At 42.4% G+C, this 72,089-nt stretch overlaps 1 protein-coding gene across 5 annotated transcripts; it reads left to right on the top strand.

Moving 5' to 3' along the window:
* Window positions 1-28,317: 28,317 nt before the first annotated feature.
* Window positions 28,318-66,256, top strand: TCP11L2 (t-complex 11 like 2). Of its 5 annotated transcripts, XM_057316309.1 has the most exons (11): window positions 28,538-28,582; window positions 37,155-37,195; window positions 37,762-37,953; window positions 40,346-40,481; window positions 44,517-44,637; window positions 45,684-45,904; window positions 46,727-46,863; window positions 55,047-55,234; window positions 55,441-55,622; window positions 58,368-58,540; window positions 63,798-66,256. In XM_057316309.1, the coding sequence occupies exons 3-11, from the start codon at window positions 37,797-37,799 to the stop codon at window positions 64,037-64,039; spliced, it is 1,557 nt and encodes a 518-aa protein (XP_057172292.1). In that variant the 5' UTR covers window positions 28,538-28,582; window positions 37,155-37,195; window positions 37,762-37,796; the 3' UTR covers window positions 64,040-66,256. The 5 variants fall into 5 exon arrangements, with proteins under 5 accessions (XP_026355537.2, XP_026355536.2, XP_057172292.1 ...); XM_026499752.4 differs by lacking the exon at window positions 37,155-37,195 and having other exon boundaries at window positions 28,318-28,582; XM_026499751.4 differs by lacking the exon at window positions 37,155-37,195 and having other exon boundaries at window positions 28,494-28,691.
* The last annotated feature ends 5,833 nt before the right edge of the window (window positions 66,257-72,089 follow it).

Here is a 72,089-nt window from a genome sequence, read left to right as displayed (position 1 = left end):
ATAAGATAGAGATTTGTAGGCCTGCAGCCCTCTTGGTTTTCCGTATTTCCGTTGGAGTGCCTCAGCAGAAAGCCCCTATCACCTACTGTTGATTGCCTCTTCTCGGTTCCAGGTTGACAAGACCTCCAGAGGCCAAGACATGGGCCTGAATGCCCTGCAACCAGGGTGTGTGTTAGAGGTGGGGGCCTCCTTTGTACTTGGCTCTGGAGCGCTAGGACACGGCCTCAGCTCTTCCCACCCCCAGGAGCTCCCTAACTCCAAATGCTGTAGCTCCATGCATAGGGGGATTCTTTCTCGGAAGACAGAAGATAACAACTGCCCAACCCAAGCTACTGTCTGTCCGTCTTCCCTGGCTTCATTTTTCTCTCTAGTATTTGTTTTTCTCTGACAAACTGCTTATTTGCTTATTTAATTATTATTGTCTGTCTCTTCTCATTAGAGTGTGAAGTTCCATGCCTGAAAACTTTCTTGAGCTCACTCTTGTACTCCCTAGTACCTAGAACACAATGTCTGGCACATAGCAGGAGCTCAATAAATGTCGTGAATTTCATGTGAGTCAAATCCCTCTACGTAGGGCCTTCCCTTTCATAAGAAGACCACAAGGAGGGACAATGGAGGGAAGGATCCCAGTGAGGAACGACCTTCTAGAATCTCAGTATCATTACAATGGCATCGGGAATGATGGTGGGAGGGGTGACAATGGGTGATGATGATGGGGATGGCGAAGATCAAGAGGGTGATCGCTAACACGGTTAGGCTGCGGGGGACCTGTAGGGCCACAAAAGTTACCATTTACTGATCACTTACAGTGTGCCAGGCATTATGCCAGGAGCTTAACATGCATTACCTCCTTCCAGCCTCCATGAGCCTTCGATGGAGGCGCTGCAGGAGTGCTGATCCAGTTTACCCACGACAGGGGACAACCTGCACAAGGGGACACAACTTGAGAATGGTAGGAGTCAAGGCTAGAATGGAGGCAGTTGATCTGAGAGCACACTCCCAATTAGCCATGCGTGGAGAGACTGATAAGGAAACAAACCTAGTCTGATGGAGTCATTCATCCAAGGCCTTCTGATAAAATCCAGACGTTTAATGAGCATCAGGAATCTCGAACTGGGAAGGAGAGGACAGGGCCGTACCTCAACCTGACACTGGTAATTCACCTCTGCAACGGCTCCCTCTCACCAGGCTGCTGGCGGAGATGTTTTACGCATACGTGTGCTGTAGGGAAAAAATACAAAAATAAAATAAAAGTATGTATTTTAAAACTCTTGACAGTCTGACTCCTGCTTCTCTCCCTAGCCTCATTTCTCCCTCCAATCCCTTCCTACTCTGGGCAGCCAGACTCAGCTTGCCTTCAGTTGCCCTAATTTGCAGTAACCTCTAAGGACCTCAGTTTCCTTGACCCTTGTCACGCCCCACCCCAACCTGGATAAGACGTGCCTCCCTGGTGCCCCCCCAGCCCCCAGATGCTCACAGCACCTACCAGGATGTATTGTGATTGCCTGCTTACGTACTGTCCTCCACACTAGAGCTTTCGGAGCAGACACTGAATTCCTTTGCTTATCCCTAGTGCCCAGATTGTAGGAGGCACTCAAAACATGACGGATGGCTAATTGTATGGATATGACTGTACATAACATACGATTGCCTTCTGATTCTCAGCACCCCGCACTGTCAGAGTACCCACTCTCTAGGGGTGGGGTGTTGGGAAAGTCTCCAAGTTTTGAAAATTTAGTAGAAGTGGGTAATATGTGGAAATGCAATGTTGTAGGAAAGGTTCAGACAGCCTGTAAAAAATGTGTTGCTAATTTAACCAAATAGAAGAGATGCATGGCTATGATGGATTCCTTAGTGAATGAGATAAAGAAGTCTATAAAAATGCTGCCCCAACCTTGCTCAAGAGATCTCCCACATCTTATCACAGGCAGAGCACAATGACCAGGAGTGGGGCGGTGGGGGGGGGGGCAGGGATGAGGGCATGAGAACAACGCCTCCTCTCCCATCTAGGATTCCACTCTCCCTGCCCCACAGGCACCTGCAAGCCCTTGTTCTTTGTTCAAGCTCTTCTCCCCAGCTTTCCAATCTGGAAGTCCCAGCAGCCTCCTTCCAGGAAAATCTAGTCCCTGACCACCTGTCCCCTCCCCTCCCTCAGTCCCTCAGAATGAGGGAGAGTGGTAAGGATACGGATTGGGTTTGATCCTATCTGGAAGCCTTACGAAATTGTGTGGTTCTGGAAAGTTACCTAACTTCTCTGGTCCTTGGTTAGGGGAAGATGAATATTTTTCAGGATCCACGGGAGATAAATACAAAAGAGACCATGATCACTGCAAGCTCCAGATACATCATGATCATTAATATGTGCCAACTAAATAAAGCCAGCCCCTCTACAATTCAGAGCCTAGCTGGATATTTTCAGCCCTGGAAAAAACTAAAATAGCATCCGTAAACCGTGGCTTACAGTACCACCAATGGCCTAGAATTGTGGTAAGATTCCCGTGAAAGAATATCGGTAAAGCACCCAACATGCTCTGTTTCAGCAGAATGGAGATCATTATGTAATTAGGGTACTATCCTATCCCCACCAGGCCATGGATCTCTAGAGGGCAAAACCTTGTCGGCTTCATTTCACCGTACTACCCTTAATGCTTATAGTTGCATGGGTAACTGACCCAGAAAGTATGATTTTCATTTGATTCACAAATTGCACAAATTTGAGCACCTGACCTAGGCAAGGGGGCTACAGCCATGAATAAGCAGCTCAAAATCCCTCTCCTTGTGGAGCTTTCATGCCAGCAAGGGAGACCAGGTAATAGCGCATCAGTAAAACACAGGATGCTAGGTAGTGCTAAGGGGGAAAAGTAAAGCAGAGAAAGGGAAACAGGAAAGCTATGGGATTGGGATTGCTATTTTAGATTCCGTGGTCAAGGAGACCTCACTGAGAAGGTAACATTGGAGTAAAGACCTCAAGGAGGTATGGGAGCCAGCCATGCAAATATCCAGAAGAAGAGTCTTCCAGGTAGAGAAAAGAGTGAGTGCAAAGGCCCTGAGGTGCATCTGAGGATCAGAGAGGAGGCCAGTGTAGATGCAGCGAGTGAATAGTTCACCAACAAGTATTTATGGAGCCCCTACTTTTTAGGGAATAAACAAATGAGCACAGTTCCTGGCACACAGTCAGCCCTCAGCACATGCTGCTGTTTTCATCATCATCATTAGCAGTATTATCTCTGGATCTCTCCTACCACCACCACCACCACCCAGTATCCAGCCCCAGATCTGGTGCCTAGTAAGAGCTCAGAAACTGCCTGGTGACACAAAAACAGACACATAGACCAATGGAACAGAATAGAGAGCCCAGAAATGGACCCTCAGCTCTTTGGGCAACTAATATTTGATAAAGCAGGAAAAAACATCCGGTGGGAAAAAGACAGTCTCTTCAATAAATGGTGCTGGGAAAATTGGACAGCTACATGCAAAAGAATGAAACTTGACCACTATCTCACACCATACACAAAAATAAACTCCAAATGGATGAAAGACCTCGATGTGAGACAGGAATCCATCAAAATTCTAGAGGAGAACATAGGCAGCAACCTCTACGACATCGGCCAAAGCAACCTTTTTCATGACACATCCCCAAAGGCAAGAGAAACAAAAGATAAAATGAATTTATGGGACTTCATCAAGATTAAAAGTTTCTGCACATCCAAGGAAACAGTCAGAAAAACTAAGAGGCAGCCCACGGAATGGGAGAATATATTTGCAAATGACACTACAGATAAAGGACTGGTATCCAAGATCTACAAAGAACTTCTCAAACTCAATACACGAGAAACAAATAAACAAATCAAAAAATGGGCAGAAGATATGAACAGACACTTTTCCAATGAAGACATACAAATGGCTAACAGACACATGAAAAAATGTTCAAAATCATTAGCCATCAAGGAAATTCAAATCAAAACCACACTGAGATACCACCTTACGCCAGTTAGAATGGCAAAAATAGACAAGGCAAGAAACAACAATTGTTGGAGAGGATGTGGAGAAAGGGGATCCCTCCTACATTGTTGGTGGGAATGCAAGTTGGTACAGCCACTCTGGAAAACAGTGTGGAAGTCCCTTAAAAAGTTAAAAATTGAGCTACCCTATGATCCAGCCATTGCACTACTGGGTGTTTACCCCAAAGATACAGACGTAGTGAAGAGAAGGGCCATATGCACCCCAATGTTCATAGCAGCAATGTCCACAATAGCTAAATCGTGGAAGGAGCCGAGATGCCCTGCAACAGATGACTGGATTAAGAAGTTGTGGTCCATATAGACAATGGAATATTACTCAGCAATCAGAAAGAATGAGTTCTCAACATTTGCTACAACATGGACGGCACTGGAGGAGATAATGCTTAGTGAAATAAGTCAAGCAGAGAAAGACAACTATCATATGATTTCTCTCATCTATGGAATATAAGAACTAGAATGATCAGTAGGGGAAGAAAGGGATAAAGAAAGGGGGGGTAATCAGAAGGGGGAATGAAACATGAGAGACTATGGACTATGAGAAACAAACTGAGGGCTACAGAGGGGAGGGGGGTGGGGGAATGGGATAGGCCGGTGATGGGTAGTAAGGAGGGCACATATTGCATGGTGCACTGGGTGTTATACACAACTAATGAATCATCGAGCCTTACATCGAAAACCGGGGATGTACTGTATGGTGACTAACATAATATAATAAAAAATCATTATTAATAAAAAAAAATAAAATAAAAAATAAAATTTCAAAAAAAAAAAAAAAAAAAAAAAAGAAACTGCCTGGTGAACTGAATCTCACTATTCTGTGTAGGCTGGGTCCCTAACCATTAACACCCTGTGATCCCTTGAAGTTTCACTGCACGGAGACTTATTGTTTCCTTACATAGGCCTTTTGCTCTGAAAATCCTTAGGTCAACATGATACCAGAATTGTAGGTAAATGCAGTATTCTATTGCTTTGGTGGAATTCCTCAACCTTCAAGAAGGTAGAGAAGGGAGTCCAGCAGTTTGGATGCTGTGACCTCTCCTAAGTCCTGGGCCCCTTCACTTTATAGGGACCCCGTTGGGGTGGGGCAGGTGCAGGGTTCATCAGTTTTAGGCTCTCACCTGGGACCCAGCGGGCAGAACTAGGGGCCTGCTGTTTACAACCCAGATGAGCCTTGGAAAAGATTTCACCTAGAAGGGGGTGGATGAGAGTGAGGCCACTAGGTGTTCATCAGGAAGCCTTCAAACACAGTGATCATCACAGGAATTCAGGAGACCTGTCCAGGATGTGGAAGAGATTGAGTCAGTAAGGAACTAATGAACTCCTCTCTGCACCTCTATCAGCCACGAGATTTTCAAGTCTCTTAGAAAGGCAGATCCTTAATGACTTAAGGCCCTCTTGCTCCGATAAAGCCTGGGTCCTGTTATTTTTCAAGTGAAAGAAATACCACCCTTCTTTCGACCTATTTGTCAGAAGTGAAGGCAAAGCAGACAAGCACTCTACTCAGAGAAAGCTTTCAATTCAGTTGCAACGTGACTCTTGGTGCACACGTCTCCCACCACAGCTCAAGCCCCTCCATCATACAGAGACTTCCAAGACCACATCTTAAAGCCTGGGCTTTTGGGGTGTGACTAGCGTACCATGCAGAAGGGCCCGTCCTCCACTGTCCCAGTGTTACCTCTCGTTCCCAAACACAACCTCCCTGTGGGCAGGCTGGCCTCTTTCTCCCTCCTCTCTGATACCATGCAAGTTTCTGTCTTCTAAAAGGAATAAGGTCGTTCCTCCTTTCCACCGACCCAGTCTGCTCTTCCAGGAAGAGAGCACTGACTTCAGAGTAAGAAAGACATTCTCATTTGAGAGAAAAGTAAGACCTGAGCCCAGTGTGTTCTAGCCAGCAGCTTAAAGTCACATAGTCAGGAGTCCAGGTTTGAGACATGTGCTTCTGATTCCAAACTCCTCTCCCTTTCCACTCATCCTAACTATCTTTTGGCTGGGTGACCTCCAAAGAAGACAGATTAGCATTCTAATTAGCATTCTTCCAAGGAGTACTGATTAGCACCCAAAAATAAATATTTGGCATCAACTTGTATGCAGGGCAGCATGGAAAACCGGTTTTAAATGAGTACTGTGCAGAGGCAGTTCCAAAGTACTCGTCAAACAGAAGTGATATCAATAAATATTTGTCAAGTCGCTGAATGAATACCAATGATACGAAATTAAGGCAGGTGGGTCTTCTGAGAAGTAAAGGCATTTTCCATTCCGGAGAAAGGAGCTCCTTCACTCTGTAAACAGATTTGCGTGAGAATTTTCTTTCATTAAAGTGACCACGCCTGCATTATTTTCACAACAGCTGTGCTTGGTTTACTAGCTAAGCTGCCCAGGAGCTGGGATTATCTCCGCTACCGAGCCGAGGTGGCCTATAGTAAAGCCAGATTTTGCCTTTGCCAAGCTTATGAAGGCAAGGCCTTTGTGACGTTCAAAGCATTCTTCCATTTCTCTGAGGAAGGAGGATTCCTCTCCAAAAAGGTACAGCCTCTCTGAAGGCTTCTAAAACCTCTGGGACTAACGGACACTTGGACCTGTTTTCGTTTCTCATCCTGACATGTATTTGCATGTATCTTCTGGAAACGTCTTGCATCAGTTCATCCCAAAGGCTGTGAAGCAGGCCTGGCGTGGGCCAAAGGCTCATTCAAGAGGAAGAAGGGAGAATTAATTAAAATGTCAGGTGCTGAGCCAAGCATTTTACACTTGATTTCCCACTGAATCATCACAACCCTGTGAGGTAAATATGATTAAGTTTGTATAGGACAGAAAAATAAGACTCAGAGAAGACCAGCGGTCTGCCCCAGTAACAGCCTGCAGGTGGCAAAAATGATACTGAAACTTACACCTGCCTGAGTCCAAAATCCATGCTCCTACTCTCCTCTCAGGGGCTTCCTGGACCTACAGTTATATTCAGCTTGACATTGACACCTCTCTCGGTCTGCTCCAACTAGATTTATCCCCCACAATTTCCCACATCAGTGGTGCCCAGGGAGCTTTCTAAAAAGTAGATGAACCTTTGTCTCATATCAGCCTACCAATGGAAGGGCGCAGGCTTGGGTATTTCGTGAAAGCTGCCCAGTCCACAGGATGTCCAGCCTGGTTAAGAATCATTACAATATATGGACCCTTTATTCCAAAAGAACTCTACCCTCCCCCATTTATGCTCATTATTCCCCCTTCCTCACCGTTTCCCACACCAATTTCCTAAACTGAGCAAATCCAGTTTCCTTCCAACAACACGTACCTCGCCCCCCCAGCGATCGAAATTCACTTTGTTTCATGTTGGCAGAAAATGACCCATTTAGACTCTCAGCTCACCCACACACTATGATAAATTACAAATAAATTAAATCATTTAATACAAAAGTTTCCAGCCTAGGAAAACAGGAAAGAAATAAAGGAATATGATCTCAAAATTTTGGTGGGGAAATGGAATTCTGAACATAGAAGAAAAAGTTTTTAAATAAAATGGGGAAAGTACACCCCCAAAAAGGAGGGGGAAAGTAGATCTGATTTAACTACACGAAAATGTAAAACTACCCAGGAAAGAATAAGGAAAGCACACAGAAAGAATATGACAAGCAAAGATTAGTAATATTATTGTCTAAATTTATTGTTATTCGATATTAATATCTAAAAAGACCATACAAATAGGATAAGTGCTCTGAAGGTAGAAACCTTGTCTTTCTTGTTTGGTATTGTATTCCTGTGTCTGCAGATGCTTGGCCTATAGTAATATTTGTTGAATGAGGAGATTTTTTTTAACTGAAAACCCCAGGAGGTAAGTGAGAAAAAAATGACATGAAAATAAACTCACAAAAGAGGAAACACGATTACTCAACGCATGGGGGCATATTGCAAATCTCACTTGTGCTTTGAGAAATAGAAGTATTTAAAACACTGACGGGTTATTATTTGTGTCTAAGAAATTAGCTGAGATTTTTAAAAAACTATAAAATGTAACGCTAAAGTGGGTAGGGTGAAACAGCTCCTTCATGCTATCATTGAATCAGCCACTTTGAAGACTAGTAGAAATGGGAACCAGGTTCTGATGGTATCCAGATGGTTAGTGTAATGGGTATTATTGGTTTTGTCTGACCAGCAACTAAGCCTCCCCCTTCTAACAGACCCCACAACCCTCAGACAATGCGCCTACCCTGGTCAACCTTCACTGGGGTTCTTCAAACCAGCCCTGTCCGGAAAAGAGGCCTTCTTTTTTTCTCTGGTTGTGAATCACACGAGGACATGATTCTAGAAGCTGCCAGTAGTCATGTCTCTTGAAACATGGAGAGAGTGTATCTGTAGTAGAAAAAAATACTAAGTTGGTTTGCAGAGAATCCTGTTGGCATTGGACTCCCTGGTTCCCATCATTTCTGAGGTCATTTTCTGTGTCTGGGCTCTTCCCAAAGGTCGATGATCTGAGACTGTCATCTCTACCCCGCTGAGTGTACCAGAATAGGCTCCTTCTGGCTTGCAAGAGCCTATTGTTCACTTCTCAGGAACTTTGTGAACTGGTTGCTAACCAGTCCGAGCTTGAAATCAGCCTGGTAGAGGTATTTGCTCTAGCAGCCTCGGGGTGTTTCTAGCCCATGGAAATCTGAAAGCGCTGCAAATCAGGAGTTTCAACAGCATAAACCCCCCACCCCCACCCCCACCCAAGAGCCAGTTGTTAACCATTTACGAGAACGTCACTTTCCTTAAGGTACCTGGTGCGGATTTCCGTCACTAGCAATCCTGAGAACCAGTTGGGCAATGCAGCTGGAGTTGCTGAGACCCAAATCCCACCTGAGACTTTTATTTCCAGTTTATAAATGAAAAACCCTCTCCAGGTGGTCCCCAAGGGAGACAAAAACCACAGGAAGCTTTATTTTTAGCTGGGTGTTAGGCTAGGCATGAAGCTCTTCTGCGAGGTCACAACTAGACATTTAAGAGGCCGGCCTTCTCCGCTGACCTGGATATTGGGTAAGTCGTTTTGCAAGGAAAGATGACACAGAGAAAGAGAAAGTAATGTTTGTCTCTGAACCTAGCAAGGAGCCCTGGCAGGAGCCAGGGAGGGTCCCAAGCCTGCTGGCCATTAGGGAGAAAAGAGAGTTAAAAAAAAAATAAAATGCTCAGACCTCCTCTAGGAGTTCAGGCTCTGAGTCAGCTTTTCTCTCAGACTATATTCAACAGATCGGCCAAAAAAGGGTCACTATACCCACCTCCAGATGCCCGCAGAATTCTGCGTAAGTGGGAGGTTTACAACTGTTGATTCCTTCTACATCAGTGATTTTATGTCTAAGAATCATTTCTGAAGAAATAATACAAAATAAAGGAACGGGTTTATGTACAGACTTATTACTGAATTATTTAAAATAGGGAGGGGAAGAAAAGTCTGGAATCCACACAAATGACTAACAGTAGGGGAATGACTACGTGAATTATAATACACCATTTTAATGTATCACAGGCATTAAAAACAGTTTGAAGGGATTATAATAAGATGAGGAAAAATCGTATGTTAACTGAATACAAATTTGGATTTAAATTTTATATTCAGAATGACTGGGAATCGGAGAAAGAGAAAAGGTCAAAAACTAAAGTGTGCGCTGACTGAAAACTGCAAAGGTGTTGTCCCAAGTGTTAACTGTGGTTTTCCGCTTTGGGTAGTGAAACTATTGAAGGTTTTTAGTTCTGCTTTTCTCTGTATTTTCCAGGCTGCATTCAATAATCTTATATAAAAATGGATAGCCCTCAGTGAGTATTGCTTAGTAGTCATCTTGTATCAGGCCCTAGACGAAGCACTTTTCATAGATTATTTTATGTACATCTCCCTGCGACCCTCCGAGGTGGGTAATTTCATTACTTCCAGTTTACAAATGGAGAAACTGAGGCTCGGATAACCTAAGGTGTCTCGCCCAAAGTCACCCAGCTGATAACCAGGGTGAAGGGCCTGGTCTATTTGATTTCAGAGCCACAGCATCTTACCCACTCCACTCTCCTCAAGAAGAGAAGAAACTAGATAATAATTTGCACATAGCTATATAGAAATATAGATGTTAAACTTTCTTGTAAGCCGGAGAACCATCCTTCAAGGCTAGTTCAAGGCTTACGTCTTCTGCTTCCTGTCCCTAAACTCTTGCCCGGATAGCTGCTCCGTCCAGTACTCTTAGACTGTCCTACACTGTTGACGGTCTTTTCCTGGACAGCAGGTACACGTCAGGTAGATCGGAATGCCTGAGGGAAGGAAGGGCACCTTCTCCTCACTCTGGTTCTTTTCTCCTTTTCTACCTCTCCTTCGTCCGGCACTGTTCACTTTAGCTGTGATCTCTCTGCGCTGTAAGATGAAACAAGCCAGGACTCCCAAATACATGTCCTAAGGAAAGATGGAAAGCCTCACCCAAGACTTCCGTGTACTTTCTTAAGCTTACTTTGTTATGGCTGCCCTACCGCCAACTCCGGGCTCCACTGACCCAGTTCATTCAGGAAACGGTCTCGCCTTTCTATCCCACCCCAGATGGAAACTCAGCCCCTTCCTTGGCTTCTGCAGTGAACCACACAACAGGGCCATCCGAACACGTAGACTTCATGAAGGATATTGGAGGGCAAGGAGAGGTTTATGCTGTTGAAACTCAAACAACTTCAACATGAATATTAAACAACCTTGTGAAAACAAAACAAAACAAAACCCTTTGGCTACCAGGCCCTGGAGAAGTATTATTTATTGGCTGCTTTGCTCTATGAGTATCTCATGTAATCTCTCCCTCCCTCCCCATTGCTTTTCTACCCCACCCTCACCCCACACCCAACTCCAAATCCTCTCTCTGTAATGCACAGCTATCCTGTTCACTCAGGCCCCAGCCTCCAGACTCAGCTCCTGACCCTTACAGGTGCCCAGCTGATTGAAAGGACCTTTCACTGAAATCTAATCCACTCTTCTTGGATTGTCATGTTGGTGGACAGCAAACATTTTATCGTCCTCAATTACACTTAAATATAGAAATTGAATTGAGAACTTGCTTTGTGCCAGATGCTGAAGATACACAAAATTGGAAAAATACACAAGCGAGAATCCTAAAGAACTTAATCATTAATTTCCTTAAGAACTCATAGCTTACAGAGCAGGTCACCACCACAGCAGACCACTGGTGCTCTAACAGAGCAAGAGGCAAAGGGCCATGGGGCTCAAGGGGATGCAGCAGCCTGTAAATGCGGGCCTCGTAGAGATGCAAGGGCCAGACATCCAGGAGTCTCAAGTTGTGAGTTCCTTTCTCTAGCCATGGGTTCAGCTGGTGTTCCTCGCATGTCCCTTCCCAAAGCTTCTTTCCACCGCGTTACACAATATACAATCGTTTATGGCTGACACTAACCCAATAACCCTAACTTGACCGTAGCTCCAATTTGGAATGTGCAGCCCTTTGGCTCTTCACCACACTGCGGGGCACCACGAGCATCTATAAGACCATCTGGCGGGTGGAACAACAGAAGATATTGAAGCTTCTCCAAAGAAAGTCAACATGTGCTAAATGTTCATTCAAGTCCATTTTCAACCCAAGTTTCCTGTTTCCCCCCCTTTCATAATCAAATACAAACCAGAGCTCTTCTTTCAGATTCTTTACAAGTAAACGGGGGACTGGGGGGGGGGGGGAGGATGCTGGTGATCTCTGTTATCATAAAGGATGTTGTCTCTCTTGACATGGTTTCAACAGTTCCTTTACAAAATACTGTGACTGTGCTATATTTTAGCCATAGTTTGAATGCTGAGCCTGGAACAGCTGGTTGTCAAGACGCTCAAACTGCTTTTGCCAAATTGTAATTATTGTCATATTCGGGGTTGAGATATTTTACATTAGGGTTTTTTTTCATTATAAAAAGAGATGCTCATTGTAAAATTTAAAACTTTATGAAGTATGAAGTGAAATATAAACGTCAATAGCCCACAGAAATTGGAATAAACACTTCACCAAAGGAGATCTACAAATGGCAAATAAGTATATGAAAAATGTACATTGGGGTGCCTGGGTAGCGCAGTCGTTAAGCGTCTGCCTTTGGCTCAGGGCGTGATCCCGGCATTCCGGGATCAAGCCCCACATCAGGCTCCTCTGCTGGAAGCCTGCTTCTTCCTCTCCCGCTCCCCCTGCTTGTGTTCTCTCTCGATGGCTATCTGTCTCTGTCAAAATAAATAAGTAAAAATCTTAAAAAAAAAAAAAAAAAAAAGAAAAATGTACATTGCTGGGGTGCCTGGGCGGCCCAGTCTGTTAAGCGTCTGCCTTCAGCTTAGGTCAGCATCCCAGGGACCTGAGATCAAGCCGTGCATCAGGCTCTCTGTTCAGTGGGGAGTCTGCTTCTCCATCTCCCTCTGCTGCTCCCCCTGTTTGTGCTCTCCTGCTCTCTCTCTCTGTCAAATAAATAAATAACATCTTAAAAAAAGAGAGAGAGAAAAGAAAAATGCACATTGTTAATCATTAAAGAAATGAAAATGTAAGCCACTCGTTAGAAGAGCTAAAATTTAGAAGTCTGACCATGCCAGATACTGGCAAGGATATAGACAAATGGAAATGCTCATACAGTGCTGGCGGGATGTAAGATGGTACAACCACTTTGGAAACCAATTTTGCAGGTTCTTAAAAAGTTAAGCATCCACCTACCATGTGATCTGGACATTCCACTAAGTATCTACAAGGGAAATGAAAGCATATGCAAATGCAAAGACTGGTACACAAATGTCCCTAGCAGTTTTGTTTTGTTTTTCTGGGGACTGGCCCAAAACTATTCACAATCTAAATGTCCATCACCAGATGAAAGATAAGCAAATTGTGATACATCCATTGCAATGTAATGCCAGTCAGCAATTAAAAGGAATTAGTTATTGATATTCTTAGCAACATGGATGAATATTTTGCTCAATGAAAGAAGCAAGACCAAAAATAAGACATATTGCATGATTCCATTTATATACAATTTTGGAAAACGCAAACCTTTAGTAACAGAAGGCAGATCAGTGGTTGCCCAGGATGAGGGGAACAGGGAAAGGTGATAGGGAGGGATTACAAAAGGGTTGTGTGGAAACTTTTGAGGGCGATGAATATATTCACTATTGGGATTGTGGTGATGGCTTCATAGGTGTGTACGTATGCCAAAATGTACTAAATTGTACATTTTAAATATGTGCAGCTTTATTGTATGTCAATTATACCTCAGTAAAATGGTTAGATACATACACACACACACACACACTCTCACAATCAATAGCTCCCAAACCCTCCCTTGATATTACCGCTAATATCAATTTGTCATTCTCTTTCTAGACATTTGCACAGCAGGCATCATATTATACACTATTCTACAGTTTGCTTTTTTCACTTTTTTCACGCAGGTAAGCATGAAGCCACCCCATTCCTTTAAATGGCTTCTCAATAATCCAGTATGTGAATGTTTTGTGATATTTCACAGGTCCTCTGAATGTGGATGTTTAGGTGACTTCCAGTTTTTTCTAGAGAATTTTTTTTTTAAATCAATACAGTTATTTCCAGAGTTAGAAGCACCTGACTGAGAAGCTTCCTGATCCTTAAAAAAATAGTCCCTTGCTGGTGGTTTCTCCTGCTTCGCTTTTTCTCTCACTACCCCTTCCCCCGTCCCCACCCCCTCCCCCGCCCCCACCCCCATACCAGCAACCAAGCTGTTCTGGCCTACTTGCTCCACCTGGTGGGCAGTCTAGGAACTGGCCAAGCTTTATAACTTCTGCGTGAGTGGTTCTCTTTGACTCCAGTTCCAGCTAAATCTAATCCTCTCACTCTCCTCATGAAAACTTGTCAACTAGAATTAGCCCCGAGCCCCTTATCAGAGCATACAATGTGTCACTACTCTGGCCTCCATCCAGCTTTCCAGCCTCAATTTTGCTAAGTCCCCTCCCAGCACTTTGTACTCCAGAAATACATAACCAATCACAGTCCTCTAATATGCACGCAGCGCTGCTTCCTACATCCATATCTTTGTAGCTGCTATTTGCTCTCCCTGGAGTGTCACTGTGCCTTCTCCTCTTCCAGGGTTGCCTGGTAAACTCCTATTCACCTTCAAAACCCGACTTCAGCATCCCCTGCCTCTCTGTAGTCTTGTCTGTTCCCCCCACGTGGGGTTGATCACTTCTTCCAACTGTGCCTGGTATATACGTCCAATACCACACCTAGAACATTTGATTGTAATTACCCATTTATATGCTTGTCTCCTGCATTAAACTGGCTCCCTCATGAAACCTGAGGGCCAAGACTATCTCTCGGTCATTGTGTCCCTTACCTCCCCAGCATCTTTCACAGTGCACAGAACAAGGGAAGGGAGGCTTCATAAGCAGACATTGTAATAAAATGAAATGACCACATGTGCAGCCCAAAGGGAATGGTGCCGAGTGCTTCTTTTTCTCATGCACGTAGAGCTTGCCAAAGTTAGGGTGCTCCTGGTCAAGGCACAAAGCCCAGAGTCTGAGACCAGTTGGAGGAACCACACACTCTTTAATCTTTCCCTAATACATTGGTTAAGCCTGAAGATCACTGGAACAATCTTGAACCTAGCATTCCTCCATCAGTGCTTGGGAAACAAGCAATGGGGTATGATTTGCAGGTTACAGCCTTGTACCAAAGGCTGTCCCAATAAATGCAGTTACCTGACTCTTTTCTTACAGCCCCAGGAGAGAAATTATGGGGCCATCGTGACCCTCTTTTTGCCTCATTTGGAATCCAAAAGAAGATATTTCCTTCTTTTACTCATTCATTCAACAAATATTTATCAAGTGTCTTCACGGGTTCAGGCACCATTCTAAAGGCTTATAGGATACATAGTATAAAAAAAAAAAAGATCCCTGCCCTCTTGGAGCTTAATTCTAATGGAAGAAGAAAGACGATATTGATCAGTAAGTGCATTTCCTAGTGCACTAGACGTTAAGTGCTGGGGAAAAAGGAAGAGTGCAGCAGGTCATGGGGTGCTGTCTATGACGCTACTGAAATCACAATGTGCAAGCAAACAGAATACCTCCAGAGGTCCTGTTGTGAGAGGTGATTTTCTCACTGCGTAAGCTCGCTCAAGTGGGATTTCTCTTCCTCAACTCAGAAAGCATCCTAAGTAAAATGAGGCAGGCACTCTGGCATGCCTTCCTTAAGATGAATGGTCGTCCACAAGTCCTGCCTGAACCCTTGACAAGGAAAAGGAATTACAAGAAGATGTCAGAGTCTCAGGGTTCCATTGGGGGATTTTCCTGAGGGTCTTTGATGACCCCATGTTCTTAATCATTCAATTACATCCATCCAGGTAATCTCCTTCTTGCTGTCAGACATGGGAATCAGAGAGCTGCACCTCAAGGTATACCCCCAGGACTAGATTCAAGATTTACACCGAGGTTCTATTCAGAGACATGCTCTGCCCACAGGGACCAGGCCACCAGCACAGCCCAAGGACAGCTAGCACCATCTCTAGCCTGATAATGGCCACAGCCTCCCAGCTGGTCTCCCTCCTTCCTTCTCGCCCTACTATATTTGATTACCCTCAAAGCAGCCAGAGTGGTTCTTTTATATTTCCTTTTATTTTTTTTTTATTTTTTAAAGATTTTAGATATTTGGGAGAGAGAGAGAGCAGGGGGAGGGGCAGAGGGAGAGGGAGAGGGAGAAGCAGACTCCTCTTTGAGCAGGGAGCTGACTCGACTTGGGGCTTTGATCCCAGGATGCTGGGATTATGACCTGAACCCAAGGCAGACGCCTCACCAACTGAGCCCCCCAGGTGTCCCCAGAGTGGGTCTTGTAAAACATATGTCACATCCTTTACTTCTCTTCAATTGCTTCTCATCACTTAGAGGCCCTGTGCCATCTGGCCTGGGTTAGCTCCAACCTCATGTCCCATCCCTCCCCCTTCTCCGCCAGCCACACTTGCTCCCTGGCTGTTCCTTAAGTCTGCCAGTGTGCTTCCATCTAAGGCCCTTTGCACTCGCTGTTCTCCAGACACCTGCAGGCTTACAGCCTTACTTCCTTCAGATTTCTGCTCAAACATAACTCTAGCATTAAGGCCTCGCCTGACCAAGCTACCTAAAATAGCATGCCACACAGATGTGACATTCTCCTTACCCTGCTTCATTTTTCACCATAGCACTTGTCACACCTGAAATTATCATGTAGGTACATGTATTCGTTTTGTCTTAAGATTTATGTATGTATTATTTATTTGAGAGAGAGAGAGAGCATGCGCGTCAAGTAGGGAAGGGGCAGAGGGAGAGGGAGAGAGAGACTCTTAAGCAGGCTCCATGCTGAGTGGGGAGCCCGACACAGGGCTCAATCCCAGGACCCTGAGATCATGCCCTGAGATGAAACCAAGAGTCAGACACCTAACTGACTGAGCCACCCAGCCACCCCTCCATTTATTTATTTCTGTGCTCCCTGCCTCCCCCTACAAAAACATGAGCTCTGTGAGGACAAGGATTTTGCCTACTAAGTGCCCAGCACTTAGTAGGTGCTCAATAAAAATTTGCTGAATGAATTAATGGTAACTCTCCTGACCCTACCTCACTCTGTGGCTTAGTAGGACATTCACACAAAGACACACATTGCACTTCTTCCTCTCCACTCCTCTTCTGACTCTGATAGTATCTTTAGGGAAGCTAGCCTTCCATCTTCTCTTTTCATTCCCTTGAAGAAAAAAAATTATTATCCTTTGAAGAGTCCTGTCTGATTAGTAATCTGATTAGTACTACAGTTCTTGGGCTGCACACTAGCAAAACCATCTCCTGGAGACCAAGCTGTGCTGGGACTGATAAAGAAAGCCTCATGAGGCCCCAAGCATGAGCAAGCAAGAGTGTGTACAAGGTCAGGGAGCGGGGTTGGCTTTCACCTCATCATGGAGCCCAGCACAAGGCTTGGAAGCTTTGGAAGCATACAGAGGCTGTCTGTTTGGCATGGACCTTGGCTGTCTATGGCTTACAGGCAGAAGTGTCCACCCATCTCTGTGACCAATGGCTGTGACATTCAGGAATCTGAGTCGGAGGGGACAAGCAGAGCTAATGCCATGCAGTGTTTATAAGCTCAGAGACACATGTGGCTTCTCAGGAATAACTGGGGGATGATTGAAAGGAATTTCATTTCCAGCAACATAGTTGGTAGACACCCATGGTGTCATAATTTAAACCCAAGAAGGAAGTGTGACATCATTTTCTACTCCCAAGCTTGTGAGGGCTGGGATTCTAGGGTTGTACCTCAAAAAAAAAAAAAAAAAAAAAAGTGCAGAGTTGGAAATCAGAGTTAGGTATAAAAATGAACCAGGTAAATCAATCTTCAGAGTTACAGAAAGGGTCAAGAAGTCTTTAGTAAATGTAGCCCAAAATTCTGCTACTGCTTCCTCATTTTTCCCTCCTTAAATTAGTTTTTTCCTTCAAATGTCAGCATGCTGGAGAAGTTGTTTCAAGAATTATATTCACTTTTTTCAGTTGTATTTAATTGCTGGCGTTGTATCTTTTTTTTTTTTTCCAGTATAACAATTTGGCGTTTTGAAGACATTATTGCTTAAACGGTGTTTTGTGAGTCACCTGGGGAACTTTGAGTTCCCTGTGTGCAACTAGGTATTCTTGCGAAGTATCCACTGAAAAATTTTGGAACATAATTTGTTTGTAAATCAAAGCTGTTCAACAGTGAGTTGTTTGTTTGTTTGATCCCTGATGTTTACTATGAGCAGAATGATCTTGGTTAATCCATTTGCTGTGGCCCAGGAAGTTCTGTCTTTGGAGAAGAGAAAGTCAGGGAAGGCAAGAGTTTGAAAGGATGGGCAGAAGGGTGACCCTGTTGGTCGGTTTGGAACAACAGCATCGATCTTCTCCAGGAAAGTGGTTGTTAGTTGGACAGTAGCCACGATAAAGACCATTAATTCTGACCAATGGTATCTGGTGAATTAAGAGCGTTTCATGCTCTTTCAGCATTTGAAGATACCTCTTCCAACTGCTCCAACCTGCCTCAAACTATATATTACCTGGTTAATAGAAAAGTAGCATATTAGCAAAATATGCAGAGTGGTGTGTGTGTGTGTGTGTGTGTGTGTGTGTGTGTCTGCACATTGTGTACTGTGTGTTTGTGTGTTGTGTGTGTGTGTGTGTGTGTTGAGGAACGCAGGTTGTTCATTACACTAACCCTCCTTGAAAGCCTGCTTGGAGAGCTGGCAGTGGGAGGGTGCAGTGGGGGAGTGGTTATAAACCTAAGTCAAACCTGGTCCCTACTTTCAAAACAGTAAAAATGCAGAGGGGAAAAGAACATGAATAGAAACAAACTCAAAAGGGATGCTCTAAGTAACACGTGAGGTCACGTTCATGCCTGAGATTTTATTATTCTGCTCCATTTATCCATCAATAACCATGTATTTGGGTCACCTACGAGAAATTTAAACAGAGGCCCATGGGCAGAACAGAGGTGTAATGACTTCCAAATGTGGGGCTGTAACGGTTATAACGCAGATGACGTCTAAGCTGAATCTTAAATTGTATGTAGAAATTTGGGAAGTAAATTTGTGGTCTCAGGGGCACTGCAAGAAGAAGGTGGTGTGTAGAAGCATGGCCGCAAATTCAGGGATTGATTGGGGTTTAGTGTTCCCAAAGCATAAGAGGGGTTTGTGGTAGTTTTAAAATATGTCTACAAATTCTTTGAAACCCCCCCCACAAAGGGTGGGTCTATGCATGTCATATATTATATACTATGTGTGCTATATGTTATATGTTATTATATTTAATGTAAAAATGAAGGCATATAATGCAGCTATATTATATGTATTCTATATATTTTATTATATATTATATAATAAACTAATATATATTTATTTTATATACTATCTATAATAAATGAAGGTATATAATTACACTATATATAATATTCTATTTTAATGATAAATGATTAATAATATATGATAAATGATATATTTACAATTGACATAAATAACACATATATGTCATTTATAAATATATCATTTATTTTATATATTACATATAATAAATAAGATATATTTCAGATAACATATATATATAAATGAAGGTAAAGCCAACTGTCCCAAATCTAAATAACAGCTTACATCTCATTCTCATAAAGTCCAAGTGAGTATTTCTGACCAGAAGGCAGCCAGGGACACAGGTTCCTTCCCTCTTGTGATTCTCTGTTCCAAGGCTACCATGTTGCCTGCACACAGTCCATGGATGGGGAGAGTGGTGTTTAAGGGCCAATCTGGAAAGTGGCACTCATCACTCCCGTCTATTCTGTTGGCCAGAACTCAGTCACATGTAAATATCTAACCACAAGGGAGACAGTGCACCAGGGGGAAAAGAAAACAAAATTGATATGCATGGCTCATCAGTCTCTGACACGTATTTTTTTTTTTCAGTAGGCTCCACGTCCGGCATAGAGCCCAACGCAGGGTTTGATCCCACAACACTGAGATCAAGACCTGAGCTGAGATCAAGAGTTGGGTGCTTAACTGACTGAGTCACCCAGGTGCCCCTTGACACATATTCATATTACCTACATTTCATTTTTGTGGGATTTCTGAGGAGTTCGGCATTATTATTTCCATTTTATAGATAGGATAGTTCGGACTCTAAAAGACTATGCAGCCTGCCTAAAATCATATAACTGATGGGTGATAAGACTACAGTTCAGATCTAGACTCATTTTAATAACCCCACCCTCTTTTATGCTAATTACTTTTATGCCAATTTCTCCCACCCTTGCTCCTATCTCCTAAAGGAAATATTTAGATTGTTACGTGTCTTTATAAATAGTTATAATCGTTTGAAACACTGCTTGATCAAACATGGGTTTTCACAAAGTTCTGGGTAGTCCTAACCCATCCTTAATCTTTCTTGGTTTGCCTAGGATTTGTTTCAGCTTATCCTAGCTCCAGAAAACCTATCTAGATTTTCCTCAAGAACCTCTACATTCAGCTCTCATGTATCTTCTGTTCTTCTTTAACAGGACAATCAGATCTTTTTCCAATTTAAGCAGACATAATGGAATACACTTCCTTCTTCAATTTCACAATTAGCATTCTGATCGCTCTGATTAACTTGAATATTTCCTGGTTTTCAGGCAAAGCAGAAAGAAGAAAACAACAGTTACATTTAAAGTTTATCAGAGTTAATTTTCCTCCTAATCACTGATCTCTCGTCAACTAGCTTTCTGCCCTCCCAACCAATATTTAGCAGTTTTGCCTCTAAGGTCATGTTATTGATCGGTCTGCATGCCCTGAGTGCATGCTATGTGACAGGCACTGTGTAAAAGAATATAGTTTTTTTTTTTTTAAAGAGCAGTTTTATTTTATTTTTTAAAACTTTTTAAAAAAAGATTTTATTTATTTATTTGTCAGAGAGTGAGCGAGAGAGAGCACAAGCAGGGGAAGGGTCAAGCAGAGGGAGAAGCAGGCTCCCGGCAGAGCAAGGAACTCGATGCAGGACTCGATTCAAGGATCCTGGGATCATGACACGAGCTGAAGGCAGACACTAACCAACTGAGCCACCCAGGCGTCCCAAGAATATAGGCTGATGTACAGATAGATTATTGTCTGACAGAGGGTTTGGGGCAAACATCAGCCTCACTTACTGCGGGCTTCAGTGCACAGAAGTACCTCCTGTTCTCTTGGCATCTGCAGAAAGTTGTGCTTGGATGAGGGCACAGCCGAATGGGCTTCAGAGCTTTGCTGCAGAACACGAGCCCCCACCCCTGGTTTTTATGGCGCATGCATGGCAATGAGCATGCGCAGAAGAAACATGGTGGGCTCGGCCGTGGCCGCCAAGCAGTCTGCGAGTCGGCGGTGGCTGTTGAGAGGAACGCCAAAAAAACACTAGCCGTCCAGCTAGACCTCAGGCGCTCGTGAATTGGGGCACGACCTCTCCTGCTGGTGGAAAAGAATTCCTCAAATCTCAGTCAGTCCAGTCAGGCAACGTGGGATGAGCATCCTAGTTCCGCACCTGGACATTGACCGCTCGTCTCCGTCGTCGTGAAGATGGATTGGATACGGTCCTTAAACACAGGGAACGCCGGGTCTAAAATGAGGGACTTTCATGGAATCAAATCGTTACGGGGCATGTGTGACAGATACATGCTTTAAAAGCTTGCCTGAAGTCTGTTTTTCTATCCAGTGGTGCTTAGCGGAATCCTGGGGTGCAAATATTGCTCAAGGCCCTTGTTTTCTTCATGGAGGCAGCATGAATGCGCAAAGGGCCTGTGAATCATACAAATGAATAGAGTAGGCCACACATAAGAGACCCAGGGTCGGTGGCATGCAAATTCTGGCAAAGTTGATCTGTGGGCTGAAACCCACTCATGGCAATGCCCTCTACACCAAGCTTATTTTTTCAGTCTGGGCCCCTGAGGAAATCCCTCAGCACTGTCTGCCTAGATCTAGAAAATGCAGTGAACTTCTCAGCTCATATAGCAGGAATGATGAACCTCCCAGTTTGCAGGTGGCACCAAAGTGAGCCATTTCCTGCCATTTTTGAAAACTGCAAAAACACCACCGAATAGTTTAAACCCAACCAGATTTTTGGCTAAGCCGTGCCAAGTTCTTCCACATCAGTTAGGCTAACTTCTATCATAGTTTTCTACAACAAATTTAACCCAAATACTGTATCTATGAACTTGCATCTAATCGATTGAGTTAAATTTTTATCCCGGTCTCTCCTTTGATGCCACTGTCTCTGGGAAGCACTACCTGGTCCTTGGGTCTGCATTACACGCTCCTCCACGGAAGCTTGGATTGACCTCTGTTTGTGAAGGGATTATTGTCAAAAAGTGAAAAACATGCGTTTTTGAAATCGCACAAACCCAGGTTTTAAAAAATATTCATTTTATTAATTAAAGGGGTAGCCAGTAAAACGATAAAGCCAATTTCAGGAGCATTGGAGCAACAGAGGTTTATATAGCACATCATGAAGGCATTTAAAAAAAAAATCTTAGAATAAGATGACTGGGTTAGTTACAAAATTGGCTAATGTCTTACAGGGTGATAAACGGTAAACCTTTGGGGTTATCTTTTCTATGGAACAGAATTCATTTCATTCATATTGGTAATAGACAAGAATCAACTGTGTGGTTATCAGTTTTCAATAAATGAACATCTACTTTTCCAAAATTGTAAAATATCGGAACCGATAGTAAATAGGAAGTCCGATGAAGGTACCGTTAACCCTGGAATGGGTCTGCCGCTACAAGGCACTACACAGCACTACACTGAAAAGACATCCAGTAATCCCTTTCGCCTACTTCTAAGTTTTTGGACAACGTTTGGATGAATACCCAAGTTTTGGGGAAATTGTTCTTCATATAATAGAGTGTACATTATTATTATTAGCTCATAATAATAATAAAACAATTACTAAGCTTTACGGAGCACCAGCTTCGTCAGGCACATACATTTTGCCATGTGTGTAATACTAAGAAGCTGCCACTTCTCACCCATTTTATAGATGAAACTGAAGCTTAGCCAAATGAACTTTCCTCAAATCACTCAACTAGTGAACAAGCATTAGAACCCTGATCTGCCTGTTGGATTTTATATCTCTCCTCTTAGCCACTCATAGCATTTGTTATCTAGTAGTAAAACAGCCCATTTATTTGCCTCTCTTCTCACTGGACTGTGAGTTCCACAAGGGCAAAGATTATGGTTTCTTGTTCATTGATATTTTCCTTGTATCTGTTGATATCCAGCACATAATAAGCACTCAATAAGTATTTCTTAACATTAAATTGAACACAGGGCTCCTGGGTGGCTCAGCTAAGCGTCCGACTCTTGATTTCGGCTCAGGTCATGATCTCAGGGTTGTGAGATGGAGCCCTGAGTCAGGCTCTGTGCTCAGCACTGAGTCTGTTTAAGGCTCTCTCTCCCTCTCCCTCTGCCCCTCCCCCACTGCGTGCACACTCTCTCTCTCAAATAAATTTTGAAAAATTAAATTGAACATATAAAAGAGAATCAGATTTCAATTCTAATATATTTTTATTAGCTCTCTCACCCTTCTCTTATAACCACCGTAGCCTTCCTTTAAATAAACAATTCAGTTTGAACATTAATATTCATGTGTACACAATTATGTTGTACTCAGCTTTTTAGGATTTGCTGATTAGGTACATGCAGGTGAACTTGTAACATAAACGATGTCACGGCCCGGAATGCCTCTCAGGGAACTGGGCGGAAATGCCTTATAATTGGTCTTTATTCCAGATTTTCTTGGAGCAGAATTTACTTTTTTTTGGTTTCTCTGACTGCTTCATATATGTATACATGAAAGAAACATAAACAGCTTCATATTTTAGGAGGCTGGCAGCAATCCATTCTCCTTGCTTTCTGGAAGACTCGAGCACCCTTCTGTGGTAATGGAATGGAATGTGCTTACACTTTGAGCACTTCGTTGATATAGCGCTGATAGGCTTGTTGACAGGTTGTTATGGAAATTAGATAATTATGCCACCAATGGGTAAGACGTTGCATATGACACCGCGTGCTTGTGTGTGTGTGTGTGTGTGCACGTGCACATGTGTTTATAGAGTAGTCATGAAATGAATTCTGGTTTCTATTCTTGACCTGCCAATTCAGTGAGTCATTGAGTATCACTTTGGTCAGTCATAAACCCTCAGTGCCCTGATATCATACCTTCCACTAGAACACACAGGAACTCAGGTAAAAGCTACTGTACAGACATCTGAATGCTCAGGGCTCTCAATTTTTCATCCTCAAAAGGTAGCATAATTATTTAAGGCTCATATCACTTTGGGAAAGAATGCCTGTCCAGTTTATCATCAGAAGAAGAAAACCCGTAGAGATCACATGTTGGGGTACCACAAGTATTTTAAATGAAAGTAAACTCCATGCACCTGTATTGCCTAAGAAATGGACTCGAAGGGAACAACCTAAAAAGTGATCATTTTTACTTCTATGGCAGAAATAATTTTGGAATACCATAGCAAGGGATCTTTTGCAAATCTATTCCTTTCTATAGTTTATATGAAATGTTCCATTTGTTACCATGACTTTTAAAAATATGAATAAAAAGAAGATGAGAAAGCTATTTATTGTGTGGTGTTAATAGCCCACCACCACTAGGTATATTTAAGAGAGCATACAATGGTAAGAGTTGTACCATTCATTATACAGCAGTGTGAATAACATAGTAATATATGAATGAATATATTCTCACTGTAAAAGAAATAAGCCATTGGTATGTATAGAGAGTAAATCAGGAACATCTCCCAATCTGCCTCCGAAACAGTTTGGAGGGCTACTTTTTAGTCCGTTTCTATGCATTTTATAAATACAGAATACACATATGCTCTCTCTCATGCAAGTTCTCCCTTAAGCAGAAATGGTATCACCCCACAGTCATTGTTCTAGAACTCGTGTTTTTGTGTGAAACAGTTTATCTGAGGAGTCACATTTCTTAAAACTTTCCTTTATGTCTTCTGAGTTTTGCCTCTTATTTTAGAAATTCTTCCTGTATCCCACTGGGTATACCAATGGATTTTTAAAGTGAGGGCATAAATGTCCATCCATGGTTGGACGGACAGGGCAGGCATTTAGAAAATGACCACCTGCTGGTCCAGAGGTGGGGTAAACACAGTGACTGTGTTGGCCGGGGCTCTGTGCCAACACCTCTTTGGTTTCTCATAGGTGCTCCTTATTGCTTCACCTCTCCTTGGTCCCTCCCACTTCCTGCCCAGCCTCGTCTTCCCTCCAGGTCATCACTGTCTTTGCTTTCCAGGGGACAACAGTGCTTTCCAGGTAAGTAGAGGGGGCCCATGGAGGGTGAAGGGGGATGGGTAGGTTCTAAAAACATTTTTCCTTTTAGTACGTGAGGAGAGTGGGTCTGGGTCTGTATCCAGATGTGAGGGTACAGGCAACTGAAATGAGAAATAACCTCCAATTTTATGCTAGTTCCGTTCAGAGAAGTCAGGAGGAAAACTGTTTCTTGTGCTTTGGAAATTTGATCAAGCATTAGCATTTTGGTAAACGGTCAAAACCGGTCAACCATCTAAATCTCCTTCAAGACCAAAAGAAAAGGAATGACAAAAGCTGATGAAAAGGTGTGGTCAAATTTTGAACATTTAGTTATCAATTACCTAGTTTATATTAGCCAAATTTTTTTCTACCTTCTACTTTCTATTGCCTTTCCCTCCAACTTTTACTGCTTTTTAGTCCTTCCTAGCACCTTAAGATGGATGGGGGAGAGAAAAAGAGATGTATTCCATGTAATCAATTTTCCACTAGAGTAGAGTCATATTTTATGCGAGGGTTTAGTTTCCAAAGGGAGAACATAAGGCCAAAATCACATGCAGTCAAAATTATCTTTGAAAAGTCCTTTGATGGGCCATAAGACCTGGGATATAACCAGTTTTGTTTTGGTTTTGTTTGTTTTTGCCTATGGCATTGAAACAGGTATGTTTCTTCAACCGAGCGCTAGATAAAATTATTGATTTGAACAGGTGAAGGGAAAATAAGTACCTTTAAGCTCTAGACTGATGTTCTGTGTGGTGTGATCAGGACCAGCCACATAATTTGCAAGGTCTAGTGCAAAATGAAAATGTGGACTCTTCATTGAAAAATTATGAAGAATTTCAAGGGCAGAAGCAGACATCAAACTGAGTATAGGGCTCTTCCAAGTGTAGGGCCTTGTGCACCTGCTCAGTTTGCATACCCACGAAGCCAGAAAGTAATGGGTAAGAAGCTCGGAATGTAATAAGAGCTTGGAAACTGAGATCAACTCAGGAAGAGAAGCCTTACAACTCCCCTAGAGAGAACAGGGGGCAAAATCACTGCCCGTATTTAAATTATTCTGTTGTGCTCCCTGCACCCTGTCCCATCTGAGGACATATAGTTGAATTTACACTGTGCTTAATCAGCACAAGATGCAACTCCACCAAATAAGTTAAATGGTTGAGAGGTTGCAAATCCATATTCAAATTATATTTGGGGATCTTCTGGGTTTTTTTCCAAGGACTTATTATAATTTAAAACTCCGATTTATGATGTGTAAAAAGAAAATAAGTATTTCTATTTCTTCACCTCACAATAATTTTGATCGGCCCTTCGTCCTGTATGTGCCAAAGCAATAGAACAAATTTAGACTATTGTGTAATTTATAGGTGGTAAACAAACTGCATTACTATGAACTTTCTAAGTGGTTCAAAAGTAAAGTTAGAAAAAATTAGGTGTGAAAATAAAAAGCTTATTTACTAAAGAGATTGCCTTTTAGACATTTTTCCCAGAAGGTCATGAACATAATCTGAGCAAGGAAGATTTTATTCTATGACTGCCTGAGCCCCCCTAGCAAGAATGTGATACAAGGCTTGTTTTTTAAGGGAATTGCCTAATATTTCATAGTACTATATTTTTTCAAAGTGACTTTTTATATACAAACCTGACTGAGGGCGGTTGGTCAGGTAATTGACCAAAAGGTTTCCAGATAGCAAGTTATTTAATGTCAAAGTAACAGTAGATTGTGTTTCCAGGATATTTTCTCTCCCCAGCGTGGGTCTCTGATGTTACCCCACTTCCTCCACCTTAAGGTTCTCACCCCAGCACATGCTGAAACTTGACTCATCTGCTGTGACAAAAAAAAAAAAAAAAAAAAAAAAAAAAAAAAAAGCTTCCTTGTGGTTTGAGAGTTACATATTTGAGCTTTGAAATAAGTGCCATACCTAGGGTCAGGCCGCTGGTCACCCAGGTAGACTGGACAACTTTCCTGACTCATGCTCACCTGTTCCAAGTTATGTAATAACACAAAAACAATACTTAACAAGTGCCTATAAAGCTAACAAAAAGAAGCAAAGCCTCAATGTGTCATTGCCACAGTGTCCAAAAGTTGGGGGGATATTTTTGGTTAATCCTTCTATTGTGGAGTTTTTAGGGTGGTGATGGCAGTTGTTGAGTGATGGTTGTTATTTGGCAAGAATCAAAATTGGAGGCTTCTGTTACCCTGACTGCCGATTGCAACAAACAATAGAAACAAGGGCATGCTCACAGGAAAGAACCTATGGGTTGCAACAGCATTTTAGCCTTAATTTCCTGGTTTGTATCAAGTTGTATATTTTAGAAGAGAGGAGAGAGTGGCATAAGGAGATACAAATACAAATTTATAGAGATCAGCAGCCAAGTTTGTTCAGAGAGATTTGCCTAACAGTTTCAATAACACGGATCAGTGTTTACTGTGTACAGCTGTAAGCACTTCAGATGCTTTATCTCATTCCATCCTCACTATAACCCAATGAGATAGTTATCGTTGGTTTTCCATTGACCAAGATCTCACGGGTAGTTAATGTCAGAGCCAGGGTTGAACCCAAAACAAGTCCATGTTGTAACACTGAATTATTCCATCTGGAATAAGTGGCTTTCTATCCTCTTTTAAAATGTTGCCTGTCTGGTTTTTTTCTAGAACCAATTTTGCCTCCACAATTCAGACATGATTTCAGCACGAAATAGAAATACTTCAGGCTATACAAAATTCACTTACATTCCTGCATAAACTTTCTTCCAAATAATGCCAATTTACAGAAGATACAGTGGTTTTTATGTGTGCGGTTGGGGGAATGGCGTTTCTGTACGTCCTTGAAGCAAACCCACAAGAGCTGGGGGCTGCTTATTTACATTAACCAATGTCGAAACTTCTCCGGTAGAGAGGTGCTGCCCAGAACTCTAGAGGAAGTGAGATGTTTTATCTTTTGCGTGCACACGAAGTTTACAGTTTAGGTCTTCAGAGAGCCTGGGAAGGTGTGACTCCCAGGAGCTAATCTTTCAGTCCAGCCATATGCAAATCTGGGCCGGTGTTTATGTGGAGGTGCAGACACAGAGGTGACAAGGTTGGTTGCTGACGCGCGTGGGAACGCACCTGTCCTGTTGTTTGTTGGGCTGTGTCTGTGCGGACGGCGTGATGGTGGGCACCCAATCTGGATCGCCCCGCCTAGATGAGGGGTGTTCGAGTAGTAAAAGTTCCACCCGCTTGTACTATCATCCACGCTCGCGCTCCGCGGAAGCCCAAGCCAGCCGCGCTCTACAATCACAGCCAAGAGGGGACCCACGCGCAGCCTCGCCACGCCCCCAAAGCCCCCGCTCCGCCACGCCCCAGACCCCCGCCCCCGACTCGGTCCCGCCCCCAGCGCCCGACAGCCCCGCCTCCAACGCTGGGCGCTCCCAGTGGCGCGGCTGCCCCAGTTCCGTAAACACTTTTCTCCCCGCCCCTACCAGTCCCCGGACCGCACCACTCGAAGCCTGTGGGGGAGGCCTTTTCCTCTCGCATGCAGAACACCGTCAATGCAAGCTCTCCTCGGCCTCCTTCTCCGAACCTGAGGAAATCTATTCTGTAGTAGGTCAAATCTGTCAGAGCTTTGCGATCGGAGCCTGAAGTGACCTGGATTTCCGCCTCTCCCGCGGGCCGTCTTCCCCCGCTCGCCTGTTACACTGCTCCTCCGTGGCTGGCTCCTCAGAGTCCCTCCCGGCCCTTTAAATACCGCGTGGGGCGCGGGGGGGGGACCGGGAGGTTGGGGGTTGTTGGACTGGTGAGTTTTCGAGGTGTTTGTGCGGTGCTCGGTGAGGGGACACCCAGAGACCCCTGACCCAGGCTCCCTCAGTCGCCTTTCTCCTCCGCCTGTCTCTGCGCCGGACCCGGTGCGTATCCATCCGGGAGAGGGGGTCGCCGGCTCTGAGGTGACGGGCCCGGGTCAGTGGACCGGGACACCTCGCCCCAGGGCAGCCCGAGGGCCTCCCCCGACCCGCCTCGGAACTCTGTCCTGGGACTCCGGTCCCAGGGGTGTTAAAGCCCGGCTTCTTGCTCCCCCATCCCCTTGTTTGACCTCGAACCGCCGTCCCGCGTGGGAGCGGGGCGCGGGCACCGAGTGGCCGCGGCGGGTGTCAGCGTGGCCGTGGGCTTCTGGCCCCGGCGGCGGCGGCGGGGTCGCGGCCGCTTGGCCGCTGTTTACAGTCTGCTGGATCCGTGCCAGCGACCGCGCTGCGAACGGCTTCCCACTATCCGGGCCCCGGGAGGGGGGCCCCTTCTCGCCTGCGACCCCCGCCCAGCGTGGGTGGGAGAGCCGAGCCGCGGTGGGGGCCGGGTGCGGCCCGAAGCGTGTGTTTGGGGTTTGTTGCCGGGGTTTCCCTGGCGCTCTGCTCGGCCTCTGCCGTCCCCTCCCCCAAGGGTTTGTTTTGACAGGAAACGTGCTGCTGGAGGGGAGGGGCGGCGAGAGGGGTAGGTGTGCAGACTCCTGGTGCCTCCCCTCTAGCCGACTGTCCCGGGGAAGAGGGGGGAGATGCCGGTCAGGCCCGGGGCTCGAACCTCTGGCCTCTCGGGAATGACTTGTGCTTCCCCAAACCGCTTCTCTGGATGGCACTACTGGGGGTAACAGCGCTGATTTGAGGTGGCACGTGGACGAACAGCGTTCTGCGTTTTCGTTAGTTTTGGGGAAAAACTCCCATTACACAAGCGATTTCACAATGATGTAAAGTTTCCTTCTAAAATAAATGTATTTAAATGCAAAAATCTAGTCAAGATAGAACTGATTGATAAATTAGGGTATAGATGAGGTTGGAGATGTGGAAACAGGAGTGAACGATGGTACCCAAACCACTGAAGTTTGGGAAATAATTGTCTTAGGTGGTTGTCCTGTTCCTTTAACCTTGAGAAACCAGACAAGTTGTCCTTGTCCCCAGTGGGCCCCTCCGGCCCCAAGATCCCTGTGGTCCCATGGCCTCCAGCCCAGCCAGAGACCCTGCTCTTTGCCACCTGCCTATCAGAATGAGGTTATGGCCGTGGTTCCCACTCTAGGTGGCTCCCTGCCTGCCTTGTCCTCTTGCCTCCAGGGATTTCATACATCACTCTGGCAGCCAGTGGAGGTTGCCTCACTTGACGTGGCCCAGGGCTGAAGATACTCAGTCATGTGTGGAAGCAGCTTCAGTGCCATTCTGTGAGGGGTTGAGTCCCCCCGAGGAGGAAGCACAGGTATTAAACAGGCCAGCCAGGGGTGGGAGGAGACGTGTTTCCAAGTGTGAAAAGTGCCTAGAAATCCTTCTCCCTGATGCTGTAATGTTATGTGTTGCATGAACATCTGCTTTCTTAGACAATGACTGGCTTGTTGGCTTTTATCTAGCTCTTTGTTGGCTCTAATTTGATGAAGACCAGTATTCTCTAGCTGAATGGATCAGGAACCTATCTCTCTGCTCTGTGGTTTATGCCTTGCTGCATATGAATAACTTTTTTTGCACTGCTGTTTGGGACTGGTTCTAAAGCAGCATTTTGCAGAAGACGGAGGTTTTCCACACCATCTACAATTTTTCTTTTCTTCAGAGCCCAGGCTCATTCCTCTGACTCCTTGTCCTTTACTACACATATGTGAATGCTTGTCTTTGCATGTGACCTTGATCTGTTCTTCAAGGATGACACCCACTAGATAGCTCTTGAAATTTCTCATTTCCGTGACCCAACCTTAAGTGGTTGGGCTCCATTCCTCGTCCAGAGCACTGCTGGATTTTCTGAATAATTCCCCTCAAAATGTTTTTGATATTAGTTGTAAGCAGTTAAGACTTTTGGTAATATGTGGGTTTTAACTAGGGATTTTGCAGTGATTAAAGAATGGCTCCCTGATAGAGGATTTTCATTTACTCTAGTGGGGTGGTTGAGAATTATTTGGACAATAGACTCTTTCAGTGATGCCCTTCACGGTATAGCACTTTGAACAGCCACCCCGGGGTAAGGTCAGCTTGTTACCACATATGCAAGTATCCACGTGGTGTTGGGTAGATCGATTTGGCAGACTGAGAGTGGAAAGAATGAGCAGCACACCAAATTTTCTCCTGCCATCGAGTGGTAGAAAGCATGGGCTATAAGAGTCCATGGCCTGGATTTCAGTTGTACTTCTGCCACTGCTGCGATCCCCAGGGCAAGTAATTTACCCTCTCTGGGCCTCAGGTTCTTATCTATAAAATGGGGATAATAGCAATACCTCAGATAACAAGGTTACAATAAAAATTCAAGGAGATAAAACACTTAAAGCACTTATGGGAGCTTGGATATAATAAGCACACAGTAACTATTAGCTCTAATTGTTATTATTTACTATCAATGAGCATTGAGAAAGTGGAAAGACACAATGTAAACTTTCTTTAAGCTCTGGAACTCTGAGTCTTTGCTAGTTTGAATTATAGGTTCCTGGGAAATGTGTTGAGGTGGGCACTGGGAATTGGAAAGGGGAGACATAGCCCTTCCTGCAAGCAGCTTAAAATTTATTGGGGAGGCAGATATGTAAACAGCAACTATAGTACTTAAAGTGACTGCATAATGAGAATATGAGCAATGTGAGTGAGGCAGGAGAGAAGGAAACCTCAAATTGTAATATGAATAGGAGTGTGGCTTAATTTGTTCGTCAGCGAGACTCCTCGGGCTCCCCCTCTATCCCAGGAAGTGTTCTGAGCTCTAGATGGCTAATTTAGGTGGAGTGATGATATCAGAGAATGTCACTTTGAAGTTGTAATGTTTAATTTCAAACCTGAATGATAACAAGGACTGCAGCCCATGGAGATCAGGGACAAGAACATGCTAGGGGAGAGATAACAGGTGCAAGTGCTCCAGAGTAGGAAGTTTGGTATATATGAGGTACCTGAAGAAAGCCACTGTGTCTGTAGCAGGACGGGTTAGAGAGAGAGAATGATATGGGATGGTGCAGGCAGAGGCCCAAATGACAGAGGAATATAAACCATTGCCAGGAAACTTCTTAAGAAAAGGGAAACCACCTGGAGATGAACTCTTAAAAGGGATGATTTATAGTGCCTCTTCTGAAGGGCTCTGGCCTCTTTTCTGTTTTATTCTCTAGACACTGTTCAAGAAGGACATTGGGACAAGCCAGACTGTCTAGAAGAGCTTTTGTAAAAGAGCAGTATCTAAGCTATCCCAGCAGTGGGAACAATCAAAATCTAAAAATTGCAGGAGCCCGGACTGTTCTGAATTAGACTTGAACTTTTGGTTTAGTACTTCTCTTTTAATCTTTTGCTTGGAAATAATTTCAAACTTACAGAAAAAGTTGTAAGAACATTACAAAGAACTCCTTTTTGTCTACCTTTTACTCATATTCACCTGTTAACATTTTGCTCCATATGCTTTATTGTTTTCTCTTTTACTCATTAAATTAGTCGGAAAGTTGCATACATCATGGCCCTTTATTCCTAAATATGTAGTCAGAGTACATTTATCAACTTGAGTAAATTTAACACTGTAATACAGACAGTAAATTCAAGTTTGTATCAATGCTGTCAATTGATCCAGTAATAGTGTTTTTCCCCCTCTGATACAGGATTCAGTCAGGGATCATCTGTTGCACTCAGTTGTCAAGTCTCTTTTCATTTGGAACATGTCCTCAGCATTTCTTTGTTTTTGTGACATTGACATGTTTGGGAATCATAATTTCTTTTAGTAAGAATAAAATAATAGTTGACAATCTGTCAAGCACTTACTTAAGTACTTGACATAGACTATTTCAGTTAATCTTCACAACAATTCTGTGAGGTAGATACTATTATTAAACCCTTTTACAATGGCTAAGTTCCCTCTGTCCAGTCAGTAAATATCAAGAGTCAGGATCAAGAATCCAGTCCACCTGATTCCAGAGCCAGTGTTCTTACTGTTTCATGGACATGTACATTGTCACTGGTGGATCTTTGTAATCCTGAACCTGTGCTGGACCATTTGCAGATGAGTTTGCTATGGAAAGGAAATAGAAAAAGTTGGTAGTGTGGACACAGGCTAAGAAATCAACTAGCAAATTAAAAACCCATCTCCCTTCTATCTGTTGTGGGACACAGAACTATCCCCTATGGATCCCTTTACCCATTTCCTCCTCTCTAAAATGTCAGTGGTGGTCATATTGCCATTCATTCAACAATAAATGTTTAAGGGTCAGCTGCATCTCAGTCATTGGTCTTGGAAGGGATTATATAATACTGAACTTATTAAATGAGAAAGAATGTAATGAAAAATGTGATTATGTGCAACTGTAGTGTTGGAAGCTTTGCTTGTAGTTATCCACTGTTTTCACCTTTGACTTTACCTTTGGCCAGCAGTAAATCCTCCAGGTAGGATGAGATGTGGTGTTTCTGAAAAGTCGTATGGTTTGCTTGTGATTGGCAGTGGTGTAAGTTAAGTAGGTCTAAGTTTGTCAGTAGGAGAAGCATTACCTTTCTTAAAGAAATAGACTGGATTTATTATCACTATTCTAAGAGAGAATCCAAAATAGTTTTTAAAGCCATCTAATTACCCTCAATGGCTTTTGAGTCAAGTAGCTTTGTCCCCAGATGACTTATATGGAAATCTGAGACCAAGAAAAGTAAGAACAGATGTGAAGAAACTTGCAGAAGACCATTTGCACTGGGATGGGCTATTTGCTTTCAGCTTTAGTGTCTTAGACAAGTATAGGAGTTCTGTTGTAGGTTAACTAGCAGTCTTGTTTATCTGTAGGGGAATATGCTTTTATCATCTTGGAATAAAACAGTTCTCCCCTCTAGAGTTTTTAATGCCTGAAATGATAATAACAAGAAAAAGATTCAAATAATACTAATCATAGCAACAATCTATATCCTGTTTTCTCTGTCAGACACTGTTCCAAGCACTCTACATATATTAACTAAATGAAGTCCCACACCAACCCAATGCATTGGGTATTATTAGTATGCCTAGAGGAGGAAAGAGGCAATTTCCTTATAGAATAATAATGGGCATCTGGGCTTCAAAGGAAAGATTCTTCTTGGATGCATTAAAGCCCAGTTGTGCTATGGAGCCTTTTACCATCCAAACAAGAGTGTCTAAATATTTTGAAGCTTTCACATTTTCTGTTGCATTCCCTGTGCCAGAAACTCTACTTCCAGTGAATTGTTGGAAGGAAGCGTAGTTGCACATTATTAAGTATGTCTGCCATGAGCACATTTAATTTCAGAACTTCTAGCAAAGCCTCATGGAACTCTGGGTTTATAGAATTTTAGCAATTCCTAGCTGAAAGGGACCTTACAGCTGGCCCAGCTGCTCAGAAAAATGAGGTGAGGAGAGCCGATGTGATGTGCATAAAGTCACACAGCAAATTAATGACAGATTCAGGCCTCAGACTCTAGCCTTCTAACTCATAACCTACATCTTTTTATTTTTAAATCTTTGTACTTTGCTGCCTTGTTAAACACAATTAAGGAACCTACAAAGTGTGCTGTTCATCTGGAGTAGAAAAATGAAATGGACAGTTATATTAACCTAGATCATAAATTCCAATGGATAAAAGCTTTTATTCACCTTTACTTGCAAAAAACAGCCAAAGTGAAGAAAAATAAAGAGCAAAGCATACAGAGCACAGTTGTTATGGTGGAATGACTGAAAAAAATAATAATAAAATGAAAACAAAGTCTAAGATATTCAAATAGGAGTGTGACCAGGACCAGGGAATATTGAGTCTTAAACCTAATAAAGTAGGTTTAGGTGGTAGGTTCTCTGCTCCAGAGCTTTAACTTTGGCAGTACCAGCCCTGTAAGTGTGTAGTGCTATCAGTTTGCGAATGTTCTGGTTGAAGCTGTACCAAATGGGATTCAATGATTCCGATTCAGCTGACACTAAATGAATACTTGTCACGTACTTGACACTGGCAAAGGACAAGACACAGTCACTGCCTTATTAAGGAGAGTCAGAAGTAGCCATGGGAAGAAAATAACTACAAGGGACTCAGCTCGATGGTGGAGATATAGGACATGTGCTGCAGATGTAGAAAGAAGAGTGTCATTCACTCTGGCCAGGGACTAAAGGCTTCCTGAGGAAGGTAGCATTTTCAAGAAATGCCATCAGTGAGGCATGAAATGTTGGCAAAGAGAGAGAGAGAAATCTAGAGGGAAGGGCAAGTATTCCATTTAGGAATGGGGTTTGGTGGAAGTGAGAGTTAGAGCAGACCCTTTTCTTCTGTCCTCTAGTCCCTTCGCCCTAGCAGGTGGTACTTAAAGCTCAAGTCGAACCTAGTTTGCATGTGGTGAGGGAGGTTATTTCCCCACTGGGGTTGCAAGGATTCAGGGCTATTTTTATAGCCTGTGTTGGTGGTGGTTGGCCTGGGGAGTCTAGGACAAGGCAGACCTCTCTACATGGTAGCTTCCTGGCAGCTTCACTAGATTTCCTTGCACAGGGAGCCTCTGAGTTAGTTGTTTTCTCTTTGTGAAAGCGGTGGGCCCAGGAAGGGTGCACTTGTACAATTGGCAGGACTGAAGAAGGTTGTTTAGGTGAGGCCAGGGGCAAATGCCCTTAGGCATTGACCTTTAATTAAAGTCCCTCTGAGGGGCGCCTGGGTGGCACAGTGGTTAAACGTCTGCCTTCGGCTCAGGGCGTGATCCCGGCGTTTTGGGATCGAGCCCCCCATCAGGCTCCCGGGCTATGAGCCTGCTTCTTCCTCTCCCACTCCCCCTGCTTGTGTTCCCTCTCTCGCTGGCTGTCTCTATCTCTGTCGAATAAATAAATAAAATCTTTAAAAAAAATAAATAAAAATAAAAAAATAAAGTCCCTCTGAGGTTCATCCTACTCTCTGTTACCACCAAACAGATAAAAAATGGCACCATTTCTCTCAGCAAAGTGTAGATTTCCCATAGGCCCACCCTACCCCTCCTTTCTTGTGCTTCCCCGGCAACGCCTTGTTTCCCCTTTTCTGGTGTTCTAGCCTCCAGCACACACAGTTGTAGGTGACTAGACTTGAAAGCCATGAGAGTAGGGCCCTGTCTCTTTTGTTCACTGTTACCTTTCCCGGTGCTGCTGCATAGTGGGCAGTCAATAAATACAAAAGGAATCATCGAAGAAACTGCGCAGGATTTCCAGACTTATTATGCGTAGCTGTGTTTTCAAGTTTTTGTAGCTTTAAAAGCTCTGTATACCTCATTGCATGGGTGGGTTCAGGTTTAAAGAGACTCAGTGAACCCTTACTATCATTATTGTCTATTCAGGACTTGTGGTGCCTTCCTCCTTGGGCCCAGGTGCCCCTTAGTGTCAGCTAACACCATACATATCAGGGCCAGCTCCCTCCTGGGCCTTGGCTGAGGCTCCAAGGCTCAGGCTAGGGGATCCAATGTGCCCAGGATCTCCATTCAAGGGGGTGACTGGGCCCAAGTGCCCTGCTCTTGCCTGGCAATCTGATGTCCCAGGTACAGCACTGGACATAGATAGAGTCAAGGGATTGGTCTTATGGCATGGTAAGTCTCTTTATCCCTCAGAGCCTGTCTTCCTCACCCGTGAATCAGGATCTTTGGTGCCTGTTTGTTCATCGGGTGGTAGTGGGTACGAGGTCAGCTGTCAAGTACAAACCCAGTGTCAGGCTTTACTCTTTATATCATGGCAGTTCACAGGAAAATGGAGAAGAATCTGAAGACTTGCCAGCCAGATTTTAGTTTGTCTTCTCCTTTCCCCAAGAGGCTCACAAGGAACTGAAGAAGCTGATTTCAAAAATAGTTTATTTAAAACAAAGCCATAGGAACAGTAATAATAGCTAACATTTGAGTGCTAAGCACTTTAATAAGATTAATCCTATTTAATCTTCAAGCAACTCTAAAAGTTTAGTCTTTCAGCCCAGTTTTACTCATGAGGTAGGTGGGTTAGTGACTTTCCCAAGGTCACATGGCAAAAGACAGCATGAGCTTTTAACCTAGGCAGTCTGGCCTCAAGGCCCCACCCTCCTACTCTTACCTTCCATGTTTTAGAAACCCAGAAAGAGAGAGACTGTGTGTCTTCTTCACATTTTAAAAATTATTATTATTTTTTATTATGTTAGTCACCATACAGTAAATCATTAGTTTTTGATGTAGGGCTCCATGATTCATTGGTTGCATAAAACACCCAGTGCTCCATGCAATACGTGCCCTCCTTAATACCCATCACCAGGCTAACCCGTCCCTCCACCCCCTTCCCCTCCGAGACCCTCCGTTTGTTTCCCGTAGTCCATAGTCTTTCATGGTTCGTCTCCCCCTCTGCTTCCCCCCCTTCATTTTTCCCTTCCTTCTCCTAATGTCCTCCATGCTATTCCTTATGCTCCACATATAAGTGAAACCATATGATAATTGTCTTTCTCTGCTTGACATATTTCACAGAGCATAATCCCGTCCCAGTTCCATCCATGTCGATGCAAATGGTGGGTATTCATCCCTTCTGATGGCTGAGTAATATTCCATTGTATATGTGGACTACATTTTCTTTATCCATTCGTCTGTTGAAGGGCATCTCGGCTCCTTCCACAGTTTGGCTATTGTGGACATTGCTGCTATGAACATTGGGGTGCATGTGGCCCTTCTTTTCGCTGCATCTGAATCTCTGGGGTCAATACCCAGTAGTGCAATTCCTGGGTCATAGGGTAGCTCTATTTTTAACTTTTTGAGGAACCTCCATACTGTTTTCCAAAGTGGCTGTACAAACTTTTCTGCACCTTTTTAAAGGACCTGTTATTGCCAAGAGCTCTTCCACATTCACACTATGTATGTCCTGGGTAAGTTCACACTTAGGACTATGGAGTCTCTTTTCCAGAAGGCAATCATGAAGGCCTGGTAATAGCCTGGCTGCTATGGGAAAGATGAGGTTATCTTCTGGGGCCTTTCCAGCACTGTGACACATGTGGGCAAAGCTGTCTACACTGGAAGAAGCATCTGTGATGCCGGTGGAAGTACCACAGAACGTTGACGCAGGATCTGTTTGTCTATGCAGGCACTATCTCTTTGCCCACACTTGAGTGACACAAAATGCCCTTCAATGGTGAGAAGCAGTGTGTGGGCGAGGACCAGCCAAGCGATTCAGACTCTTCCCGGTTTTCCGAAAGCATGGCTTCACTTAGTGACTATGAGTGCTCCAGGCAGAGCTTTACAAGCGACTCTTCCAGCAAATCCAGCTCTCCTGCTTGTAAGCTGACAGGGGAGCAGAGATTTGGGGGGGAGGAGGTGTTGGTTCTACATATGTGTGTTAGATTTTAAAACTCATGAATGAATGAGAGCAAAGTAGAGACTCCCCCTCCTTTGTAGATGTACCGTAATACCACTGCAAAGGCAGGAGTAAGCAGCCACTAAAGTTTACAACCTGCCCATTTTTATTTTCATTACTGTCTTTGATCTGCTTTGGTTTGACTATAAATCAGGTCCCTAAACCCCGCCTGTCTTTTCTCTCGAGTAGTGGAAATCCACTCCCTCTTGAGATCACTTCTTGGGCCACATTCAAGGATTAATTCAAATTGGTCTTTTCTGACAATTGCCGATTTACATGGAAGGAAGCCTGCCCCAATTCAAGGGTCAGGCAGGAAGTGAAATAATCTAAAGGGTTTCCTGCTGATTTCAAAACCTGTTGTGCAAATCACCCCACAAAAGTGCCCATGAAGACTACACTAAGGGTGTGAGAAAGAGTTAAAAAAGTGGCCATAGTGAGGGAGATGTCTTTTCCCTTTTTTGTGTGTGGAAGCTTGAGGTGTGTAAAGCAAGTTTGTTTGTCTTTTTTTTTTTTTTTTTTAGCTTTTTAATTGACATTTTGTATAGGAACTATAACACCTTAAACAGACAAAGCAAATGCAGAAAGAAGCAGCTAATGTCTGATATAATCAAATGCCCACTTCAGAAACATTTGTTCATTGTGTATATTTTAAATTTATATGATCTCATTTTTAAAAATTTGGAAGATACATAAGCATAGAGAAAAGAAAATTTTGCCCATAGTATCACCCAAAGATGACAGCTGGTGGCACTTTGTCATATTCATTTTCACATCGACATATGTGTGTATATATGTGTAGACTCTTTTCACTCAGAATTATAACTAAAACATGGCCGCCTGGGTGGCTCAGTCGATTAAGCGGCCAACTCTTGATTTCAGCTCAGGTCATGATCTCAGGATCCCGGGATCCAGCCCCAAGTTGGGCTCCATGCTCAGCAGGGAGTCGGCTTCTGGATTCTCTCTCTCCCTCTGCCCCTCCCCCTTCCCAAATAATAAATAAATCTTAAAAAAAGAATTATAACTAAAATATTTACCCATGTTATAACATACTTTTAATACATTAAAACTAATTCATCAAATGAATATACCATAAATTTATTTAACCATTGACTTATCATTGGACATTGAGTTAATTTCCTCTTTTTTTTTTTTTTTTGCTGTTACAAATAGTGCTTTATGACCGTTTTGGTGCATTAAGCCTTTCCAGGAATTCCTTTGGATATAATTGGATTATTGGACCCAAGGGTACAGACATTTTTTAAAAGAATCTTAATGGGACAGAAAATTGAGAAAAGAATTTACTAGCAGCCACCTAGCTTTCTGTGCTTTTTTTCACGCTTTATATTATATATGAGGCTGATGCCTCTAACAAGGGGAGCAGGCATCCTAAAGAGGGGTTTTACTGATTCCCTGTATCACCATTTTCTCTTCTTCCTCCCCTTCCTCCTCCACATGGTCTTCCTCTTCCTCTTCCTTCTCCTCTGCTTCTTTGAAAAATTATTTTAGGTAGCAGAATATTGCCAGTCAGTACCGTTGTTTGAGGTAATGATTTTTAATTAATTGAAGCTAAGAGTCAATAATAATTTTTAAAAGACATGGTTTATTAGAATAATTTTTCAGAATAATCTTTAGAAGTAAGTAGAATAATTCTTTATATACTGGTTCCTACTGAGTAGATTATCCAGCTTACCAGATTAATTTTATTTTAATTATCTACATTTATGAACTTCTTAGTTTGTTCTTCTGTACTTAAATTATTTTTATTTAATCACCTAAAGACAGCCCTGAGGAGGTTAAGTTATGCCTTAGTGAAGTCAAATAATATCTACCAATTGACAAAAATTGGAATCAGACCTAAACGTTATGCTGTACTACCTATACTTTTAGAAGTTATAGTTGTAAAAAACCAATTATTTCATCTTGAGTCTGCTTAAATTAACGAGTTACAAATTACAGAATTAGTCTTATCAAGTTCCTGTATAGTATGTGTAATAAATGCAGATATCAATAGGTACTGAAATATGAGGTGATTTAATAAAAGAAAAGTAACTTATAATAGCTTATATTAGTAAGATAGTCTCTAAAACATTTGAGAATTTATTATCAATACCATGACTGGAACTATCAAAGGAGTTCTTGAATTTTTGAAGTCTTAAGTAGTAAGCAGGGACATCTACCTAATTTAGTATGTATTCTTACTTGTAAAACCCTGAATATATATGTTAGAATAACTCAAACTCAGTCTGCATCAGGAGGCTTCATTGGATGACAGCTTTTCCTCCATGACATGAACTGCGTTTTGTTTTTATTTCAGCAACAAGCCCTCCCAGGGTCGTAACATTTGACGAAGTGATGGCTGCAGCAAGGAACTTATCAAACATGACACTTGCTCATGAAATTGCTGTAAATGAGAACTTTCAATTGAAACAAGATGCCCTCCCTGAGAACAGGTAACCCGGAGGCGTTTGTTATGTGTAACTGAGCTGCAAAGTCTCACACATACACACACGTTCACACTGATTCCTAGAAGTCTTGTATAATAGCCGCTGCGAGTAGACATTGGTTAGTTCTCTAACAAGGTCTTATACTTGTTTTTAAAACTATTCCTCAAGGGTACATGTTACGCATAATCTTTAGAACTCAGTTCTCAACATTTGCTACAACATGGACAGCACTGGAGGAGATAATGCTAAGTGAAATAAGTCAAGCAGAGAAAGACAACTATCATATGATTTCTCTCATCTATGGAACATAAGAACTAGGATGATCGGTAGGGGAAGAAAGGGATAAAGAAAGGGGGGGTAATCAGAAGGGGGAATGAAACATGAGAGACTATGGACTATGAGAAACAAACTGAGGACTTCAGAGGGGAGGGGGGTGGGGGAATGGGATAGACCGGTGATGGGTAGTAAGGAGGGCACGTATTGCATGGTGCACTGGGTGTTATACACAACTAATGAATCATTGAGCCTTACATCGGAAACCGGGGATGTACTGTATGGTGACTAACATAATATAATAAAAAATCATTTAAAAAAAAAAAAAAGAACTCAGTTTATATGTCACTTTCTGAGGGAAGCTTTTCCTGACATTCCTGAGCGTACTAGATTACATTAAATCCCCTTCCTAAAGACTCCTGTTGCCCGCCTACCTCCTTTTTGTTAAGAAGGCTTATAATTTTATGTTCAGTGTCTGTCTTTCCCATGTGACCAAAACACCATTAATGGAGGAACTATGTCTATATTGTTTGCTGCTCTATCCCCATTGCCTAGCAGAACGCCTGACATTTAGAACATGCTCAAGAAATGTTTGCAGATCGACTTCTTAAAAACTGATATTCAGGTTGTGAAAATAAATAAATGTAGTGGAGCTGCCAAAGTGCTGAGAATAGGTAACTCCGAAGCAGCTGGAGATAGGAATCACGACTGCACAGGCACCTGGTTTACCTCACACCCCTCCCAAACCCCCAGCCCAGGGACCTCTAGTTAGAGCCATGCCCTTATATCCTACCTCAGCCTCTGTGACTTTGACGGCTCATAAATCCCCTGGGACAAAAAGGAGAAAAGGCTTGGAGCAATAACTACAGATAAATCATCTTAACAGGCAAAGTTAACTCATGAATAATGGCATTGAATCTTCAACCTCACACTGTCATTTATAAATCCAGAGGCATTTCCTCTATCAATTAAGACAGCATATAATATTTGATTCTATTTAGAGCTTTTATGTTTATTTGTTTTAAAGCAGGAAAGTAGCAAGCATAATAATTTTCCTTCTTTGAAATGTGAATCATAGGCCTCCTGCTCCTGGGGTTATTATTCATAATAATCATTAATATTTTTTGGGGTATTAGTTACTCCTTTCCCTCCTGGGGTTATTATTCATAATAATCATCAATATTTTTTAAGATTACTGGCCAAAATAGGTATATCTGTTTGGTTTTCTATGGTAACTGCATTTCACCATAATCCTTTATACCAGCTCTATAGTTACACTCCTAGCCCAGACCACCATCATCTCTGACCTTGACCCTTTAAGTCCTAGCTAGTTGCCCTGTCTCCATCCTTAGCCCCCCATAATCCATCCTCCATAGCCACATGGTAGCCAGAATGATCTTTCTAAAGGGTTAATCAGAGTAGGTCATTTCTTTGCTTACAGTCCTTCAATGGTTTTTCTATTACACTTAGAATCAGAACTCAAACCCTTTAGTATGGCAGCAAGGCCCTGCTTCCCTGACCAAGTCTCTTACTCCTTTCCCTCCTGCTTGCTATGCTTCAGCCACACTGGCTTCCTTGCTGACCTCAGAGTACACGAGCCCGATCCTATTCAAGGACTTTGTCCTTCTTCTTTCTGCTTTTTCAGTGTTGTTCTGGTAGATTTTAACTGGCTGCTTTCTGGTTCCTCCTTCAAGTCTCAGCTCAAAGGTCATTGTGTTAGAGAAGCTTTCTTCAGCCACCAGTGAAGTTAATACCCTCTCCATTACTATCTACCACATTGTCTCATTCTGTCTTCCTCATCATTCTGAAATTGCCTTATTTATTTTTAATGTGTTTTGTTTTTGTCTTTCCATCCCTGCTAACAAATTTTTGAGAGCAGACACTTTTTACTATAGTAACCACAGCACCTAAAACAGGGCCTGGCGCATATTGGATGCCTTATAAACATTTTTGACTGACTGATGAAAATGAATGTTAAAATTAGTATGTTTTATGAAGCACAGCAAAAGACACTTTGGAAGTATTTATACTTTAAATTCAAAATTTGCAAATACAGACATTAGTGAAGGCACTTTAGGATCAGACAAGTTCTGGGTTTGAATCCTGGCTCTGCTGAGAACATTTCTGAGCCTCATATTCCCCAAGGATATGATGGGGACTAAAATACTCACTTCAAATGCATGCTCATGGGCATCTGAGTGCCTTGAACATAAGTATTTTGATACCATGGGAAATAGGAATGCCTCCTTCCTTCATTTTCTGCCATAGCTGGAAAATGTGAGCAAGGAAAGCAAAATGCAAACTTAGGACAATTATCTTTCTCTAAAAATGAAATGGCATATTATGATTGGTTGATTTTTTTAGATGACTTTCCACAAATGGCCAAGTTGTTACTTTTAAATATATCACTGACTCTTGTATTTAACCAAATATTGTTTTGGGGGGAAAAAACTTGGCAAAATATGTCCAATTTCTGATACCCAGTAGGAATGCTTGTAAATGATTTTATTGATCTCATTCTTCCCCACCATCCTCCAGAAAATTAAAAGGCTAAAAAGTATCTTTCAGCTTTTAGGAAAACTTACATTTAAACTCTGATGTCCCTGCAGGAGCTCTAAAGTTGTTGTAGCTCCTTCTTGGTTGCTCCATTCAGGCCAACTACGTGAGGCTTGTAAAGTTCAGAGTGAAAGTCCATGCCAGCAACGTTTGCCTTTCTTGTTCTGTAGTTGCTCGGGAGGGTCAGCATTAGAAAGAGCATTTACATTGAATGAATCTAGTCAGGCAACCAGAGTAAGTTTTAGCATTTAAAGTTGCTGAGTAGAATATAGCATTTGCAGTTATAGAAACAATTTTAACTTACACTCCTCAGAAAGCTAATTTTAATTTCTCATAGCATTATTGTATGTTTAGCTATTTATACTCTAAAAATTAGGTGATGTGCTTAACTATCAAATTATTAATTCATTCACCATGCATTCATCAAACACTCACTATATGCCAGATAGTGTGCTAGGTACAGTGGCAGGTACTTAGAAGAAGAAGTAGTTCTGGCCTCTGCCTGGGAGAGAGGTATGACCTATAGGGGATGGAGACTCATAAGTACAGTGCAGGGAAATATGTGCTTTTCTTAAAACTGTTGCCAAATATAGGAGTTCAGTAGGGATGTGTATTTAAATGTGCACCTATTTTAGGGCATTGACATAAGAGGTGAAGCAAAGTGGCCACCAATTCTATTGTGAGCTCTTCCTAGGAAGGTTCCTATTTCAGCAGTTTGGTCTGGCTAACTTTAAATGGGACATCTAAACTGCAGTTGGCAGCAATTTGCATGCATGTCTCCTTGGGGCCAATCTGTTCTATTCTGTGCAATGAAACTTCAGCTGTTGAGGATAGAGCAACTTTGCCACCTCATCCCCAAAATCTAGAACAAGTCTAAAGATCTAAAGAGTAACTGGGTAAATTATGGCATCTCCTTAAGACAGAATTTTATGAACTTAAATCTATAGCAAGAAAGCATTTTTAAAGTCTTGGGGAAACTCTTAGGACAGAATATTAAATGAGATGAGTACATAATATACCTACTGGTTATCCTCAACTATATTAAAACAATGCATTGAACAAGGGAATTGTGTCAAAAGTTTAAAAATGAGATTATGGGCCATTTTTATTCTTTTTTTCTGCATTTTCTAAGATTCCTACAGTGAGCACATTTCTGTTATAATCAGGAAAAATAATGCTTATTTTTAAAAACAATTCATTTCCTTCCTGTAGCTTAGCCAGTCGAGTGAAGCACATTGTCCACCAGGCCTTCTGGGATGTCCTGGAGTCAGAACTGAATGCTGAGCCTCCCGAGTATGAACATGCCATCAAACTGTTTGAAGAAATCAGAGAGGCAAGTTGATGTTGTCTGTATTGATTAGTAATTTTCCCCCAAAGCCTGTTTTCGTGTCCTCCAAAGGGTATTGGAGATTCTTTTTGGAAAACTGAGTAAGTGCAATCACTGGAAGGGAGTTTTCTGAAGTGTACTTCCTGGGGTGGGGTGGGGTGGAGGCTAGGGAAATAGGGCAGTGGAAAGAGCACAGGGCAGCATTTAGCACACAGAGTAGTGGCCACAGTAGTTAAGAGCACAGACTCGGGAGTTGGACAGTATGGTTTAGTGATGGGTTTAGCAAAGGCTTTCCCTCCATGAGTCCTAGCATCCTGAGTACTTGCAGGGTAATTGTAAGATTCAAGTGATATGAGGGTTATAGTTTTAGCTAACATTCACAAAGCACTTGCTCTATGCCAAACACTAGGTTGTTCATTTATTGTTACCATAATGCTGTGAGGTAGTTACTCCTATTACTGAATTCTTACTGGATAAAAAGAAACCACGTTCCCTTACTCACCCAGGGTCACACAGCTTTGAGGGATAGAGAGGGACTTGAGCTGAGGCGCTCTGGCTCAGAGCCCATACTCCTAACCATGTGCTGAGTGTGTAAGCACAGTGTCTGCTGTGTGGTGAATACTCAGGATAGGTTGCTTGTAAAATATATAATAAATATTTTATATTTAAAATATACTAATGGAGCCCATGGGGTATTTCCATTTGTTCTTCTTTAAAGGGTTCTTGTGGAGCCATGATCTGCAACTTGTTCTTTCTTTGCATGGTTTAAATATAAACTTTCTGAAGTTATTTCAGTAATACCCCTTCTTTTCCAGTTGCTCTTATTCTGTTAGTTTCGGTAACTTCCCATGGGTTGAAGGGGGGGAGCTTTAATTCAGAAGATAGAGCTTTCTTTTTTGAGTTGAGACACTAGAGTGCTCCTCTGACCCACCACCAGTCAGTGTAAACTTCTGCGGCAAATATGGACAAGGAGCTTAGTCATCTAGACACTGAAGTAAAAAATGACAACCCGTATTCACGTAACGATACTGTTAACTTTCCTTTCTCTGTAGATTCTCCTCTCTTTTCTGACTCCTGGAGGCAACCGCCTTCGCAACCAGATCTGTGAAGTTTTGGACACAGACCTCATTAGGCAACAGGCTGAGCACAGTGCTGTTGACATCCAAGGCCTGGCCAACTATGTCATCAGTACAATGGGAAAGCTGTGTGCTCCCGTGCGAGATGACGATATCAGAGAGCTAAAGGCTACCAGCAACATCGTGGAGGTGCTGAGGTTAGCACTTTCGCTGCTTACATTTTCTGAGAGTACCTTCGATTTCATTCAGAAGGGAAATGTGAAGGGCGGGTACCTTGGTGGTGCAGTTGGTTAAGTGTCTGACTCTTGGTTTTGGCTCAGGTCATGATCTCAGGGTCAGGAGATTGAGCCCTGAATTGGGCCCTGTGCTCAGTGTGGAGTCTGCTTGAGATTCTCTCTCCCTCCGCCCCTCCTGCTCATGCTTTCTCCCTCTCAAATAAATAAATAAATATTTAAGAAAACAAAACAAAACAAAAGGGAAGTGTGGGAATTGAGCAACACAGAATAATAACTGGTCTCCCAAAGGAATCCTTGATCCTAAAAGAAAACCAGATTAGCAAAGCTAAGTATTTTTGTGCCTCACTACCCTGTCCTTTTTTTTTTCTTTTCTCTCTACCCCCCCCCCCCCCCCAATGCCCATAGGAATAGAAACCATATACACTTTGTTCAGACTCGTTAAAATTTCAGGGCTTTCCAAGGAAGATTCCTTCTTGAATCTTCTTTGTCTCATTAAGACTCGTTGTTTATGCTTCTTAGTGTCTGTCAGTTTATGGCCAGGTGTAGTGGATCTGCTGGAGGTACTGTATTTGCTAAAGCAAATACTCTTGAGATCTGTGAAGAATACATTTGGAATGCATGTGTAATGCCTTCTACGAATAGTGACCTTGTCAATGGCAGTTGGAATTTCAAAACTATTTGGGGATGTTTATCTTTTCCAGCCTGTTAAGTAGATCACAGTTAATGAATTTCAGCTTAATTTCGTAATCACCTTTCTAACTATTTTAACTCTAAAATTTTTAGACAAATATTTCATGTCCTGGACCTCATGAAAATGGACATGGTCAATTTTACAATTAGGAGTCTTCGACCACATCTTCAACGCCAGTTGGTGGATTATGAGAGAAGCAAGTTCCAAGAAATTTTAGAAGAAACTCCAAGTAAGTACAATACAGTGTCTATATATTAACATTGGATGGAAATATGATGTTTATGTTTTGATGTCTTAAAGAGTATCACTAAAGAATTTTGGCTCTTCTGTTAAACATTTTTTTAACTTCTAAAATCAGCATCACAAATTTATAGCTGTCTGCCCATGTCCCAAGAACTGTGCCAAGCACTATTCATTTCTTCATGCATTAAAAAAATATATTTATTGAGCACCTGCTGTATCCCATACACTGCTTAGTGGTTGTGAATACTGCAGTGAACAAAACAATGGTGTGACCCCGAGGAGCTGACATTCTAGTAGGCATGGCAAACAAACAAATAACGTATATTGTCAGATGTGTTAAGTGCTGTGAAGAAAAATAGGAAAGAAGGGCAGAGAGCAGTGGGGCAGGAGTGGGGGAGGTGGTGTTTTTAAAGATAAGGTAGACTGGGAAAACCTCTCTAAAAAGTAACATTTGAGGAGAGTTTGCAAAGGAAAGAGGAAGGGGCATGTAAAAATGTGAGAGAAGAACCTTCCAGCCAGAGGGAGCTGAAAGTGCGAAGGTGTGAAGCTTGCATGTGAAGTTGGACAGACAAGGGCAGACAGTATGGCTGGAGTAAAGTAGGCAGGGAGAGACTGGGAGGAGATGAGGCTGAGAGGTAGACAATGGCAGGTCCTGTAAAGCCTTGCTAGGAAGTGAGAGTTGAGAGTTGATTCCAAGTGTGATGAGAAGTCCTTGGAGAGTTTTGATCAGGGGGGCAGCATGTGATTTTCATTTTTTAAGACTACTCTGGCTTCTTGGTAGAGAATAGATCATATGGGAGCAACGAGGGAGGGGAAACAGGGGCCCCAAGGAGGTGGTATCGCAGCTGCTCCAGCAAGAACTACCGGTCCAGGTGGCAATGGTGGAAGTAGTATGAGCAAGTCAGATTCTGGATGTATTCTGAAAGTTGAACAAAATGATTTGCTGAAAGTTGGATGAAAGAGAAAAGGGAAGAGTTGAGGATGATGCTAAGATTTTCACCTGAGCAGCAGGATGAATAGTATTGGCTGCTTGTGAGGTGGGGCAGCTAGGGGAAGGCAGGTAGGGAGGTGGTAGGGAATCAGGGTTCAGTTTTAGATATATGAACTTTGAGATCTTGTTTGACATCAACATGGACACATCAGGTAGGCATGTGGATATAAGAGGCTAGAGTTCAGGGGAATGGTGGGTACTGGGGGTATACGTTCAGGACTCACCAGTGTATTTATGATAGATAAAGCCATGACACTGAATAATAGCTAACATGTGTAAAATGCTTACCACATGCTAAGCACTTTAACTATATTAACTAATTTGATCTTTGCAACAACTTTAGGAAATTACTCCCCATTTTATGAATGAGGAAACTGAGGCATAGGTAGGTTAGATCCCTTGCCTCCATGACACAACTTGTAGGCAAGCCACAGAGCTGGGACACCCAGATGGTCTGGCTACACCATTCATGCTCTTAGCCACAACATAACACTAGATAAAATTACCTGGGGAGTGAGTGTCGATACTGAAGAGGCCTGACTTGGGACTCTAGAGCATCTACAGCCCGAAAAGAGGAGAAGGATCCTGCAAAGGTGACTGTGAAAGAGTAGCCAGAGAGGTAAAGGAAGCCAGGAGCTGGTGATGTTCTGTAAGACAGTGAACAGAGTGTTTGGAGAATGACATAATCAACTATGACAGTGCTAAGTGGTCAAGAAAAATGGAGGCCAAGGCTTGACCATTGCATATGACTGCATGAGGATCCTTGGTAACCCTGATGCGAATAGGTTCATGGACTAGTGGGCATTAAAACTGGACTGAGAGAAGGATCAAGAAAGCCTGGGAATAGAGAATGTGGTACCTCAATGAAACCTCACAGTTACTTACTCAAGTAGGGACTGTTACACCCTTTATTTCACAGGCAAGGGAATTATGATGCCAGATGTTGCACAGCTGCCAAAAGGCTAGCTTACTGATTCCCTCATTGGCAGACTCTGAACCCTGGCTTCTGGGCTTTAATTAACCACACTATAAGGCTGTTAGATGATCCACCCACTTCACCCACACTCCTCGTCTTCTGTCAAGCTAGTCAATATGGTAGCCTTATATAAACAAAGCCAAACAGGTACCACTTTTAAAGGGGCTCCAAGAGTCCGGAGCATGCAGGAAAGAGGGCCTGGGTCGTGGAGGGTCTTAGGGGGGAACAGTCCATGAAGCTGTGCACATTCTGTTTGGTAACAAGGAGACGTACGTGGGCCCTGAGCACTGCCTTCCTGTTGATATTGATTCAGGGACTTTGGGTTAAGCTCTGTAGGGCAGACTAGGATCCATGGAGAGAAATCACAGGCAGCCAGTTCTGACCTTTTTAGCAGCTAGAGATGTTTTAAGCTTGGAATGGGCCTCTCTATTACTACTAGTAGTGCCAGCTATCATTTTGTTGAACACTTATTATACACCAAGTCCTTACTGTGTGCCAAACATTTTACCTTTATTAGCCCATTCAAGCTTCACAAAGCCCTATGAATCTGGCACTGTTATCACTCACTGTTTACAAATGAAGAAATTGGGGCACCCGGGTGGCTGAGTCGGTTAAAGTGTCTGCCTTTGGCTCAGGTCATGATCCTAGGGTTCTGGTATTGAGCCCCACATCGGGCTCCCTCTTCAGCAGGGAGCCTGCTTCTCTGGCTCCCTCTGCCACTCCCCCTGCCTGTACTCTCTCTCTCTCAAATAAGTAAATAAATAATCTTAAAAATATATAAATGAAGAAATTGAGGTTAAGGTACCTAGGTGACTGCTAAAGCCTGGATAAACCAGACATGTCTCTGCCCCCAAGCATGTACATTGAGCCACTACACAACACTGCCTGTCTTCAGATGAGATACTGACTTTCTTTAGGGCATCTGCAGAGGGAGTGCTAGCACTGAGTGGCAGATAAGATTAGATGACTTCTAAGGATCCTTCCACAGCAAAATTCTGTGGCTTCAGGGCTGTATTTTTTTAGCTCCAAAGGGAGAGAGGGATTAATGGAAATAGAACGCTCTGTACCACCTGAATCCGAAACCTGAACTACAGTAACTAAGTTTGTAGCAGTGTTTTCCTTTCCAGTGTTTTATTGGTTAGTTTCATTGTATGCCTATGCAAATGTGTATACATGTATGTGCAAATGTCTCCATGTCTTGAATCAAGATAGCTTGTCGTCTGGAGTAAATTCCTTAATATTGGTTTGAATTACAATTTTGTTCATCTTAAATGATTTGTTTCTGTCCTTAAGACCCAGGCTTAGTGACCTGCAATTCATTCGTACTTTTCACATTGACTTGGTTATTTTCAGAGATTTAAGAATAGAATAAATCCAGTTGTGCATATAGGTCATTATTGCCCAGCTCTAAAAATGTTCCCAGAGAAATCAAGAGTCCAGGAAGCAGAGTGTATGTCAGCTGTTAATTATATCCTCAAGTCACTCTGCCAAAAGTCGGTCACTGTGCCCTAATATCAAAAGAAGAGCCTCATAGTAACATGCAGAAGGACAAAAGGGTTGGATTTTTGTGTGTACATGATTTTTTAATAAAACAATTATTGGAAAATTAATACAGAGAAGCACTCTAGATTTCTGAATTGACTCCAGAAAATACTTTATTTTACCAACAGACAGATTTTATTCAATTGCCTGATTTAAAGTACACCCAAGAAAGCCTTAGGCAATGATTGGACGCATGTAGTAAGCATCAACAAGATAACCACATCAGGTCCAACAACTAAATTACCTGCAGAAAGAGTAACAGATCACTCCTCAGGGACCAGAGCACAAGTAACTTCTAAGATACTCGGAGAAGGTTTTTATTTATTTAGGTAATGTCTTATATCTGATAACACATTCTCATAGAACTTCATTTCATGTGATTCTTTCAAAAATCCTGTAGGACATAAATACTTTCCAAAAACACATTCCTTGAAAAAGGCTACCTTTTCTTTATTGAACTGCTTTGGCATCTTTGTTGAAAATCAATTGACAATACATTTGTGAGTCTGTTTTTGACCTCTTTATTATTTTTTTGGTAATTGAAGTATAATTTACATGCGATAACATTAATTTTTTAAACTGTATAATTCAGTGGGTTTTAGTATATTCAAAGGTTATACAACCATCATCAGTATTTAATTCCAGAAGATTCTCATCATCTCAAAAAGAAACCCCGTACCCACTAGCAGTATCTCCCCGTTCTCCCTTCCCTTAAGCTTTGACAACCTCTGGTCTACTTTTTGTCTCTATGGATTTGCCAATTATGGACATTTCATATAAATCAGATCATACGATGTGTGGCTTCTTTCACTTAGTATAGTATGTTCACGATTTACCCATATTGTAGCACATATCACTACTTCATTTTTTTTATTGGATTCTATTCTATCCTATGATCTATATGTCTTCTCTTCACTAAATACCACACAGTCCTGATTATTGAGGCTAAGTCTTGAAATAGGGTAGTGTTAGTCTTCCATCGTTGTTCTTCTTTTCCAAATTATTTTGCCTATTTTAGGTCCTTTGAATTTCCATATGCATTTTTAATTAGTTTATTCATTTCTGCAAAAAAGCCAGCTGGGATGGTGATTAGAATTATGTTGAACTGACATCTTCACAATAATGAATCTGCTAATTTGTGAACTGGGTATCTCTTCTTAAGTCTAATTTATTTCAGCAATATGTTTTAGTTTTGGTGTACCAGTCTTGTACTTATTTTTTTTGAAAGATTTATTTATTTGAGGGGGGAGGGGCCAATGGAGAGGGAGAGAGAAACTTAAGCAGACTCTATACCGAGCGGGCAGCCTGATGTGGAGCTTGATCTCACAACCCGATATCATGACCTGAGCCAAAACCAAGAGTCGGACGCTCAACCAACTGTGTCACCCAGGTGCCCCTCCAGTCCTGTACTCATTTTGTTCAATTTAATCCCATTTATTTTATGTTCTTTGATGCTGTTATAAATGGTATTTTGTAAAATTTTTATTTTCGAGCATATAGAAGTATAATTTATTTTTGAATATTGACTTTGCAGCCTGAGAACTTGCTGGATTAACTTATTAATGCTAGTAGATTTTTGGACTATTCCTTAGGTTTTTTCTATATATACGATCATTTTGCCTGCAAACAAAGACAGTTTTACTTCTTTTTTTTTAATCTGTGTGCCTTTTACTTCTTTTTCTTGCCTTATTGCACTGACTAGGTCAGCCAATCAATTGTTCAATAGTAGTCATCAGAGAGGGCATCCTTGCCTTTCTAGGGGAAGAATGTTCATTGTTTGACCATTAAGTCTGATGTTACCTGCAGCTTCTCATAGATGTCTTTTTCTGTGTTGAGGAAGTACTATTTCTAGTTTGTGAGAATTTTTATCTAAATAGGTCACCTGTTAAATTTGGTCACATGCTTTATATCTACGTAAGTGAGCTTTTTTTCCTCCTTTATTGTGTTAATGTGCTGAATTACAGTGATTGATGTTTTTCTGATTAAACCAACCTTGCAGTCCTGAAATGTTCATCCCACCTCCTTGGTCATAGTGTACTGTTTTATCTTGCTAATACTTTACCTTGCTAATGCTTTCTTAAGGATTTTTGTATCTGTATTTTTGGAAAGAGATCACTTTGTAATTTTCTTGTAATGCCTTTGTCTGGGTTTGGTATCAGGGCAAAGCTGGCCTCATAAAATGAATTGAGAAGTATTTTCTCTGCTTTGTTAAAGAGTTTACAAAAAACACTTTGTCTTGATTTGCATGTACTGTGTACATTAGTATACGTTTTACTGGATGATGGTGTGGAGGGAAAGATATCTGCAGGCCTGTAGGACCAATCAGTTTATTAGTCTGACGGAGACAATTTGAGCCATTCTTTAAGCCCATGGTTACTTCCAGAGATGGTGAGTTAAATTGGAAACCTACCAGGTCTCTCATGCCAGACATGGAGAGCAGAGGCTTTTAGAGCACCCACTGTATGACAAGTACCACTGGAAAGATAATCTGAGTATTTTCCAAAGCAAATGTGTCTGCCAAAACAAAGCCACATTTCACATACCTATCAAATTGTGGTATGAATTAAGTCAAGGGAAAGAGAAATAAAAAATAAGGATCATAGATTGGACTCTTCAGTGATCTCATTAATGAGATGGAATTGAGATGAACACGCATGAAATATTTAATAACAATTTTTTAAAAAGTAGAGAAGCTGTTTTTTTAGATCAGCTGTTTAAGAGAAATGACAGCCAGATCAAAAATTCAAAGACAGGTGCTCTGAGAAGCGTTAACTAAGGATGAGTCCATACGATCAAGAAAGGCTTCCCATGGGAAGAGAGATTTAGGCTAGGCCAGTAAAAGCTGGCAGATTTAGATTTAGAGAACCAAAGATAGTTCCAGGGGGGTTAGACCAAGCCTCTCAGGCAGGAAACCAGAAGCATGTATTGGTGGAGAGTGAATTCAGGTACAGTGCTCCTGGGCCTCCACAGCTCCTGGAAAATTCTCAAGTAAATATACCTGTAAAGCCATTGCCTCTTCTTGTGTTTCTCCCTCCTAGTAGACTAAGAGCTTCTGGAGTGCATGGAACATGTTTACTCATCTATGAATCCCCAGCACTTGGTACAACACCTAATGTACATTACGTGCTCAGTTACCATTGAATAAATGAGTGAATGAAGAGAATTACTGCCTACATGAAAAATCGAGGATACAAATGTCTCATGAGTTTGACCTTGGTTTGGGGGCCATATAGAGCAGTCACTATACTAGCTTGTGGGAGTAACATCTCAGCAGTTAGATCCCTTGGAGGAAAGCTGATGTTTCACTCTGAATTTGTGCTCTTTCTGCTTTACCAGTCATACTCAATTCTAGCTTCCTGCTAGGATCACCTGGCATATTTAAACACAGATGCCTGAGCCCCATCTCAGACCAATTAAATCAGAATCTCCAGGAGCTGTGCCCAAGATCTTTCTTTTCTTTTTAAAGCTCCCCAGGTGATTCTAAAATCAGCCAGGGTTGTGAACCACTATGGTACACTGTTGCTTTTGTTTGAGATAACTAAATGGGCTTTTAAATGTGTCAGCTGTAAATGATTAAGCTGGCAGTATAAATGCTTATTAACGCCGCACTGTAATTATATCCACCAAGATTTCCTCTCTCTCTCTCTCTCTCTCTCTCTCTCTCTCGGTTGGATGTCCTTTAAACAAAAGACTACAAGTCTTTTACATCTTTATGAACAGAATTAGAAAAACCAAGAACAACATATGCCAACTGAGGAGAAGCAAAGTTGTAAAATTTTGGGGCGGTGTTGCTCTCGTGTGGCAAGCATTGCTGTTCACAAATTACTCCTGTTCAAATGCTGGGTCTGAGGAAGAATTTCAGGGTTACTATTCTTTATTTCATTCTCTGGTGCTTTTTAAAAAGTCTGCAACTGTGTTCGGTCTGTTGTTTTTGTTTTGTTTTGTTTTGTTTTGTTAGCAATTTCCACCTTATAAATTCTACCAAATGCACAGTTTTATAAGAAATGTGGTATAAAAAGCAAACTGTTTCTAGTGGGAAGACTTAGAACTGGGTCAAAAGTAAAATGAAGTGTGCCCACTAGCATGCTTGTGCGTTTTCGGAAAGGCATAGCTCTAATCAGACACGCAGGGGGTCCAGGATTCAAAAATGTTTAATAATCAGTGCTTTTAGTCTAAATACATTCTCTGCACAAAATTCAAGGTCATGTCTGAGCTGGCTCCTGCTTACCCACCCAATGCCATCTGCTACCATTCTCCCTCGTTTTCTATAGACCGGCAATACAGATACGCTTGTAGCATCCAGAATGTGCTGTATTCTCTCACTGTTCTGGGTTTTTGTATGGGCTGTTCGCCTGGCCTGGAGTGACAGTCCTGTCCTCTGTCTGCTTTGTATTTTTAGGTGTCACTTACAGAGCTCTTCCTCTTAGACTCTGTCCTGGACGACGTCTGCTCCCTCCACTCCCGCTGTGCCTTCTCGCATTTATTGTATTCTGCTGTAATTGTTGGTTTACAGCTCTGTCTCCCCATCTGGACTATAAGCTCCTTTAGGGGTGTGCCTGTCTTGTCATTTGTGCCCAGCTCCTAGCTTAACATCTGCATGTAGAATGCATGCAAGGGATCTAACAGCTGTAGGACAGATATGTGGCCTTTTCACTTTCAGGTGCTCTTGATCAAACTACAGAATGGATAAAAGAATCTGTAAATGAAGAACTACTTTCTCTTTCGGAGACTGCTTTAACTCCTGGGGCCGAGAACAGCTCTAAGCCAAGCCTGAGCCCTACACTGGTGCTAAATAACAGTTATTTAAAACTGTTACAGTGGGATTATCAGAAAAAAGAATTACCAGAGGTGAGTGGGTTTTTTTTTCTTCCCTCGAGTTCTCCAATATTTTAATTCTATCTGTGTGTCACCTGGCCTGTCTAGTGTTGTGTTGTGGTTTAATGACTTTCCTGAAATCAGATAGAAATGGGAGTTTGGATGTAACATTGCTTGTTTTATATTTTCATGGTATTGAGCTTCCCTTTCTATTTTTACATTTAAAATAAATATGCTAGACACTCATGACAGATGGAGCACGTCTTCAGGAACTGACAGAAAAGCTGAATCAATTGAAAATTATTGCCTGCCTGTCCCTAATTACCAACAACATGGTGGGTGCTCTTACAGAAGGCGTCCCTGAGCTTGCAAACAGGTTAAAAAGGATTTCAGCTGTTCTACTTGAAGGCATGAACAAAGAGTAAGTTCCAAGTGTTTTTATCTGCTCATCCTCGTATTAAGGCTCTACGTGTGTTTCAGAGATCGTGAACAATCCTGGATGTCTGGGTGTGATATTTAGGACTGTACTTTAGAGAAACTTATCTTACACCTTCTTTTTCTAGAATTTCTTTTAATATCTCTGAAGGTTTAGATGTCCTTTCATGAGAAGGGAGAGATCTTTTCCATGACAAGTGCCAGGATGAGTGTCCTATTTCCACTTAGGATGGGCATGTGCAAGAGCTCTTTTTTGACTGTGCTGTGGAATAAACAAACAAAAACCAGAATTCCGAGCTGAGGGTTTGGAAGGCCCTATCAGGGAGGCTTTCCTACCCAGTTGTTCTGACGCCACCATTTTTCTGCAATGAAGTGTTTACCGGCTTGACTGATCCAGCCTGCTCTGAGCTCTTTAGTAGAAGTAGTGACATCCTCTCCTTCAGAGATGTTGCACAAGTCCAGTGAAGGTCTTGTTTTTGCTAATTCATTGCCCAGTATCAGACCCTGGGTCTCATTTAGATCATCCTGTTGCGAATCCTGTCCAAGTCAGAAAATTCCTAATCTTAGTCAATGACCAGATGCTTTCGTGGGTCTTATATGCGTCAGCTCCTCCTGCTCGTTCCCTTTTCAGGTATTTCCAAGGCCTTAGTTGTTCATTCCTGTCTTTGAAGGGAGATGCCTCTATCCCTCCATCCTCTTGCCCATTACTCAGACAGCACATAAATTACTTCATAAAATCCTAGAATATTAAGAGCCAGGAGGAGCCTGAGTGATTACAGCATCCAAAGTTGTCAGAGAGAGAATAGGATTTGCCTTGGGTTGCACAGTGAGATAAACCTTCTCTAGGTTTGCAGCTGGTCTTGCCTTAGCATTTCCCCACACAGAGTAACTATTACTTTCCAGAAATGTTTCTTTATTAAGCTTTTAGAGAACCCACAATGCTGCTTAAGTATTCATATAAAGCATATAGCAAAGTGGTTACTGAGAAGTCAAGCTTCAGGTCAGACGGACCAGGGTTTAAGTCCCAGCTGTGCTATTGACTTATTAGGTACCCTTGAACAAGTTCCTGAATCACTCTGAGCCTCATTTTCTCACTTGTAAAAAGGGATAATTGGGCCTACTTACAAATGTGGGAACTTAAGATGATTCATTGTGAAGTACTTAGTGCAGGTGTCTGGCACGTGGTGCTCGATAAATGTTCACTTTTAATAACTAGTGAGTTGTTAAATCATCTTCTTTATAGACGCTTTGCCTCTCCGATTGCTTTATCGTTTTAATTCCCCATGCCCACCCCTATTCTCTTATCCTTTAATTCCCATTTTGCACAAAGTTATTAAAGACCATTTCTGGACAGTGAGAGACCATTTTCAATCATCGTTCTCCCATAGTGTGGACCTAACACATGCCCTTTCTAATTACCTCTTTTTTCTTACCTCTTAAATAACCCACTGCCCACACTTCTTATGGTTTTCTGGGATTTTTGACTGGTTTCTTGAAAGTAATAGTAGGAAGGAGCTTCTTATCTTTGATCATGATAGGTCAAGAATTTTAGGTAATTTGTCATTATGGTAATAACTTATAAATATCTTCATTTCTTGTAGGGTTTCTTAAAAGATTTATTTGTGGGGCACCTGGGTGGCTCAGTTGTTAAGTGCCTGCCTTTGGCTCAGGGCGTGATCCCAGGGTCCTGGGATTGAGCCCCACATCGGGCTCCCTGCTCCGCTGGGAGCCTGCTTCTTCCTCTCCCACTCCCCCTGCTTGTGTCCCTCTCTCACTGGCTGTCTCTCTCTCTGTCAAATAAATAAATAAAATCTTTGGGGAAAAAAAGATGTATTTGTTTATTTGGGGGGAGGAATGTAGGGGGAGAGATCACAAGTGGAGGGAGGGGCAGAACGAGAGGGAGAGAGAGAACCTCAAGCAGACTCCCGGCGGAGTTCAGAGCCTGATGCAAGTCTTGATCCCAGGACCTTGGGATCATACCTGAGCCGAAATCAAGAGTTGGCTGCTTAGGGCGGCTGGGTGGCACAGCGGTTGAGCATCTGCCTTCTGCTCAGGGCGTGATCCCGGCGTTGTGGGATCGAGCCCCACATCAGGCTCCTCTGCTATGAGCCTGCTTCTTCCTCTCCCACTCCCCCTGCTTGTGTTCTCTCTCTCGCTGGCTATCTCTATCTCTGTCGAATAAATAAATAAAATCTTTAAAAAAAAAAAAAGAGTTGGCTGCTTAACTGACTGAGCCACCCAGGCACCCCTTCATTTCTTGTTTTTTATTGGTTTTATAGATTCACTGTTCGGCCATGGATAAAGGAATTGATTCTTCCATTTTATAAGCATAGATTTAACAACAACAACAAAATATCTATGAATGAATCTGCTCAGACCAAAGGGTTTATTTTAAGAAGTAAATAGGTATTTTCTTTTCCTTTCTGATGGTCCTGCATGAAAATGGGGTTGCAGACTTATTTTCAGGGACCACACTTTTCTGACTCTGCTTTCCCAACTAAACACTACCTACAGAATTGAATGGTTTTAAGCATTTAAGAATCTGCTACACATAAGGGTTGGTGCCTGGGAGGAGTTACTATATTCTAAGTTAATGCTAATAGAGGTACTTACTGTGTGTAAATGAAAAGTGACAGACATCTGAAACAAGTTGGTATATTAAAAAGTAGATAAAAACTGCTGGATAGAAAAACTATTCCTGATGCAATTTTGTTTTATGCTTTTTTTTAAGGACCTTTAACTTGAAGGAAGTCCTGAATTCTATCGGTGTTCAGACTTGTGTTGAAGTTAACAAAGCCCTGGTGGAGAGAGGTTTATCCAATTTAAATGCTGAGGTCCAAGCTAATCTCATAGGTCAATTTTCAAGCATTGAAGAGGAGGACAATCCTATCTGGTCCTTGATTGGTGGGTCCTCATGTTTTTATTGGTTTCTGCTTCAATTCCAATTTGCTTTAATTTGCTGGTTTTGAATAATGTCAAGTGTCAGTTACATTTTAGTCTTAAACAGATTACCTGTGCCTTTTGGAGAATAAATATTAAAAATATAAAGAAAGGGGGCGCCTGCGTGGCACAGTCGTTAGGCGTCTGCCTTCGGCTCAGGGCGTGATCCCGGCGTTCTGGGATCAAGCCCCACATCAGGCTTCTCTGCTGGGAGCCTGCTTCTTCCTCTCCCACTCCCCCTGCTTGTGTTCCCTCTCTCGCTGGCTGTCTCTGTCAAATAAATAAATAAAATCTTTAAAAAATATATATATAAAGAAAGAAATTGTACTTTCAAAGGTTTGGGACTCACTCCTTCTTCTGTGTGTATAAGTAACAGAATGGGGAAATGTTCCAGGCCCTTCTGTCTTACTATCCAGCCAATAGATTTTTATGAAGAAAATACCATAATGCTACCAGTATGTTAAAATCCTAGATCAATGCAACAATCCAAACCAGCTGGCAGTATGTTTAAGAAAGTAGATACCAGTTCTGCTGTGAGCTAGGCTAAGCGAGCTGAGGCCTCTCTTGGTCAGACTTAAAGAGACAATGAGTAAAGAGGCTATGGAACTGGGGGGCATGATGGTGGGCTTTTTTTTTTTTTTTTTTTAATGCTTGATTTCTAGGCAAGTGACTATCTCAGTGTCAAGTTGTGTTGGTGAGTTGGGAAAGTGGAGAATTAATCAGTTAGGACTCTTTCTGTTACCAGTGACAGAACTGAACTAGCTTAAACAAAAAGGAAGTGCATTTTCTCATATAACCAACAAGAGCAGAGCAGGACTGGCTCCTCTATGGCTTAGTCAGAACTCAGACTGTGTCACTGGCACTAGTTTCCCCCCCTCCTCCCTTCAGCACTGCCTTCCTTTGGGCTGGCTGTCTTCACAGATAGACTCTTTCCATCATGGCAAGACAGTTTTAGCTCCAGCCTGTATCTTTCCATACTGAAGTCAAGTGAAAAACAAGGTGTTGGCTTCACCGTTAGCCCAAATAATGGCCCCAGAATTGAGTCCCATTGGTTCCAGTTGGAGTGACTGTAGGTCAAGTCACATTCTTGAATCAGTCATGGTGGTCAGAGGGGAAGGAACTGGAGATTGAGACATATGTTCAGTTCCTGAAGCCAGAGTGAGTCCACTTTCCCTGTGGCACCTGGTCTGAAAGTAGAGAAGAGATGATTTCCCCCAGACAGTTCAGGGTGATGTGGCCAGAGGAGGGGGAGAAGTTGATGGGGGCACAAAGCAAGTGTCTGCTACAAAGAGTGAGGAATAAAGACCAGAAAGAGGAAAAGAGCATAGAATTGGAACTATGGACTAATCTGCAAGTTTTCAAAGTACAACACTGACTTCCCTAGGAGTATAAATACTTCTTATTATTTTTTTGAGGCTCTCACATAGTTTCTCTCATCCTTACCCCTGGGGACATGGAATGCTGGAGCTCTAGGCCCCTAAAAACTCAAGGCTTTAACCCCTCCCCAGAAAGGAATAGTGCTGGTGTGTAGCACTGTGGGCTACCAAGAGATGACCCTGGACGACACTGACAAACACAGCATAGATGCAGCCACCGGCGCTGAGGCCTTCCCTGCCTGCCTTCACTGCCGACTCCTGTGCGTCCTCATGGCCCTTGGTCTCCAGCAGAACAGCCCATACCTGCGAGGAGGAGGGGTAGACTGTCTGCTGTCTCTGCCATGTACCACTAGCCCCCACTAGTGTGCAGACCTCGCGAGGATGGAATGCATGTCTCTTATCTGCTAGGTCCCTATACCAGGCTAGACCCACAGATGACATTTAATAAATACAGTCGACCCTTGAACAAAACGTGTTTGAACTGCACAGGTCCCCTTACATGCAGATTTTCTTTGATACAGTACTATAAATGAATTTTCTCTTCCTTAGAATTTTCTTAATAACATTTTCTATTCTCTAGCTTATTTTATTATAAGAATAAAGTATACAGTCCATATACAAAATATGTGTTAATCAACTATTTATGTTATCCTAAGGCTTCTGGTCCACAGTAGGCTATTAGTAATTAGGCTTTTGGGGAGTCAAAAGTTATATGCAAGTTTTTGACTGTGTGTGTGGGCGGGTCAGTCCCCCTCACCCCCACGTTGTTCAAGGATCAACTGTATCTGTGCAAGGGGTGAGCACATCAGACACTTAGACTGGGTGAGTACCTCATATTACCAAATGGTTGCGGACTAGGGACTCTCAATGAGCCGGTCTGACTCCAGAGCTCATATTCTTAACTACTCCTGGTGGGTACTGTTGTTAGAACTGGAGCCCTGCTGTTGGTTGGCATGGTGGCCGGAGCAGCCAGGTGTCTGCTGTACCCTTGCTTTAGATAAGCGAGGCACTTGCAATTTCAAAAGGGAGGGAGCTAGGATGCCCTAGCTGGATGCCCCACCCCAGGCAGGGCCAGGGCCAGGGCCAGGGTGGCCTCCTAAAATCTGGTAAAGCACCTTTTTTTTCACCCAGCTATCCCCAGTCCAACTTTCCTGCTATTTTGCAAACTGAAAGCATTTTTAACCTCATTCAAAGTATTGTTGCCTAGAAACTCAAATGACTCATTTGAGCAGCTCTCCTTCGACTCTGGAAGCCAAGGGCACGCCTTTGGCAGGGACTCAGTTTGGCTGCTCCTAACTGGATGAACGCTTCTGTCATTTTAGTCTTGGCCTAAAAACTGACTCGTCCACAGAGGAGACAGAACTACTTTCAGCATAATAACAGTTTTGAAAGAGTTTCTTTCTTTAAAGAGTCTTGCAGGAAGGTTTTCGGACCATATCTGTGGTGAAAACAGACCTGGGCTCCTGAGAGTCAGGCAACCAGTTTAACGGGAAATTTAGTACACAGTTGACTCTCAATTTTCCCCTTGCAGAAGGTTTGGAATGAGTTAAGCACTCAGAGGAACCGGGGACATAAGAAGGACCAGTTAGCCTTGGTTTTCCTTCCCTGTTTGTGGTACCCATAGTCTGCCTTCTTTTGTTCTTTTTTTTTTTTTTTAAGATTTTATTTATTTGAGAGAGAGAGAGCGAGAGAGAGTGTACAACCCCAGGGGAGGGGGAGAGGGAGAGACAGACTGCACACTGAGCAGGGAGCCTGACACTGGGCTCCATCCCAGGACCCCTGGATCATGACCCGAGCCATAGGCAGATGCTTAACCAATTGAGCCACCCAGGCGCCCCTGCCTTCTTTTGTTCTTGATGTGCTATTTATTTGTAATGGAATTACAACTCCCGCTGTGTTCTTAGCCTTTTAAAAAGATAACTAGATAAGGTTTCTTTCAAACCAGCTTTTTTCAGAAGTACATGAAAACTAGAGGAAAATTATTTATAGATTACCTGCTATGTCGAATATTTGCATGCTTGTAGCTATCTCTGTTTTTTAAAAGTAATTTTCAGTTGTGTAAGAGATACATACACGAATGATTTCTCCTTGTTGACAGATTATAGGTGATGCCAAGTCCTCTTTGACTGCCTGCCCCATTCCTCCCTGACTCCATTGTTTTCAGTTAGATGCATTCACCTTTACAGAGCTTTTTCACTCCATTCTCACTTCAGTTCAGTCAGCATCTGTGATGTGCCTGCCACATGCCAGACCAGGGATGAAAAGATAAAAAAGACACAGCCCTCACCCTCAGGCAGCTCTCTGTCTAAGAAGGGAGAGACACATACGTTCTCAAGTAACCATAACATGGCATGCTTGTCTGACAGATGTTAGGGAAAGCCACAGAAAGGAAGCCACTTTAGGCTCGGCATTGAAGGATGTTTTCGACTTTGGGCAGAGATGAGATGAGAGGGAAGGGTCATCTAGTAAGAGAAAACAGTTCTGGCTAAGACAAGACGTGAGACATTGGGAACTTAGAATTCTAGGCCAGACCTAGCTGCAATGTGTGACTTTTGGGAGAAGTGTTTGGAGATAAGAATTTCATTAATGTCATTGTGGTCCATATCCTATGGACTATTCTCTTCAGTAAACTTTTCTTTGTGATGTTTCCATTTCCAACGCCAAAGGAAGTCCTTGGGGCAGCATGGCCCGTAGTGGGTCTGGTCTGTCCAGTACTATTTGTCCGATACTATTGCAGCCTCATTTACTTAGGCATTTGCATCCTTTTGTAAAGTCACCTCACATGCAGATGTGTTGAATCAGGGAAGTAGGAGGATAGAAAAGATGGCCAACTAGAGTGCCAGTTAGGGCAGCCCCTCCTCAGTGCCTGCAGATTGTTGGCCATGGGTGGGGTAACTGTATAATTTATTGTCCAAACCAAGACACTTTTTAGAGCATTCTTGTTAATTATGCCAGCACAACAGGTATAAACTCTGACTGTCTGACTGTGTGGTCACCCTGGTCATGTGGTAATTTGGACCCCCAAGGTTGCATCTCTAGATTTGTCAAGAGGAACCAGAAATTTGGATTTCTATGTGAAATCCCCTGACTTCAGAGAGTTTCTGTTTCTAAAACAAAACAAAACAACAATATTGTGTGGGGCCGAACTAGCAGTGCCAGTTTACAAACTCAGCTTTCAAGTACATAACTAAAACCATGGACATCAAGTATTAAGTTTTGTAGAAGAGTCCCTGTCCTACTCCAAAAGTGCTCTACATGTTTTTGTCACTTAGCCATTGCTGTGTAACAAGGCACCTCAAACTCCATAGCTTAAAAAAACCCATAAATATTTAGTGTTGCTCACAAGTCTGGGCACCTGAGTAGTTCATCTGTGACTGGCTTATGCAGTCAGCTGTGGCGTGGGTAGGTAGCTCTGTTGATCTTGCCTGAACTCTCCCAAGCGTTTGCGAGCGCGTTGGCTATAGGTTAGTCTAGGATGGCCTGAGATGGAACAGGTGGCTTTCATCAAGCCCAGGCTCGTTCATGTGCGGGGGTGGGTAGAGAGAGCAGATGTGAACCATGGCACTTGGAGCCCCTGCATCCAACTAGCATAACGGTACTTCTGCCACATTCTGTGTCAGCCAAAACAAGCCATAAGGCCAGCCCCAGTTCAAGACATGGGGAAACAGCCTCCAGCCTTCGGTGGGAAGAACTGCAAAGCTACCTCGTAAAGGGCGTGGATACAGGGAGGACAAAGAATTGGGAATATTATGACAATTCACCTACCATAATTACTATTCTCACTTCTTTTTAAAAATCATGTTCTTTAATAATGGGACCAATAAAGATACCTTCTTTTCCCCCAGATAAACGAATCCAACTATACATGAAAAGCCTACTTTGTCTTCCAAGTCCTCAAAAATGCATGCCTCCCGTGCCAGGAGGCCTTGCTGTCATTCAACAGGAGCTAGAAGCGCTAGGCTCTCAATATGCAAACATTGTGAATCTCAACAAACAAGTGTATGGACCATTTTATGCAAATATACTTCGAAAGCTGCTCTTCGGCGAGGAAGCAATGGGAAAGGCAGATGCTTCATCTTCTAACTAAAGAGGAACTGACATTGGATGCGAGGTTGGAAATCCAGCACTTTGGTACCCAGTCTGTTTCCACCAGTGGCATTACAGATGCGGCACATTCTCAGTCCTGTTTGTGGTGCAGTGTTAGCCTGAATTTGCGTAATCCAGTAATATTAGCGTTGTAGAAAACATGCCCATCGTATAGACCCTATTCATGCATCATTTTCAAGTTCAAAAGAGATGTTTTTAATGGACAGAAAGCAATTTGTAATTAATTATATTACCTTTTAATTCTTGTAAATGTTTTCTTAAGCGTTTATATATGGCTTATTCATTCAACCTTAAGGAGTTGTATTTCCTCACTTGTCACTATCAAATCTAATGATTTTTAATTTTGATACAACTTCTTAAAGTGTTGGAAGTTGTGAGAATAACCAAGGGGATTGATGTTCTGAATAAATGATGTGAAGTAAGCATAATTGTATTTGAAATATACAATTAAATATTATTAATGTGTAATAGAAACTTACATAGTAAGTCTTCAAATTCCACAAATGTACCAAATCACATTTTATATTACCAATTGTCAGTATTTGTCTAGAACTTAAATTTATTAAAAATATTTTAAAGCTATGTACAAACTTTAGATAAAACTTATGTTGTTCATTTAATGAAAACAGAAAAAAAAATCCCTTCTAAAATTTTATTCTAGAGGTTGGTTTTTCTGCCTGCAACTTATCCTGCTCTCTGAGAGAAACAACTTTTGCACAAATATCTTAGTGAACGTCCTTGCATTTCTCAGGCCGTTGGTGAAGATTATATAAGATTTTGATATTTTTACATAAGGCAGGAGTGATTTGAATTGATTTATTTATAAGAAGAAGGGAAGTTAACAATAAAACCAGATCCCCAGGAGATCCCCATTCTCAGTGAAGCTCACATCTGAAAAAGAAATAGTTGAACTTCGGATTTTTTTTAACCATATAACTTGCTAGCAGATGCCTCCTGTGCTGATTAAACTCTTACCCTGCTATGACCAAGAAGCTCTTCTGAGTATCATTATCATTTGACATTCTTGAGCATTAAAGCAAAACGTGGCCAAGCTGGCGCTGGCTGTCATCGGGATTTTAGAGAAATCTGCCTGTCCTGGAATTACATACTTCTTTTGAAATGTTAAGGGAAGCACTACAGTCTGGGCAGACTCCCGTCTAGAAAGTACTTTCTTCCCATAAAACACATTTTGATTATTTCGTTCTCTAAGGACTCATTGAATCTTCGTAGTCTGGTAGGAATGAGTGGGTAGGACATAAAAAGGAGTATTCCTTTCTTCCTTACCTCCTTTTCCTCACTATGACTTCCACCATTATGGTGCTACTTAATTATTTGATAAAGTTCTGGGAAATGATTGTGTGAATGAATTATCTCCAATCTTTACATTTTGGAGGGATCTGCCAAAATTTGAGAAATTTTTGAAGGTCTTTTTTTTTTTTTCCCCTCACAACGACCAATATGTAAATCAGCCATTCTATCCATCTGAGCAGCTGTGTATAAGTAGAATTTTCCTGAAGAGCACGTCACTGGTCTTACCCATTTTCCAGGCCCCTTCCTGTATTTCCCTTCCGCCCGTGTTGTCCTGTGCTTAGAAACTATAAGGTGCTGAAGATTTTTGTTTTCATTTTCTCTGAAGTTGAAGTAGTTTTCAAAACTGTGTTCACTTTGGAGTAGGGGTGGCAGGGAGGGTCTGCCATGGAAAGGTAATATGCAGTGTGACTTGTTGCTTTCTGGGGTAAACTGTATACTTAACAGGAAGACCAGGGGGTGTACTTTTTTTATCATCAGATTGGAATCCAGCTGGTATTCTTATATACTTGATTATACTGCAATTTCCAGCAGGAAAACAATGTGTAGACATTTTTTTAAAATGCATTTAAAATGAAGGGCATTCTGCTGCTTTATTTTTCCTTTTTTAAGTCCCAAAGGAAATCTCAATGTCTCAAGTCTGGATTTAGGCAACTACATTTATTAGGATTTTTAAAAACATATCCCTTAGCATGTTGTTTTGTGGTTTTTTTGTTGTTGTTTTTTGTTTTGTTTTACTTAAATGTTTACTTCTACTTTTGAGATTTTCTTAACGTGGTTTTGTTTTGTAATGTCAGTTTTATTAAACACCATACACACATTTTCATTCTTCTGCTAAAACATGTATGTGTGCACTAAATTTCAAAATATTAAAAATTATTTCAAGATAGCCAGTGTCTCTTTGTTTTCTAAACCACCTTTGCATAGCTCAGAGCTGGGGTATTGTAGTTGTTCTAGAATGATTCTTCTGGTGATTGTCAGAGCCTTCCAGAGATCAGGTTATGTTCACTCAGTCAGTCAACAAATACCTACTAAGCATATACTGTAGGCCCAGAGGTATCCTATGTGTTGTGATGCACAGTGACTAGGCAGACACTGTCCTCAAGAAGCTTCTAACGTAGTAAGAAGGACAAACTTGTGAGCCATCACCACAAAGTGTAATATAGGCCATTAAACAAGTCCATATAGTGCTAGAGGTAATACCATCACATTCTATTTCATGGAGATCATTCTTGAGCTACAACAGGAAGGACAGGCAGAATTGCCAAGGGGCTAAGAAAGGGGAAGGCACAATAGGCCAAGGGCATGGTGAGTACAATGGGTGGAGAAATGACAAGGCAAGGACCAGCACCCAGTAGAAAAGTAAAAGTGAGGGGAGGCGAAACGAGAGAGGTAAAAAGGTTCTGGGATGTTATGCTAAAATTTGTGGGTTTTGTCCTGAAATAGATAAAAAATCTGAATCTTTTGAAACAGGAGAGGGTTATGTTTTAGAAATTATGTATTTGGAAATTATGTTTTGGAAAGATTACCCTGGCAAAGAACAGTTGCTCTTGGTGCTGGAATTTTCCTCTGTGTGGAGTGTGTACATATACACGTACTCGCAGAGGAACACGTGGTATAAGGAACAGAAATGGACCCACGCCAACTGGAGCAGAAAGGGAGCTTATTGCATAGCTATTAAGTACTCACAGAATCTTCTTAGTCTGGGGCATCAGGCTTGGAAAATGGGTAGGAACCAGGGCAAGCAAGCTGCAGGACTCTGGCCAAGCTGGATTCAGTCTTATGGCTTCAGAGATTGATTTCTCAACTGCCCTTGCTTCTTTGCCTCATTTGCTCAAGATTTAAAGTCCCAGATATCAACAAGCAGTTAGAAGAATCTAGGCCAGGTGCCCAGGCTCTGATTTGCAGGGGATGAGATGAGTGAGTAGCTGACCGTTAGACTCCCATGGTCCCATCAAGGTCACCCAACTAGAGGTTTCTTCCAAATGCAAAAGGTTTGCTGAGGAACAGAGAAAAAAAAAAAATCCACCATCATGTACATTTGTGAGGTCTTTAAAATCAGAATGTGAGAAATGTATGAGCCCACCCAATCTAGCATTGCCTCTGAGAATAACACCATAAAATGATTCAAGGAAGGGCATAGGCATGTGAAGTCAGCCTTTATTGGTGTGTGTAAATGAACTGTTGAACAAATAGCTCCCATGTCTCAGTGACCTCATAGACCCACATTTCTCAAATTCTAGTTCAAAGCAGGGGGTAGATTCGTGGGCTTGGGGGAAGGTGTTACTCCATTCAGCCCTTCGGAAGCCCAACTTCCATCCATCCTGTGACTGCTGCCCCCCTAGCTCTTCAAAGTCCCCATTCACTCAGAAGATAGAGAAAGAAAAGGATTGCCCACTTCCACTGATGGTTCATTGGCCAGAACTCAATCATGTGGCCTCATCTAACTGCAAGGGAGGCAGGACCAGGTGCCGGGGAAGAAGAGGCTGATTTGGATATATTGGGAAGCATTAGCAGTCTCTACCTTGGGTCCTTCCAGCTTCCTTAAAGAAGCCCGATGAAACTTCTTTTCCTGAAAAAAGGTTTCAAACCATGTGCCTGCTCTGATCTCTGACTAGTAGTTCTCCGGAGGACTGTGTTGAGATGATTTGAAAGCCAGGCCCAGGATAAGTAGTAGAGAGTGCTGTGCCTGGTTGGCGAAGCGTGCCACAGCCGTGGAATGTGCCGCCTGTTGTGCAACATATTTTTATTTCTTTTTTTTTTTAAGGATTTTTTTTAAAGAGTTTATTTATTTATTCGACAGAGATAGAGACAGCCAGCGAAAGAGGGAGCACAAGCAGGGGGAGTGGGAGAGGAAGAAGCAGGCTCATAGCGGAAGAGCCTGATGTGGGGCTCGATCCCAGAACGCCGGGATCACGCCCTGAGCCGAAGGCAGATGCTTAACCGCTGTGCCACCCAGGCGCCCCCATATTTTTATTTCTAACTCGAACTCTTCTTGAAGCTAAAGTTCAGTCTGTTCCACCTCTGGGGATGGTAGGTTCCAAAATTCTCCACTCATTGTTTAATGAAAGTAGCATGGGACTGAGAGTTACAAGACCTGAGTTCGAATTCACTTCCTCTACTTAAGAGCTCTATGAACTCAAGCCAGTTTCCTTCATTTCCTTGAGCCTCTGTTTCCTACTGTACCTCACAGAGATGCTGTGAGAATCAAATGAGGTAACGTATTCAAAATCGTCTGCAAACTCCAAAGCGTAATGTAGTCAGAAAACATTAAAATAACTGTAATTTATTAGTCCTCAATCTCTTTCAAGCTTCAGGAGGTTTTAGTATTGTGAGCTGTGATGGGCAAGTGCTTAAATACATCAGAACAGAAATGGTCATATCCCATCAGAACCATGGTTCGTTAAGCCCAGTATTGTCATTGGCAGAGAAGCTGAAGGGTATGCAGAAGGCAGCAGTAATTGTCCTTGGTGACAACTGCAAAGGAAAGTGACAAACCCAACATGTTCTAATCGTATCTAGTAATCACTTATGATTTAATCCTTTAGAAAGTACGTTTGTATTATTGACTTGGGTCCTCTTGTTCTCTACTTTTGGGGTGAAGCTTTCTCTTTCTCGTTTCTAAGCTAACTATGTTAGCCTCTTTCAGATTTCAAGGGAAAGGGACCGAGGGGTTTATTGCAAGGCTTTATAAAGAAGAAAACCCGGGAATCTGTCTCAGCAGCTGCATTGGCAGGCTTGATGGAGAACCTGAATATAATTCTTCCATCTTTCAAGAATATAATAAAATAATAATAATAATTAATAAAATAATAATAGCAGCCACTGAGTCACTTAGCATATGGCAAGGAATGCTCTGTGCACTTCACACACCTGCTCTGTAACCGCAGGACACCCTGGGAGGCAGGCTTTATCACTATTTCCATATAGGCAAATGAAACTCAGATTGGCCAAGGAAGCTGTCCAGGGTCACAGAGCTGGTGTCTTTGAACCCAAAGAGTCTAACCCTGGAAAGCGTGCTCTTAAACTACTTGCTATATTGGCTTCCTAAGGTCATCCAATCAAAAGTATTTCTATCATGATGCTACCAAATGCTTCCTTGGCGTTTTACTTCTCTGCTTCTCCCTATGTCTGCCCTCCCTTTTGGTTCCTCTTAATTAATAACATCCCAGAGAGAAATGATTGGGTCTAATTGCCATTGATCAGTAAGAACACTCCTCTTTCCCACTCTCCTGCATTTGGTGGGGGTCTCATGCCTGACAAGCCACCTCGGCTCCCCTACTTGGCTGTCTTTGGCAGGTTCCTGGCCCTATCAGTTCTCACAGTATGGTCGGATCTCATGACACAATGCAAGGCTTTTCAGAGAAGGGGCTTGTGGGTGTGTCAAGCAGCAAGAGGTTTTTGGACCATCCACCCTTGCTCAAAATGCAGGCTGTTCTCTGATTGCAGCAGAGGATTCTGTCCATGTTCAGCCTCACCTTGCTGTTTGTGAAATGATAGGCTTCATGGACTCCCTCCTTGCCCTTGCCTTTTCAGACTGAAGAGCCCATATTCTTTCCCCACCATTGTTTTAGTCTTTGCCAGTTCTATTATGAATGTATCAGGTTTAGAAATCAGGATCACACATGTTTTCTCCCAGTCTGGATGCACCAAGGTTTTGAAAAACAGAGGACAATTGTTTTCTTCTGTTTCTAGTGTCTTCTTGTTGAAGCCTCTCAGAATAAGGTCTGATTTCTTTAACATGGCATAAAGGTCAATGATGGCCGAGCCCCAGTGGATCTTTCTAGTGTCATCTATAGACATTTCCCTATAGACAAGCCCTATGGAGAACCACACTCAACTGTCAGGATTTGGTACTGTGTAAAGCTCTCGTCCCATTGCTCATGCTGTTTTTCTCTGCTTGAAATGTCTTCTGTCACCCCATCCATTCAGTGTGGTATTATGGTAGAGTGGTTGAAAGCATGAGCTCTGGGGTCAGATAATTACGGATTTAAATTCCAGTTCTGCTTGGCAAATTTCTTAATCCCTATGAACCTTAGTCTCTTCACCTGTCAAGTGGAGATAATCATGCTTACCTCCCAGCAGTTGGTCATTACATCAGAGAATACACACAAAATGCTTATTCCAATGCCTGGCAAAGAGTAAATGCTCAGTAAATGAAGTCCAGCTTGGAAACCTCTGTTTTTCTCTTTCTTTTGCCCCTATTTCCCCTACCCACTTCTCCATGGCATTGGTCACCTTCTCATCTGGCTATCACAACACCTTATATTTAAGTGATGGCACTGTATTCCAAGATGTCAGACATTTTTCCCTCCGAGATTTCCCTTTCCAAAATGCCCAGCCTTCTACTCAAACCATGAGTCTTTTTGCACTAATATCTCAGGAAAAGGATGTGACAGCAGAAAACACAGAACTCAGGAGACTGCTTCTGGCTTTTTGGTTTTTAAAATTCAGTTCCTTAGGGCATCAGAAAGAAGTCATGGATTGACCTGGGGGCAAATGCCAATACGGGGGTGGGGGGGTGCGGGAGGTGGGAGGCAGGTGTAACAAGGGAAGGATTGCAAGGATGGTGGCAGCTGTGGTCTAAGGGTCCCGACACCACTCAGCGTCAGCTAATTGTTGCCATGCAGGATTCTGGGACCCCCGCTACCTGATTATTCTCTTTTCAAGAGAAACTAAAAAAAACAAAAACAAAAACCAAAAAAATTTAAAAAAAAATGAAAAATAGTTTTTAAAAACATGAAATATCAAATTTATTAATACTCATTGCATTATTTCCTTTCAAATTATTTATTCAACAAAAATTTATTCAGGAACAAACAGTGGGTTAGATCCTGGGAATGCAAAGACAAGATGGTTCCTGTTCCAGGAGCTTCTGGTCTGAAGAAGAGGTAGATGCTTAAACGGGGGATATGGTATCCAGCGATAGGTCTCGCGTTGGACAGTGATTCCCAAAGTGTGATCACTGGGACAGCAGTGTCAGCGTCACCTGGGAACTTGTTAGAAATACAAATTTGCACGTCCCAGCCCAAATCTGCCTAATATGAAACTTGAGGTTGTTTTAACAAGTTCTCCAGGTGATTCAGATGCTAAAATTGGAGAACCACTTTGAGCGTGGAAAGCCAAGAGGACGTTGGAGCAGTAAACCAACACATTTGGGCCAAACTTGAGAACTCTGCCATCCAAAAATCACCTCACAGACCCTTCCAGGCTAGACTCTAAATACGCTGCTCTCTGGTAATTCACAAGGATGATACAAAAGTATATGTGTCTCTTTAAGTAAACTGTAAGATCTTCAAGAACAGGGTTAAGATTCTTCTTTTAATTAGCTACTTCAAGTAAATTTCAGTGCCTGTATCTCCTAAGTATTGCTAATTCAGAAATTAAACTAACAGCAGGCAAGGGTTATACACTCACAATGAGAAATGGCAAATGTTTATTTATAAATTTTCATAATTCACTAGGGCAAAATATACAGAAAATTTACCATTATAACTATTTGGGAGTGTGCAGTTCAGTGGCCTTAAGTACATTCACACTGTTGTGCAATCCTCACCACTGCCCAATTCCACAATTTTTGCATCTTCCCAAATGGAAACAGTGTACCAATTAAACAATTGTTGGTATCTTTCGCCTTGTTTTCTTCCAATGGGAGTTTTTGCTATTGATCTGTAAGAGTTCATTTTAAATTAGGGCTACCAATCCAATATCTGTGTCTTCTT

This window comes from Ursus arctos, unplaced genomic scaffold (genome assembly GCF_023065955.2).
Source record: "Ursus arctos isolate Adak ecotype North America unplaced genomic scaffold, UrsArc2.0 scaffold_21, whole genome shotgun sequence".
Taxonomy (NCBI): Eukaryota; Metazoa; Chordata; class Mammalia; order Carnivora; family Ursidae; genus Ursus; species Ursus arctos.
The sequence above is the reverse complement of the archived record's forward strand: the minus strand, read 5'-3'. Positions and strand labels throughout refer to the sequence as shown.

Bases quoted from the DNA above. Each gene is read 5' to 3' on its own strand.
- TCP11L2 (XM_026499752.4), top strand. From the start codon at position 37,797: ATGCCCTTCAATGGTGAGAAGCAGTGTGTGGGCGAGGACCAGCCAAGC. The intron at 37,954-40,345 runs GTAAGCTGACAG...TTTTTATTTCAG, and splicing joins CAAATCCAGCTCTCCTGCTT to CAACAAGCCCTCCCAGGGTC. The intron at 58,541-63,797 runs GTGGGTCCTCAT...CTTTTCCCCCAG, and splicing joins TCCTATCTGGTCCTTGATTG to ATAAACGAATCCAACTATAC.